The sequence below is a fragment of the Rutilus rutilus genome, assembly GCF_951802725.1.
Source record: "Rutilus rutilus genome assembly, chromosome: 17".
Lineage (NCBI taxonomy): Eukaryota > Metazoa > Chordata > Actinopteri > Cypriniformes > Leuciscidae > Rutilus > Rutilus rutilus.
In genome coordinates this window covers 5,382,292-5,454,380 of record NC_140230.1, presented here as the reverse complement: position 1 = coordinate 5,454,380, position 72,089 = coordinate 5,382,292, and the positions used below count along the sequence as shown (strand labels likewise).

General features: G+C 38.6%; 1 protein-coding gene across 6 annotated transcripts; it reads left to right on the top strand.

The window, feature by feature from the left end:
• The first annotated feature begins 43,453 nt into the window (after positions 1-43,453).
• Positions 43,454-61,175, top strand: vegfaa (vascular endothelial growth factor Aa). 6 transcript variants are annotated; one of them, XR_014624996.1, is made up of 7 exons: positions 43,454-44,182; positions 46,056-46,110; positions 48,371-48,570; positions 48,933-49,009; positions 49,455-49,487; positions 55,565-55,789; positions 58,361-58,490. XR_014624996.1 is itself a non-coding variant. In XM_084385096.1 (7 exons), the coding sequence occupies exons 1-7, from the start codon at positions 44,117-44,119 to the stop codon at positions 59,832-59,834; spliced, it is 579 nt and encodes a 192-aa protein (XP_084241222.1). In that variant the 5' UTR covers positions 43,454-44,116; the 3' UTR covers positions 59,835-61,175. The 6 variants fall into 6 exon arrangements, 5 of the variants coding, with proteins under 5 accessions (XP_084241222.1, XP_084241220.1, XP_084241224.1 ...); XM_084385096.1 differs by lacking the exon at positions 55,565-55,789 and adding an exon at positions 59,816-61,175 and having other exon boundaries at positions 48,374-48,570; positions 58,361-58,492; XM_084385094.1 differs by lacking the exon at positions 55,565-55,789 and adding an exon at positions 59,816-61,175 and having other exon boundaries at positions 58,361-58,492.
• Positions 61,176-72,089: the final 10,914 nt, after the last annotated feature.

The window sequence follows — 72,089 nt, the reverse complement described above, 5'->3', positions numbered from 1 at the left end:
ACCCACTGAGCTGCTAATCACAACCTCAAGAGCACCCCCTCATCTTTACAAAGCCCGCACATTCTCTATTTACTTTCTTTCACACCTCATAGACGTCTTAAGGCTTCATGTGCCCGCCTCTTTGTCTTCATGCATTCACAAAAGCACAAAGGCTCACATTAAATTGATTTACCTCATTAGTCAGCTCACACTCAGCCTCATGGTCCAGGTCTTACAATCAACCAAAACACTACAAATACGGCATCATAAACTCTCCGTGGCATCACGTTAAACTGCGGAAATCTGGCATAAATTATGTCGCAAACCTTGACAGTTAACAATTTTCAAGTGGTCATTGTGCCTTGTAGTTCTCGGATGTTGAATACGTTTTTAAAATAAGTGTTTATTATTTAATGCATCTTATTTGTCATCTTTCAATTATTATATCAGCCACCTTTTGTATAAAAATCGACTTCTTTGTCGTTATTTTGGTGATGTTGTTTGACTATAGAGATGCAACTAAACTCTTAAGTAAAAACGCATCTACAACACTTCACAACTACAATACATCTACAAAACTTGTTCAAAAAGATACGCCGCCATGGGGGTTTAGAACACGCGGTTGTTGTATATCCACTTAAGATTGCTCAATGTTAGTTAATGACTTTTCAGAGGCATCAGGGTGAACTTCAATGACATCACTCTAAACAGAGACTCCCACTTCACCTAATAAGCCCTGAGATGAGCTCTGACAGTTTCTAAAAACTCAATCTGGCAAGATCAGCATGTCTAAACAACATTTAATCAAAATGGAACAGAGTGCCACAGTGCCTGCTCACTTTTTCCAACAGCACTGGTATTTTTGGAAGTATTTTTTCCATAAATTTTTCCCATAGGGATTTCAAAAAAGTCTTTGTAGTGTTACAAGCCATGAACCATACAACCAGGTACGATGTGAACCACAACAGTATGAACTTTCATTTGAAACAAAAAAGTATTTGACAATCTGAGAAAAATACAAAGGTACAAGACTGTGTACTGTGTACATGGGAACTAAAATCCCATGAAGCATTGCAAACCGCATAATCGAATAAACAATTATGGAGAAATATAACATATACAATTCCAAGACCTGGTGTAGCTCACCACCTTTCCTGACCACCCACTGTGTGTTTTCTATCTCGCCAGCATCAACGAGTGGTCCAAGGCTTGCCCGTGTTCGGTCCTCGGAGGAATTTCGCCGCTTTTGTGGAGTGGGTGCTTGTGAATAATAGATCGGCTTTCACCATCTGCCCAGCGGAGGACATCACCAGCCCCACTCCAGCCCAGCCAACCATCTCCCCGCTTCACTGACACAACACCAGAGCCCACCTCAGATGGAGAGCTTGATGCGGCATGAGCCAGCACCAGAGAGAAGGACTGAGGCAAACTGAGCCAGCCTCCTGTTCCTATAACAGCCAGCTCCTCAACCCCATCTCTGCTGCTCCCTTCAGCCCCTCGGCTCCTCATCTGCCAACTCTCCACTGTGTGGATTAACCTTGGCTCTTCCGGTCTCCAGCTCCGCCCAGTAAAGAGGACCCTCCGGCTTCGCCTCCAGCCGCTGATCCCTTCACTCTACCTCGGCCTGTTGACCTGTTGGCTCAACCTTGGCTCCTACCTCCCTTGGCTCCACCAGATACCATCGTCCTTACAGCTACGCCTTGATCAAACGTCGTTCTACCTTCCCAACGGACATCCGTAGCTCCACCTTGAATGCTCCTTACTGTAACTCAGCCTCCAAGACCATCTTTGTTGCCCGGTCCCATCTGCTCTCCGCCTGCACCCAGGGCTCCACTTCCATTGGTTACATCTCCGTCACTCCTCCCCCTGGTGTCGACAACCAAGCCTCCACCATGGCTCCTGCCTCCCTTGACTCCACCGTGGGCCATCGGCTTGGCTGTGCTCTGGCTCCTCCCATCACTATTGCCGCCTTGGTTTCTCCTGCCGTCACCTTTTCCTGCCATTCGCCTTGAATTACCTTCACGTTTGACATGCAAGAGGCGTAAAGCACAGACTTTATCTTACTCACAAATTAAAAACTGTCATTTTAAAATCCCTTATTAAATTCCTTAGAAAACCTGATTCTCTTCTGGGTTTTAGATCTAAAAACTGAACAGCTTTTTTGTGGCATGTTGTCACTTTATGGGGAAGCTTCCATGAAACAGCATATTAAAAGCTTTCCTGGCAAAATTTAAAGGGCCCCTATTATGGATTTTTGAAAATGACCTTTCATGTAGTGTGTAACACACCTCTAAGTGAATGAAAACATCCTGCAAAGTGCACCGTATATAAAGTTATTGTCTTTCAAAAGTAAGAGTCGACTCTGAGTCAATTAAATTAATTTGTTTTTCAAACGAGTCATAAGCCGTTTCGTTGTGATGTCAAGAAGAAACATTAGAATATTGCCCGCCCACTTATTGCGCGCACAGACACCAGGGAAAACTTGAACTTTAAACCTGCAGCTGATTCCTGTGGATACTGGATAGCATCATGTCGAGAAGACGCTGTGCTCTACAATGTGAAGGTAAAGCCAGTTATTTTTTTTTCACTGCCCAAGGACGAGCATGTGAAGAATCAGTGGTTAAAATTCATCTTTACCACGATATCACAGCAGTATAATCCTAAACTTTTGCTGTGTTCCCCTCATTTTACTGACGACTGCTTCTCAAATCTCTGAGTTCAATGCAGGATTTGCAAACCGCTTGCTCTTGAAAGATGGTGTTCAAAATACTTAGTTTTGAGTTTTATATTGTGTAGGTCTCCTGCTAACTGGCTATCAGTCATTCACGCTAGAGCTCGGCTAATGTATACATTGCATACATGCACTGTTATTGATACAGTTTCCACGTGTTCACCGCAATATATTACAAAAATACTCGGTAAATAAATTAGTACAATTAAAATAATCGGTTTGTTGATGGACATGCACTTGTTAATGCTGATGGTGAGGAATTACAGTTGCAACCTCTCATAATGTACCTCAAACTGAGTAGTGTATCACTGAGAAACGTCCTACTCCAGTTGTCCTTGCGATGGAGGTTCGGGTTGAATAACTAGTTCTTCCAGTGTTTCATCATCGGTCTCGCGCTCACATTGATTTGGTAAAATCAACGTCATTGTTCGTTACTGTCTTTAGTTTACGGTGTAGGAAGCCTCAGGACAGCTGACGTTGTTATGGCAATGGGCGTTTTTGTTTTTGACGCGCGCGCTGTACGCGGTAAACCAATCACAACAGACTGAGCTGTCTGGCCAATCAGAGCAAAGTAGCTCGCGGAAAGGCGGGATTTAGAGAGATTGATTCATCTGACGAGTCGTTTGAGAATCATTGAAAATGTGGTGATGTGCAAATGTATATTATGAGGAAATTAAACATTTGTCTGACCTTTGATGCATGTAAACCTGTTGTAGGAGACTCCAAAACAACATTAGGAAACTTAAAAATAGCATAATAGGGGCACTTTAAAAGAAATTTAAACTATTATGGCACAAAACACAAAACTATTTAAAAAAAAGTTACATACTGTATAAAATTACCACAGATTGGAATTTTAGTTTGATACAATTCACCATTTTTCTAATCTAAGCCAGTTGGAAACCAATTTGTATAGAAAACAAGCATTTGCATAACTACATATTGACTAAAATATAACTACTCAGATATAGTCACACTCATCCTGCACTTTCCCATGTGTCAACTTGTGCCTCTATGTTTAGAGAGACAAATCTGTCATGAAGATTTTTCAGGCTGTAAAATAATGGGGTTTAGGTTCCAGTAAAACACTGATTTGCGGGGGAAAGACGTTTATAAGACAGGGCTGAAGAGATTCAGACAGACTAGTTCAAATGACATCCTCACACATTCCACACTCCACCACAGTAGGAGTAGGAGGTTGAGTAAGATGTGCCATGCACCTTTTCCTTAGGTTTTCTTCAAGGCAGGGGAAAATGAGAAGTCATACAGGTTTGGAAAGGCATGAGCTGAGTAAATGATGACAGATTGCTGCTTTAACTGTGACACTGTTTACCCACAGACTCATTTTACCCAACTCTACACTATTTGACCAAATCTGACATTTATTGCAATCATTTACTGACCAGTTGCAAAATCTCAGAAAATACCAAGACTCATGCTGACAAATGCAGAGTCATGCTTTCCCCAGTGAAACATAAGTACTTTATCTGTCTCAATTCACTTTCATTATGAATGCAGATGATTCATCCATGCTTGTTTCCACAGGAACTAAGACTTTTCTCTGCTTATTTTTTTTTGTCCTGATTGGAGACCACCAACAAAGCTGTGACATGCTATAAAACTTGAGTGTTTTCCAATTCAAGACAAATGAGTGTAATTCACACATTGTCTCTTGGCATACACATCTTCCCTATGTCAGATCAAATGAGCACATGCTCATGGAAAACGGATGCCCATTACGCATCACAGAACATCCATCCCATTAATCATCTGTAAGATGTGTCTCAAGTGTCTCTCTTAATAAAACATAGATTAAAATGTCTTACAATAATAAGTAACGCCTATTCTCAGCAGATTTCAGTGTTTTGAAATAGTAGTGAGTGTGCGGTCCATGGACCATGACACATATACTGTGTGATACTCTTGATTCGGTTTTCACCTCTGAGGTGGAATAGGCCAGTCCTTAGGTGAACGGTCTGGAGTCTGTCTTACGGTAAAACAGCAGGATGACCGATTGCCTCAAATGAGCTTTAAACTGTTGGAAATTACCACATTTCTTTTGGAGGGCAATTAGAATATTTTAGATTTGCTGTAGTTGGCCTCTTTTTCCTCCGAGTTATACTGAATAGAGTGCAGAGGAAGATAGTAAAACCCAAACTACATCATACACCGGTATATTATATGTTAATGAGAACAAACATGGTTTGCGTCAACCATAATTTGTTTTATGCAGTGCATATATTGGCTGCTGCGAGCAATAAACTATCAAAATTCTGATGTTCAGACACTCTGTCATATGAAATGTTAATAATTATTGATTATGTGGTTCATGGTAATAATAATACATGTCTGACATTTTTGATTACTTTGTACTATACATAATTTTGCTATTTTGGTGGGTCACCTCTTGTCCAATGTAAAATCTTGAAGCAACACCAATGTTTTAGAGAATATATTAATTTTGTATTTGATAAGTTGGATATTTGTATATTTATTTATTTATACATTTATTTTATTATTTATAGGTGTTTTCTGTCGTACTGTATGCGCTCAAAAAAAAAAGAAAAAAAAATCCGTAGAAAATGGAAAAGGTAATTTTCTGCACTGACATTATCTGTTTAGTTTACAGACATTTCCTTTAACTCTAAAAACAACAATGCAATTTGTAGTTCAGAATATGGGTAAAATACCGGTGAAAAATCAATTGGGAAAATTCTTTCACATTGACAGTACCTTAAGTCCTACTTTTATGGACTTTTTTTTTAGAGTATGTGCTTACATGCAGTGGTCTAAATATAAGTCTGGCAGAAGTGAGTGAACGTGTGCAGGAGTGTTGAAATGAACTGGAACATTTGCACAGACATGCATTTCAGGAACATATACATCCTGACAAACCCACAAACACGCACACATCTCTCCATCACAACACTTCAGCAAGATCCCACAATTTACTAAGAAGTGTTGGGGAAGCAGAACTTGGTGTACCTAGAAGCTGTGGTTTGCCCTGGTTCCCATGAGTTAACCCTTGTGAAAAAAGTACACTTTAGCATAACATACTTAAACAAACGTATTATGGAAATAATATACTCAAAAAAAGAAAAGTTTGAACTGAATATTTTTAAACACATAATTGCTTGTTATTTGTAATTAAATGAAAATGCATTACAGAATACATTTATGTAAAATGTAATTAGCTGCACTGTAGTGTTTTTAACCCACTTAAGTAAGGCCCATAAAAATATTTTTGCATATGGGCTCAGATAGATAACGTGGTACGCCACTAATTGTTACAGTCATGTTTAGTTCTCTGTCTTGTTAGTTTTAGTCTTTAGTTTTCATTGTTTGTGTAATTGCCCGAGTTATAGTCATTCATTAGTTGCATAAACTGCTAAATATAAGTTAGTCATATTTTTTTCAAGTAAGTTACATAAAAATGTAGACTGGTCTAATTTGAAACCAAAAAGAAAGACTGATTGCCCCTTGACTAACTGCTAGTTGGTAATTCTACATACACAGTCTTAACATAATGGCTATGTTTATGCAACTGACCCCTGGTTTCTAATTAGTTACACACCTGTTCACTGTTTCTTTGATTATCATCCTCTGTGTATATAAGCCCTCTGTTTCTTCAGGTCTGTTCCACGTTGACATTTCTGGTTTGTTAAGTGCGCCTTGTGTTTATTAAAGTCATTCTGCATAACACAGCTCTCATCTTTTAGATTAACTCATGCTACCCGTGACACTTATAAAACAGCATTTTATTATTTTTTTTGTAGTGAAGCCAGACAAATATTTTCTGTTAAATGATTATGTCGTAGCAAACAGGCAGTAAGTGCAGTAAATGTATTAACTGCTAATTTAGTGCACTGAGGCATCTCGTCCATTGACCTTCATTTACACAGGTCTTCTTGCTGACTGTTCCAAGAACAGCGTAAATACATGGCTACTTATAAATGGCGGTTAACGGGTTATAATCGGTGTGTTCGACTTGAAGCGGTGCTGCACAGGCCGATCGGTGTATGACATCAAAGTAGCCGAGAGCTATTCGAAAGCATACAGAGCCGTCTGCTCTCTAATCGCTCTCACGGTACTTTGATGTCATACACCGTTCAGTCTGCGCAGCACCGCTTCAAGTTGAACACACCTATTGGTTAAGCTTCAGCATCAACTACAGTAGGGACTACCAGGATCATGCTACACTCTTAGAAGAAAAGGTTCTATTTAGAACTTTAAAGGTTCCATCATGGGATCATTTTATGGATTTAGTTTTAACTTATACATTTTTAATTTGAATTACATTTTATGAATTAAGCAGCTCATAAACATATAATATCGGAAATAACATGTTAATCACAAAAATAGTATGCAATCATTTAAGACATTTCTCCTTATATAGAATCTTTTGGGCATTAAAGGTTCTTTAAAATTGAGTCAAGAACCCTAGGGTACTATATAGAACCTCACTAATCCTTTTTTTTTTTTTTTTTTAAGAGTGTAGCCAAACCTTGAGCCCTTGGCATGAACTATAAAGAACTATGTTTCTGCAGTGATATCATCCTGAGCAATAGATCATTTTCACGTATATTTACACCTGTTTAGTTCGTGAGTTTGTCTGTGTGTATCACATAACTCGGGTGTTGTTGAAGCAGATGTCGATTGTGATGGATGGTGTTTACGCGTCGGCTACATCTTCATCCACAGATAAATCCACAATCAATCGGAGCCGCTGAATTACTCTGCCAGGTCTTTAAACACCACTTCAGGACGGCTATAATGCTTAGACCCCCGTGGTGGTCTGGGGAGGAATCAGACCCAGCGGAGGTCAGCCGGCTGGGGGGAGGGGAGCCGCTGGTCATCCAGGGGGTCTCAGGGTGGGCCCAGATAATGTTAACCTCCTAATTACTTCAAGAGAAGCACTATTCTGAGGGGACTGCTTACACAACAGAAGGGAGAGTACGACACGGAGCAGCTCTTATGTAAGAAACATCCTTCCAGAGTAAACATGTTTTGCTGCACTGATATTTTTTTTGACACCCCTTTTATCAGACTTTTATCAGCAGATTTGCTTTTTCGCACCATAAACAGCAGGGTTGCTCTGACGTGCTGAGAGTAGCTATGGTGAAGAGTTTTATTAGCATCAAGTACCATGACGGTACATAAATAGGGCTGAACCCTGGGGCCCTTTTCACCCCCATCCTGTTGGTACTGCTGTCCAACTACAGGCTGCACATTTATATGAAACACTCAAAGCTCTGTTGGATCAGTTTATTTTATTTTTTCAAAACTCCAAAAAGATACCTGCAATCAATTTGCTGCAGTTTACAGCTATACAAATAACATAGTTTTACTCCTTTATGTTCAAAGATCGCCGGCTGCCCCAGATTATTGTTGTTCAACATTCACTGCACTTTAAAACATCACACTTTTACTTGTTCAGGACAAACTGAGTATCATTAGAAAGATTAAAGACTCCAGCTTCGATATTTGACCACTGTTTATGATAAAACTAGGTTGCAGTGACATTGATTTAGTAATTTATGTCGTGAGTGCAAAATAATCAATCTGTAATGTTTGATATTTTGAATGAATATCATCACGCTTATGAATTCTCTCACGTCTGCTCCGGTTTATTTGTGTTTACATAGCTTCAACAGCCTCCGTTAAGGCTCTTAGTCCAAAAGTTATTTTTTTGTTGTGGACCAGCAAACCATCAACCAGCATCCCATGTTGGGGAACTGCAAATCATCAACCAGAATCCCATGTTGTGGACCAGCAAACCATCAACCAGCATTCCATGTTGTGGACCAGCAAACCATCAACCAGCATCCCATGTTGGGGACCTGCAAATCATCAACCAGAATCCCATGTTGTGGACCAGCAAACCATCAACCAGCATTCCATGTTGGGAACCAGCAACCAACGTGTGGGACCTGCAAAACAGCAAAACAGCAACCAGCATCCCATGTTGGGTACCAGCAAACCCACATTCCATGTTGGGGGCCAGCAAACCAGCAACCATCATCCCATGCTGGTCCCAGCCTGGAAACCATATATTATGCTGGTGAACAGCAACGCTGGATTTTTCTGCCTGGTAGGTGTTTACTTTGTTGTTCTGAGTGATTACCAGGGTATTGCTACTGTAGTTCTAGGTTTTTATCACATTACTATGCAGATGCTATAGGGTGTTCTCAGTGCTGTTTAGCACATTGTTATGGTTGTTACTGTAGGATGTTCTGGGTACTGCAAACGCAAAGTGGCACCTGGCCAAAAAACTCAAGTACGTTCCCTTGGGAAAGTAATAGCATGCTTTCCTCAACAAACCACATGTCTGTAGCACAAAAGATGGAGATACTTAAGGTTAAGGTTTGGACAAGATAAATGGTGATGCTTGCCTTAGTTAACACTGTTAATGACCAAAGGTTACGCTGACCTTTGGTATCTTGACCTCACACATGCATGTTGTGTGTTTGCCAACTGAGATTGTTAAAAATCCAATTACTGATGAAAACAAGGTAAAAACTGATCAATAACAAAGAGTCCAGCACAAAGAAAGTAAGCACATTGAGAACTGCATCACAACACACACTCTTTGCTTGTATATGAATGGTACCAGTAGGGGGCTTTTGATGGCAAGTTCCTTTTAAATCAGTTAAAATTTTTGCAGATGGCCTGAAACACAGCCTGAAAAGTTTCTTTGAAGTTTGAAATGGTTATATAACATAGTGTAATTCTGAGCATCACTTTCTGCCGCAGTAACATGCTTGATTATTGAGAATATGCTCCACTGGGCTTGAATCAGGCTGTGTCAGCAGCATTGTTTACCAAACCACCATTTACAGACAATTCCTCACTTCAGAGACATGTTATTTTTGTTCCCTGAGCACAAACTCTGTTGAATTGAATTTAAAAGAGAGAAACAGCTTGCAGTTTTGGTGCTGTAATTGTGGTTCTTTAAAAGCCACATAGAGTGCATCAGAATCAAATCCTTCACTGAATCCCAAGAGGGCTTGTGAAGGAGCTCTGCTGTGTCTTCAGCACCTGTCTGAGAGGAGAGAAGAAAATAAAATCTCCTTTTGTGTTCCACAGAATAAAATAACAGCAAATGGGTTTGGACATGAGTAAATGATTCAGTTCTCACGTTTATTTTTAGGTGACATATTCCGTTACGATGAAAGATGATAAATAGTTACATAATACATCTGAACTCGCAAATCATTTCCCTTCAAACACACAGTATTTCATGCATGAGCCGATCTGAGTGTGGACAGAATGGAATGGAGAGAAGAAAAAAATCTCTTCCATTTTAACCATATTTATTAATATCATTTTTATTATTATTTACATACAATCTAATTTCACAAGGCTGTTTATTAGATGTTGTGACAAACACTCCTGGGAAAGTAAGTAAAAAACAACAACTGGCAGCCATGTCTGGGAAGTATACTTAACATTGGTATTATTTTTGTAAAGAGATACAAAGAGCATGCTGGGTATGTTTCAGTGTCTTATGACCCATTTATTTATCTTCTGTTGACTGTTGTGTGAAAAGAGCAAAGAATGATCTCAGTCCCAAAGCATTATGTTTTATGAATATGTGCTTCCTGCAGACACAGAGACTAATTTTTAGGCATCATCGACTTTTACAAAACGTAGATAGCTGTAATGGTTCTGTTCAGTTCTGTTCTGTGTTCATGGACTTTGTAGTTTGCACTCCCTTGTTTTTATTCCTGTTTCATTTGTTCCCATTTCTAGTTTGTTTCTATGGTTACTTATTAGATGATTGATTAGTCCTCACCTGTGCCTTGTTTTACTGAAAACTAAACACTTTTTATGCGTTTTCGCCGTTCATTTACACGACAAAGGCGCTTTGGTGGTTTCAAAGTACATGTTTTTGGCTTCCTCCAAGTCATGACAGAATTAGCATGTTTACGGGATGGATGCATGTTTTTCTTTTAGTCACAAATTTATAAGTGATTAGAATAAGAATAATGCCAGAGGCTAATTGGTGTTGGATAATTGGTACTGGTTTTAATTTTATATATTGGCTGTAATTATGTTGACTGACTGTTTAGATTATAACCAACCATGTATTAGCGAATTAACTGAGATTAATAAATGCTTTTTTTTTTCTTTTTTTTTTCATGTGACCTAACATACTGTAGTTAACAAATGAAACCTTATTATTACCAATATTTCAAATGTTACTCTGTAGCTAAAATTATACCAAAAACCTGTAAAAAACAGCAATGTTTCAAAATGGCAACTGACTTTTTAAAAGTTACAACAGCTGCCATCTTGAGCATTATGGCTTCACCCATTCATTCATCTCTGAGTGGTCCATCTCTTCTTATTACCATCTCTGTTGTAGTTCTTACTTCAAACACAGCCTGATGACTTCTCTGGAATTTACAGTGTTGCACTGCCTTTACAGACACTATTTTTCCAAGAAAATTATGCAAGCATACACACGTACACATATCAAACTAATATGTCAGGTCTCATATCTACACTGACAAAAACAATAAGCAAAATTTACTTAATTTTTCTTTGGCCAAGTTTTTGCATGAATATTTTTAAAGTAAATTACACACGCATATTGTTTAAGTAAATTTCACTTATGGAGTTAATTAAACTCTACTTAACTAAGTTAAGTGAAAGTAACAAAGAAAATAAGTAATGTTAACTTGGCTAATAAAAAGGTTGAGTAATATCTATTTAGTTGAAGTTTCCTTTGCAATTCATTTCACTCAAACAATATAACATTGAATTAAACCACACTTTTTAAGTATATGCTTTACTTAAACTCATGTTTTTTTCTGTAGTATTTACTTCACCACAAAATCATTTTTATCAGTGTAAGATAATCAAGAAAAAATCTAAAAGTGGAAGTGAACATGCAGAAGTGGTCATGCATGACAGTGAATACCTTATCAAAACATGACTCATCCTGTTTACAATGAAGGAAGAAGGAAGATCTTTACTGTAGAAATTTAGGAGAATGAAAACTGTCATTGCTCAAAAAGTTATAGGAATTGTGTGGTTTCTGGAGAATAATTAAATAATATGAACCAGAATTAATTACATTTCTGAAGAATACTGCAGTGACTGATATATCAGGGAATTTTTTTTTCAACAGATGTTGATATTTTGCCAGGGACAATATTTTGTTCACACACCAGTGTCATTTAAGTTTTTATCTTAGTGTTATTAAATGTTTATATATATATCTTTTTATTATTTTTCATGTTAATTTAATTACTTTTGCAATTTTATTATTATTATTATTTAATATTGCTATTTAGGTTACATTTATTTTTATTTCCATTATATTTAAGTATTTTCTATGTTCCTATTGTTCCTGTGATCAGATTCCTCGCACTGCATCAGAGCGCTAGGGGAATGCCACAGCGTGACTGATGACTTAAACACTGTATAATCACGACAATCGTATTGGCTGACAGGAAGTGCTACCAGGAAGTATAAAAGGGGCGCCTAGAGAACATGTCATCCTCTTTTCGTCTTCAAGGACTTCAGGGACAGGGTTACGATTATGGTTGGAAACAAGCGCTTTAGGAAGTGTGCCAACCCGTGTGAGAGGTTTCTTACACCTGGTGACACTCACGACCTATGTGTGCTTTGTCTGAGCACGCGCGCTCTGTCCTTGAGGGGACGGAGTGCGCAAACTGTGGCCGTTTCTCAATGAGAACGCTCCGTTCTCGTCTGTCTCTCTTCTCGATGGAGGAGTGACTGCCCCTCGGTTCGGGTCCTGCTCGCACCGAGGCTGAGAGGAGGCTCAGATCGACTCAGAGGGAGCTCGCCGACGAGTTTGAGAGAGGAGTGAATCTCTCACACTCGTTGGCGGGTGATGAGAACGAGCTGATGGGCGGGGATGCGCTCTCTGATGCATCCTCTGGTCCAACAGCCAGTGCTCTATTGGCTTCGAGCCCGGATGAGCAGCAGGGGGCTGAAGCGGGTCAAGATGCAGAAATGGCTGAACCTGCCCAACACTCCTGCCCCGCGTATGCGGAGTTGGTGGAGATGATGGAGCGTGCCACCACCAGGCTTGAGTTGCCATGGCAGCGCGTCAGAGGGGAAGCCGCTCGTGGAAGGCTTGATGCGCTCTTTCTCTCTGGCCACACCCCACCAGCCCCGGTGAGCCTTCCATTCCTTCCCGACCTCCACGCGGAGGTCTTGAAGGCATGGAAGAACCCGTACTCTGCTCGCATTCACCGCTTCCAGCATTCCAGTTATTCGAACGTGGAGGGAATACGAGAGCACGTGTATGTGTTGATGCCTCCCGTTGAGGAGACGTTTGCAAGAAAGAGAATGCTTTTCTCCTCGATGCCCCAGTTTCACCCTCTGAGCTTTTTGGGACCTCCGTTGAGGCGGTGGTCGGAAAGTTCAGGGAGGTTAGGCGTGGTTAGGCTTCCTCTCACTCCAGAGAGTTATCTGTTGAGGCCTCCGCTCTCTAGAGCTTGACAGAGTGTCTATAAGTTATGAATCCCTTAGTGATTTTTTCAGGTCTCCTCTCATGCGAGAGTCTTCATACTGAGGCCTCCGGCCTTAGAGATCCATGCAGGCAGCCCGGCCCTGCTGCAGGTAGAGGTAGATAAGAGGTCACTCTCTTAAAATGCCAGAGAGTTTTTTGTCCCTTCGCCTCTCGGGCTCTGAGCTGGATTTATCTAACATAATTGTTTCTCACAAATATAAACCTAGTTTAAGACCACTTGGGTATGAGTATGGCATGCCTCCTCTTCTTAGAGTCTCCCTGCTGAGGCCTCTGCTCCCCATAGCCCTGTGGAGGCATCTCTAAATTCGAGACGGTGGTCAGATCACCTCCCTTTAGGATGGTGTCTATTAGAGCCTCCATGAGGCTGTTTTTCCAAGAAACTTAGATTGTACTCCCCTAGTTAGCAGGGTATTTCTATAGAGTGCTCCATCTCACGGATAGCCGCCAAATAAGCCTAGTACTCCCCTGGTTTCTCTGGGTCGTTATGCAGAGTACTTCACCTCTGGTTGAGTTTTTAGCAGGCCCTCACAAAGTTTGGGCCTCTATACTCCTTGTAGGCAGGTGTGTTAAGGTGACAGGCTTCCAGTGTTATGCTGCGTTCACACCAAACGCGAATTGAGCGTCTGGAGCGAGTGATTTTCATGTTAAGTCAATGTAAAGACGCGTTGACTCGCGTCTGGAGGTCCTGCAGCGCGATGGACGTGATTTCGCGTGATTTTATTTGCCGCTTTTTGTGCATTCACGCGCTTGAAGCGAATTCACGTCTGATGCCCGAGTTGAAAAATCTGAAATTTGCCGTCTGTTCACACCGCGTTAACCAATCAGGAGCCGGCTTGCTGCTGTCACGTGGTGAAGTAAAAACAAAGCAAATCTTTGATCACATAAAAACTTGATTTCAGTTTACGAGACATATTCATTTTGTATTGAATGCTATTTATTCCATATCTGAATCTAGATTATATGAAACATTATTATTCTAATGTAAAGACAACCAACATACTTTAGTGTATAAGAACATAGCTTGTGTCTGGACAGTGTTGTGTGAGAAAAAAACAGGACAGGTTTTGGAGGCTGGCTCCATTTATCATCAAAGCAAAAATAAATTACAGATTATTTTACAGTAATAACCTGAACAAAGAAATGGCACAGACCTAGAGAATTATTCAGGACAATGACAGGAATGACATTGTTCAGCTGTTAACTATGAATGTGACACTGATCACTTGCAGTCATAAATTTCTACTAAGTGATCTTATGAACCACTGACAACTCCTAAATAACTGGTTTGTAAATAATGCAATACTTCATTTAGAAATGATTAATTGATCATTAATAAAGTATGAAAATGCAATTATTAAACATATCATAGATATGCTTATAAATCAAGAATAAAGCATTTATAGCTGTATTTATAAACTGCTTATTAATGTATATTAATGCTTTATAAATGATGAATTAACTGTTTACTAATGCTTAACTAATGTTTAATAGCATGCAGTTATTATAAAGTGTTACCAACCTGCCATTTGAAAATGTTAGTGACTCAAGGTCTAAACTTAATAAATGTGCATGTTGTGGTGGACAAGCACTTGCCCCTCCCACAAGAAGCGAATTTCGCCTCGAACGCACGTCTATTTTGCTTCAAACGCTTTATACGCGAGTCCAATTCGCTTTGGATGCGCAAGTGGATTCAAAATGTTCAAGCGTCCAACTAGACGCGATAGAAGCAAATTTGACACTCAATTCACGTTCGGTGTGAACGCTGCATTAGCCTCCCTTATACGGCCAGGGCGCCCCAAATGCACACTCCAGTACTCCCCTTTAGTCTAGGGTCGTTATGCTGAGTACGTCTCCAGCGGCCATATTTCTGAAAAAGCCCATAAGGATGTCGTAGGCTTCCTCTCATTTTGAAAGTTGTCATGCTGAGGCCTCCATCCTCCAGAGTTCCGAGCAGATTGATCTGGTCTCTGCAATGGGAAGAGGCCTCTCTCTTTAATTCAGAGTTGTGTTTAGGCCCTTCGCTTCTTCAGCTCTTTGTTGTGCATAGCTAAAGCTTAGCTGGTTCTTAAAAGGTATGGTAGGCCTCCTCTCCCTTAGGAGAGTCATCCTGCTGAGGCCTCCACACAAACAGCCTTCCAGTAGAGCTTGAGAAGTGGTCCCTCCCTCTCTGAGGAGGGGTTTTCAGGCCCCTCGCTCCCTGAGCTCTAGTGGTAGTCAAGCTAGCTGCCCTAACTATATGTGTCAGGCCTCCTTCGAGAGTCTCCATATATGCAGCTTGGTAGAGCGTGAAAAGGGGTTCTTCCTCATATCATGAGTAGCTCTTAGACCCGTCACTCCCTGAGCTCTGTGTTGATGTTTTGGAAACCTCAATGTCCAATAGATCTCTGGTGTGAGTCTGGCAGGCCCCTCTTCCTTCAGAATCATCCTGCTGAGGCCTACAGGCAAGCAGCCTGTCAGGTACAGATGGAGGATCTCTCTAAAGGAGAACAGTTTAGGCCCCCTCGCTCCCTGAGCACTGTAGCTGTCCTCTAGCATGTGTCAAGCCTCCTCTCTTTTGAGAGTCATCCTGCTGAGGCCTCCATGCAAACAGCTTTGCAGGTAGTAGTACAGAAAAAGGGCTCTCTCAATAATGGAGAGTTGTTCTTAGGCCCTTCATTGTCTGAGCTTTGCACTATGAATTTTTCACACTATGAGAATAAGCTCTAGAGACCACATTAGTGTAAGTGTGGCAGGCCTCATCTACTCTTAGAGTCATCCTGCTGAGGCCTCCGCTTCCCATAGCACTGCGAAGGAGCTATCGTCTCTGGCTAAACACTGTGGTTGAGTAATGAAAAACCTAAACATGTTGTTGGCTTCAGCGTTAAGTATGATAGCCTCCCTGGTATGGGGGGTTGACATCGGTCCCCCCGAAAGTAGCAGGCTAGGGCCCATAGGCTCTGGGCCGTACTCCCTTAAAGGAATACCCCTCTAAAGTCGGCTGTGGTATCCATGCCCTTGAGCTGGCTCTGGGTCAGGTCCTTCGTGTGAAAGCACGATTTTAATTGTAATTTAAATCATATTTAATTCATTACAATTATATGTATCTTTTTTACCACCATTCATCATTCATTAGACAATCAGTCATATTGAATATCATTACAGTACAAGATTAACCTGGCAGCTATAGAAAGAACACTTCTTTTTTTTTTTTTTTTTTTTCATTAAACAAGATACAATATAACACAATTTTTATGATAAAAGTATTCATTTTCTCTTCATTCATTAAAAGGTATAATATCAGTGTCATATCTATACATGCAGTTATAATAGTCATTACGATTCAAGTCTTATCATAACTGGTAAAACCTGAGAGCCAAAGAAAGAAAACATAGATTTTTTTTTACTTTCTTTAGACAATATACAATATCACTCAATATTACTATTAAATACTATGGTAATGCCATAAATGAGTTCTATCTGTCACAACATTCCCTTCTCTGCCTTCATTTATAAAATAACCTTTTTATCATAGTAAAATCTACATATTGTTCCCAACAAAAGTATTGTTTAGTGTAAAACATGTTGAAGATTAGCGGATAGGCAGCCGATTCATTAAATGTCAGCTATTTCCTCATAAAAGCGATTTTATTCAGTGTAGTGAAGGCTCTTCTCCATTGACATTTAAAAAAAAAAAAAACGGCCTCTGGTCTCCTTTCCTACGTACCGCCTCAGCTGCAGTGTTAGCATTAGCCATTAAGCTTTTTTGGCTAAAGGTTGAAGGCTTGTCTTCTAATGGCTTTGGTTACCCTTGTTTGTCTCCATAGCTACCCCTGTTTGTTACTATGGCTACAAATCATCATCACCTGTCCTTTGTCATCCACTTGTAATCTTGTGTATAAATACCCCAGTGTTTCTCATGTTCCTTGTCTGGTGTTGTCCTTTATGGTTGTACCGTTTGCATGTTGTTCAGTTTTGCTTACCTTGCCTTTCTCTGGATTTACGCCATTTTCCCTTGGTTTCTGGATTTTCAGTTTTTGCCCTCATCTTATATTCTTGGATTTACTTTTGTTATGTTTTGTTAATAAATGTTATCTAGCTGCATTTGGATCCTCCTCTCTATTGTTTCTGAACCACCAAACATTGCAGTACACCAGACCATTTAAATGGATTCAACCGTAAGGATTATGCATCTCCGCCAAGGCGATGGATGTTTCGAGGAATAATAATAATAATAATAATAATAATTTGTTACATTTATATAGCGCTTTTCTGGGTCCTCAAAGCGCTTCAGATATGGAAGGGGGGAATCTCCTCAACCACCACCAATGTGCAGCATCCACCTGGATGATGCGACGGTAGCCATATTGTTTTGAAATCTTAAACATATTAGAATCTGTTATTGACTATTGAGCTGGCTCATTCCACCAAGATGGAGGTCAACCTGGCATTGCACCTGAGCGGGGTCTGCATTTATTGTTGGAGACATGGAGGAACACTGCACTCCCGCAGTATCCACCACACCAGAGTAAACAGTCGTCATGGCCGCCGTACCTGAAGCAGCAAAGACTGTCCAAGTTGGCAAACCCACTGCTTATGTCTATGCGAGTGGCTGGCATCCCGGTGGTCCCAGTGCTTCTAGGTTCAGTGGTCTCAGTTCTTCTTCGTCCCGTCTTCCCGAGTCCAGTGTTCCCGAATCCGGAGGTCTTAGAGGTCACTCTTACAACGTTTGCTCATGAACTCTGTCTGCTCCGATACGACAACAGAGGTTGTCCCTGAACCCTCTTGCTGCGTCCCAATTCGCCTACTTGTACTACGTCCTAAACGTATGCACTCTTTTTGTGAAGAAAAAGTACATACTATTGAGTGTGCAGCAAAAGAGGAGAAAAGCTTTGGGACAAACTATCACGTCATACAATTGCATCTTTAACAGTTGGTCTCTGTCGCATCCTGTCACCGTAAACTGACCTGTCACAGTTAAAATCCTCCACATTTCATTTCATTTAATTTCCTACCGTATCAGAGAGAAATGCAGTAGCACATTGATCTGCAGTCCCGGGTCTTTCATGCAGAGACTTAGACTTAGAGTTTGTTAGCCTGGATGCCAGCCGAACTTAGCCCCGCCCACAACATTTGAGATCGGGAAGTTCAGTCTGGACTTAATCTGTTGTGGAGCAACTATGCTCGAACCAGAGCTGTTCGGACCAATTTATATGATGATGGACAGAAGATCAACAGTAACATAATCATCCACGTCACCACGTCACCAAAGAGCGCTTGGGTTGAATTTGTTTACATCAAAGACGGCTGCCGCTGGAAAATTGAGATGTGTAGATTCCGCCACCGCGTCTGTTATAGAACATATCAACAGCGCATTAATTTTAAAAGAGGAACAGAGAACCGCGATCAAGGCATCTGTCGATCGGAAAGATGAATGTAGAACATGCATCACTTACTCCGTTGCTCTGATTGGTTGTAGGTCTATCCAATTGAGTGCAGAGGCATTTTCTTTCCTGGTTCGGTTGAAACACACTCCATAATCACAGCCCAATGGAGCAGTATCAGACTCATATTCTGACTAGAATCTGAGTATGACGACGTCAGGCTGTGTGTTTGTAGTTCTGAACTGGATCTTTCTCCAAAGCGCAATGGGTTGTGGGCAATGTTAGCCTTTATAGTGTGCACAGATCCACACTTCGAAAATCTACCGGAAATAGCAAATACAATTTTTCATAATAATTTTTTTTTTTTCCAACATACTATGTTTTGAGACACACTTATTCTATTCTCACATACTATTTAGGATGGATAGTATGGAAATTGGGACGCAGGACCTGCCTGCCCTGACATGACCACGGAGGGCGTCCATGAACTTCCTGTCAACCCTGACACGACCACAAAGGTCGTCAAAGAACTTCCTGTCTGCCCCGACTTAACCATGAAGCTGGTCCCTGAACTTCCTGTCTCTTCGTCTCTGCCAGAGAGGCTGTTCTAAGTTCTTCTGTCTTGTCAGCTCCCCTGAAGTGGTCTTCAGTCCAGCGTGCTCCGCTGTGGTGGTCCTCTTCAAGCCTTGGGGGTCTTCAGTCTCCTCTGCTCCACCGTGGTGGTCCTCAGCCAAGCCTTGGGGGTCTTAAGTCTCATCTGCTCTGATGTGGTGGTCTTATGCTCCACCATGGGGGTCTTCAGTCTCATCAGCTCTGCCGTGGTGGTCTCCAGCTCCACTGAAATGGTCTTCAATCCTGCCTGCTCCGCCCTGATGCCCTGTCCTGCTGGTTCCACCCTGACCACCTGTTCTGCTGCTTCTGCCCGGGCTCTCTGATCCTCCTCAGTCTCCTGCTTCACCATGCTGGCCTGGCCCTACATCCCCCCCATTTACATAATTTGTAATTTGTATTTCATCTAATATTTTTTATTTTATTTCAGCTTTATTTAAATTAACAAAAACGTTTTTAATGAAGTCCCTAAACGTAAGTTAGAGAGGAGTGAGCCAATCTAATCTTTCAATCAACAGCCTGAGTATATAAGCAGCCGCTTACCTCTATCTAACATCAGCTGTTCCAGCATCCCTCCACCTCCCCGAACTCCACCTTTATCTTAGGTACTGTACCCTTCGTAATCATATCCAACATTTAGCCACTGTGGGGGGTATATCAGAGCTCGAGTTGAAGCTGCTTCATCAAGCCCTTCATCAGTGGACGGCAAGCCAAATAAGTTTAACCTAATATCTTAAAGATTTAATGGCAAACAAACTTGTTAAATATTTTTAGTTAATGATAATAACCCTGTCACACACTTCACAAATGCCTGTTTAACAGAAATCCTTGAACTGGTTGAAGGAATAGTCGCTTTATGAAGAACAGAGCCCTTATAAACAAATCGCCATAAGTTTTTAGTTCCCATTCCTAAATTCCAGTACCTATTTCTCTCTTAATTCAAACTGTTTCTGGACACAGTGTTGGGCACACAAATCTTTCAGTTAGGATTTTGCCTCGGATAACCCCATTGCTTAAGAAACCATTCTAAATCCAGCACTTTTAGAAAACGACAGACCGGTATCCCTTCTTCCAATCATTGCTAAGATACTTGAGCAAGTTGTGTTCAACCAAGTATCTACCTTTCTCACACAGAACAACCTCCTAAACAACCAGGCTGGCTTCCAAAGCGGTCACTCAACTGAGACTGCCCTGCTCTCGGTTATTGAAGCTCTGAGACTGTTTTTTTTTTTGTGTGTGTGGCGTTTGACACAGTTAACCACCAGATCCTCCTGTCAACCCTCATGACAAAGGGCATTTCAGGAACTGCACTTCAGTGGTTCAAGTCTTACCTCTCAGGTAGTTCCTTCAGGTCTTGGAGGCTGGTTGTCTAAGTCACAACATCTTGCTACTGGGGTACCTCAGGGCTCAGTGGTTGGACCACTTCTCTTCTCATCTACATGTCATCACTAGGATCTGTCATTCAGAAAATATGGCTTTTCCTATCACTGTTATTCTGATGACAGACAACTCTACTTCTCATTCCAGCCAGATGATCCGATGGTAGCTGCTTGCGTCTCAGACTGCCTGACAGATATTTCTGCTTGGATGAAGGGCCACCACCTTCAACTCAACCTTGCAAAGTCAGAAATGCTTGTTGTCTTGACCAACCACACACAATCACAACTCCTCCATTTAGCTAGGTTCATCATCCATAACTCCTTCCAGGACAGCCAGGAACTTAAGAGTGATTGATGATCATTTAAACTTTACACACCATATTGCTAGAACAGCCCAGTCCAGCAGATTTGCCTTATACAACAAGATTTGGCACTTCCGATCACAACTCCTTGTCTAAGCTCTTGTTCTACCCAGACTGGACTATTGTAATGCTCTCTTGGCAGGCCTTCCAGCATATACTGTCAAACATCTGCAACTGATCCAGAATGCTGCAGCTAGAGTGGTCTTTAACGAGCTGAAGAGAGCACACGTCACACCTCTTTTCATCAGTTTGCACAGGCTGCCAATAGCCATTCGCATTAAATTCAAAGTACTAATATTTGCACAAAAAATGGCACACACACACACAGAGAGAGAGAGAAAGAGAGAGATACTTACGTAAACGTGCATGATATTCAACTGACTTATCCAGTATTTAATACAGGCAAAAAAAAGTTCTAAAGTGCTTTGACATTTCTAAACAAGCAAACTAGTCAATTAGATTTAATTATTTTTATCAGTACTTTCCTCATGCACATCCTGATTTTGTTAGAACAACATTCTAGCACCAAACCCTGATTGTAAGCCTAAACTTGACAAACTGTAAACTTGTCCCTCAAAATCTGATTTGTTCATTGGAATATTGTCCCAGGATCAACAAAGATGTTGATCTAGGAACATGTTGTACTTGGTGAAATTAGGTTTTGCCTTTCCCCACGCGCTAACACTTTACTGGAAGGGGTGTGCATAAGACTAACATGACACCTTCATAATCATGCCATGACACATGTCATGAATATGAAGGAGTTTTTATGCATGTTTATGACAACTGTCATTAAGTGTTATTCGCTCAATTATGACATTTTTAATGCAAAGATGACATTGTTTGAAATGTCTTTGTTATGACAACTTGACATAAACCAATACATCATAACGTGTCAGTGTCTTTGTCATGACAACTTGACATTACCAAGAAAACATAACCTGTCATAAATCTGTTATAACATATGACATAGCAGATTTATTATCAAATTTAAGAAACTACTTAGCTTTATGGGTTAACAGTACATTAAACTGTCATGTGGTTGGTTTTGACATTGGCTGTCATGAGGCTGGCATTATAATTGTGTCATGAATTTATTACCAATTTTTTTTTTTCTTCAGTGGTACAAACTGAATTTGTCATTAAAATGTCATTAAGTGTTAATAATCTGTCAAACAGTTTTATAACAGTGTCATGAATATTTTTCTGCAGTGGTACGAGTTTAACTTGTCATTAAATGTTAAGTGGTATTCCTATATGGTCAAATAATGTTAAATACCTTAACAAAATGCAACAGACACGTCAAAAGATTTTACTTAACTTTATGTATGTGCACAATACATAAAAAAACTGACAAGTAACAGAACTTGCTCTTCCTCACACAGAGGGTTCTGACATTTTCTGACATAGAATGAAAAGAAAAAAGAGCTTTACAAGAGGGTTACAAAATAATCTCAACACATAAATTTAGTGTTTTGGAGGGAAAACAACAGGATAACTTGTTCAGGAGAAGAAAAAAAATTAGGTGTACTTGTACATTATTGGGAGGAGTTGTCCACTTTTTTTCTTTGCTGTGATCGTTTCAGCCATCTCTTTTGTCATAGCCCTCTTGCAGCGCTCTGCAAACTCTGAGATCTTCTCATTGACTTCGTCTGTAGGGAGCAGCTCCTGAAATGTGTCTGGATATGTGATTGCTAGCTCAGCAATTATAGCTGTTCTTGCAATTGTGTTGCGGTCAACATTAATCTTGGCGAAGGCCTTTTTCATGGATCCAAACTTGGTGAATCTCTTAAGGGCATTCTTGTAGCGGCGGATGATTCCATCCGTTGTGGTCACTGAACAAAAAAATAACCAATACAAACAAATAAATAAACTAGGGCTTTCAAAAGTATTAATTGTGATTAAGTATTTTAATCAGTTGACAGTCCTACTTAATACAAATATTAAAGAGGCACTTTTTCTCTAGATTTGACTTATTTTATGAAGTCATATAGTGTCATCCTTGCAGTATTAGAAATTTCGGTAACACTTTAAAATACGGATCCTTCGTTAATGAATAACTACACAGGAACAAATGAGTAACACAATATTAACAATCTAGTAACTACAATTAACTAACAAGTAACTCTGATTAACGAATTAGTAAGTAATAGCACACAGATTTAAGTGGTAGTTCACTATTAACTAATCAATAACTACTATTTTTCAATACTTCCCAGAGAAATAATGAAAAAAATTCACAATTCATGCAAAACTAATTAATAACTAATGCAGGACAAATTACTAGCACTAGATTAACATTACTGCTAGATACTGTACACTAATTATAAATATGTAATAGCGTAGCAGACTTATGATTTGGGAAAGCTGTCAATAATTAGCCTATGCACTGCTGTCTTTTAGAGAACTATTCATAAACTAAATAATTTTTAAGAATTGTTTTTATAAATGCACTTGTCTGGAACACTCACCCTGTGGCCGACTTTCCGGCATTCCTCTGGACTGGCTTTGAATAACTAGACTCATCATGGTGAGTACTGGAACATACTGAGTCATCAGCCATCCAAATACCAGTTATTTTATTATAGCTTGAGTCATTTGAGACACTTGAGTCATTACTAGTTAGTTAACATGATCTTCACTTTAGAATACGGATCCAAATAATTAGTAGTTCCTATAGAGGTATGTAGTAACACTTGAGTCATTACTAGTTAGTTAACATGATCTTCACTTCTTCACATTAGTTACTAATGAAGAGCCAACCCGAAAGGGTAGAATCATCTAATCATTCACAGGATATATATACACACACATATTTATATATATATATATAAATATACATATGAACAAAGAGACATACATAAAAACAATTTTGAGAGGTAGGTTAAATAATAAAATAACTGGTATTTGGATGGCTGATGACTCAGTATGTTCCAGTACTCACCATGATGAGTCTAGTTATTCAAAGCCAGTCCAGAGGAATGCCGGAAAGTCGGCCACAGGGTAAGTGTTCCAGACAAGTGCATTTATAAAAACAATTCTTAAAAATTATTTAGTTTATGAATAGTTCTCTAAAAGACAGCAGTGCATAGGCTAATTATTGACAGCTTTCCCAAATCATAAGTCTGCTACGCTACTACATATTGATAATTAGTGTACAGTATCTAGCAGTAATGTTAATCTAGTGCTAGTAATTTTTCCTGCATTAGTTATTAAGTTTTGCATGAATTGTGAATTTTTTTCATTATTTCTCTGGGAAGTATTAAAAAATTGTAGTTATTGATTAGTTAATAGTGAACTACCACTTAAATCTGTAAAAAATTCAGTAGTTCTCTGGGAAGTATTAAAAAAATAGTAGTTATTGATTAGTTAATAGTGAACTACCACTTAAATCTGTGTGCTATTACTTACTAATTCGTTAATCAGAGTTACTTGTTAGTTAACTGTAGTTACTAGATTGTTAACATTGTGTTACTCATTTGTTCCTGTGTAGTTATTCATTAACGAAGGATCCGTATTTTAAAGTGTTACCGAAATTTCTTTTAAAGCAGACAAGAACAGACAGTAATTTCCACGCTGATTCAGTGTGCATCCTCCACCCAGACTGGTTATGTTTGATTTAGGCTGTCAGATATGAAAGGACACAGCTTACTGTGCTGGTTCTTGTAAATTGAAAGGAGAATGCACGGTGAACCAGCAGGTTAAGTATAATTCTTTCATATCTGCTGTTGCCTGAAAAGAAGCTGACACGATTAATCGCATTTGCTATTACATATCTGTAACAATGACAGACAATTGCCAGGAATTCCCAAAACTCACATCTCCGCTCCGCCACCTCAAACATCTCCCAGAAGACACACGCGTTACTCACCATTTTACAGAAGCATCTCAGGCATACCACTTGTCCCAGAACCTCCCGCATTTCGATAGCGTTTCCCGGATGCCGAGAAATCGCAGAGTGGGATGTCTGGCATCTTAAAGAACATTAGCTGAGATTAAACCTACTTCTAATACTGCAAGGATGACACTATATGACTTCATAAAATAAGTCAAATCTAGAGAAAAAGTGTCTCTTTAATATTTGTATTAATTAGGACTGTCAACTGATTAAAATACTTAATCACAATTAATACTTTTGAAAGCCCTAGTTTATTTATTTGTTTGTATTGGTTATTTTTTTGTTCAGTGACCACAACGGATGGAATCATCCGCCGCTACAAGAATGCCCTTAAGAGATTCACCAAGTTTGGATCCATGAAAAAGGCCTTCGCCAAGATTAATGTTGACCGCAACACAATTGCAAGAACAGCTATAATTGCTGAGCTAGCAATCACATATCCAGACACATTTCAGGAGCTGCTCCCTACAGACGAAGTCAATGAGAAGATCTCAGAGTTTGCAGAGCGCTGCAAGAGGGCTATGACAAAAGAGATGGCTGAAACGATCACAGCAAAGAAAAAAAGTGGACAACTCCTCCCAATAATGTACAAGTACACCTAATTTTTTTTCTTCTCCTGAACAAGTTATCCTGTTGTTTTCCCTCCAAAACACTAAATTTATGTGTTGAGATTATTTTGTAACCCTCTTGTAAAGCTCTTTTTTCTTTTCATTCTATGTCAGAAAATGTCAGAACCCTCTGTGTGAGGAAGAGCAAGTTCTGTTACTTGTCAGTTTTTTTATGTATTGTGCACATACATAAAGTTAAGTAAAATCTTTTGACGTGTCTGTTGCATTTTGTTAAGGTATTTAACATTATTTGACCATATAGGAATACCACTTAACATTTAATGACAAGTTAAACTCGTACCACTGCAGAAAAATATTCATGACACTGTTATAAAACTGTTTGACAGATTATTAACACGTAATGACATTTTAATGACAAATTCAATTTGTACCACTGAAGAAAAAAAAATTGGTAATAAATTCATGACACAATTATAATGCCAGCCTCATGACAGCCAATGTCAAAACCAACCACATGACAGTTTAATGTACTGTTAACCCATAAAGCTAAGTAGTTTCTTAAATTTGATAATTAATCTGCTATGTCATATGTTATAACAGATTTATGACAGGTTATGTTTTCTTGGTAATGTCAAGTTGTCATGACAAAGACACTGACACGTTATGATGTATTGGTTTATGTCAAGTTGTCATTACAAAGACATTTCAAACAATGTCATCTTCGCATTAAAAATGTCATAATTGAGCGAATGACACTTAATGACAGTTGTCATAAACATGCATAAAAACTCCTTCATATTCATGACATGTGTCATGGCATGATTATGAAGGTGTCATGTTAGTCTTATGCACACCCCTTCCAGTAAAGTGTTACCCATCCAATTTAAAATGTTTTTTTTTGTTGTTGTAATTAACATGCAAAAACAGTTTTTAATTAGCATCTTAATCGGATACATTTCCTGCACAATGACATACTGTAATTCGCTGCTTAAACACCATAGTACGATGCATCTTATCTAAGCTTGACTGAATAACTGCGGTCTGTTAATCTGAAATCTAGAATGTGTCCTTTTGTTTTAGCTCCTTTTTCCTTCTCTTTAAAAGGATGAGAGCGGTAGCACGTGGTGACAGGCGGCAGAAAAATGGGATGAGAGAGGTCAGAGGTCATGTAAGGCATGGGTGGAGCAATGAACCATGTCACAGTGTGTTAAACAATTGGGAACCTGCTCTTTCTCTCGCTGTTTGTTTGTTGATGCTATCATGGCTCGTCTGTGGACAAGGGCAGTTCAAAAGATTAATTTGTGGAAGATTGCAGGAGAGAATGTATGCAAACTTTATGGATTGAACACTCAGACTCATTATTGTATACATTTTTTTTTTGATGTTTAAAGACATCTTACACAAACAAATTTAAAAGGCACATTGAAGTCATCATCTTAGAAAACATATCAATTTGTGCACCAAATTTTGTTTAAAACTTTGCAGCCCAGTGAAATAATTCAAGAATGAGACTGATGTTGGTAGTAACTAAGGTAACGTATTGCTTTTAAATGTACTTTTTCAAATAAGTAACACAAGTTACTTTCTTTTCCCATTCAGTGACTGACATCTCTTCTGTCCCAAATGTTGAGAGGAATCATGAGTCATTGCAGAGGCGTTGTGTGTGCTGTGTAAACATGATGTTTATTTAAGAGCAATTACCCATCTCACTTATACAAAAAAAGATTCAGTATTCTTCACAATGAATATAACAAGTGAAATGCAGAATATTACGCAAACCTGAAATAATTAAATATGCTAAATAACACAACTATACTTTATGTATTTAATATCACTTTATTAAGCAGTGTCTTTGCTGCTGACCTTTGATGATCCAATTCTATATTGGATAATTATATACTGTATGTTTCTTTAACAAAACTGAGGCAAAAATAATTTTGCGACAATCACATATTTGAGTAGCCTCTTAAACTTACTCAACTGACACAAAGTGCATAATGACTTCTAGAATACTTTGACAACTCCTCTGAAACAGAATAGCACTATGGCAAGCCGTTTTAACTTTTATTAATTTCCAGGATATGAATCCTTGATATCAACAATTCAGTTTTCACTAGTTAAAATGATAGTTATTGATATCAGGAATTAGATTTCTACTAGTAACAATGGCTATTTTTGATATCAGAAATTACATTTCCACTAGTAACAATGCTAATTCTTGATATCCACAATTAATTTTTCACTAGTTAAAATGATCATTCTTGATATCAACAATTGAATTTCAACTAGTAAAAACTATAATTCTTGATATCTGTAATTGTATTTTCACTAGTGAAATGTCACCATAGGCTGTCATTCAAAATCAATTGTTGATATCAAGAATTGATTTCTTACTAGTTGAAATTCCAGTTTCACATATCAGAAATAAAAAAAATTTGATATCAAGAATTCAATTGTCACTAGTTGAAATGTATATTCCTGATATCAACAATTGAATTGCTACTAGTAACAATGTTCATTTTTGATATCAATAATTCCATTTTCACTAGTGACAATGTTAATTTCTGATATCATGAATGTAATTGTTACTAGTAAGAAAGCCATTTTAGATATCTGAAATTATATTGATATCAGAAATACATTTTCAGATATCAAAAAAAAAAAAAAAAAAATTACTAGTAGCAATACAGTTGTTGATATCAAGAATAGACATTTCAACTAGTGACAATTGAATTCTTGATATCAGTAATTCGCATGTTTACTAGTAAGAAATCAATTCTTGATATCAACAATTGATTTTGAAAGGCAGCCTATGGTGACATTTCACTAGTGAAAATATAATTACAGATATCAACAATTACATTTTTGATATCAAGAATTCAATTGTTGATATCAAAAATGTTATTCTTGATATCAACAATTCGTATCCTGGAAATGAATAAAAGTTAAAACGGCTTGCCATAATAGCCCTTGTAGTTTACATCAAATCTTAAAAATATATAAAAAAAAAAAAAGAGAGCACACTTACACGACTTTGGTACACAAAATTCATACTTACGTACTTTTAAATTAAAATGAAAAGATGTACTTTAAAGTACATTTTAAATCATTATGTTTTAATAATATTCTGTCATGCTTTAAAGTAAACTTATTTTGATGTGTTGACTAAGATACTAAAGCACATGTAAAGTTATTGATTATAATTTTATATTTAATGTGTGATTTGACATTAGATTTAGAGTCAATGTATTTTAAGTGTACACATTAATGATGAAGTTACAATTAAGTAATTACAATTACAAAATAGAAACATTTGCATAAAATAGAATAGAAAAATATTTGCATTTATTATAATAAATGTTCCTTTAATTGCAAATAACGTAATTAAGTGACTGAAAATATTGCATTAATTTCATACTTAAGTGCATTCTTTTAAAGTGTTTTATTTCTTTTTTTAAAAGTATGTTCAAGTTAAAGTGAGTTAAAGGAGACAGTCCAAAAATCAGAGATTTTCTCCCCAAAATCTTTTCATTTTATTGTCCATCAGAAGTAAAAGCTGTAAGTACATATGATAATACATTTATTAGTAGCCTGTCCTCGACAATCTCTGATTGTTTTTTCTGATAGTTTAATAGATGAAGACCTGCTCTGTGAGGAAAAATGAAACGTGAACACCGTCTGATGGAGTGGGTGGTAAGAACTTCCTTATCTACCTTATTTTTCCTTTATTCCCTAAATCCTATCCTAACATCCCCCTTCCTGCTGTTAAGTTAAATGCGAGCTGACAAGTGATGCACTAACATCACACAAAACCTGCGAGGACATTTATTTATTCAAGAAAATCTCAGCTTATCTTCCGTAAAGAAAGCAGAAAATCCAGGTGACAAGTGACTGGCATTCTTGTTTGCATTATCTACTTTGAATGGATGGGACAATGCTACATTTCGTGGCTTTGTTGTCCCACCTGTGTTTTCCTAAATGATGTCACGTGCTAAGCTAAAGTCATCATGCTAAGTGTGGCGTGCAAACATTAACCTTCCTTTCAAGTCAATGCGCTTCTGGGTCAGGGAGGGAGGAATGCTTTGAGTCTGTCAGCAGGTTTTGTCATTTGCAGCATTATGATTTGCTGTGGTGTTCGATTGCGTGACCGGCTCTGCCAATTCTTGCGAGATGAGTGGATGGGATTGTCATCAGCAGACCAGGTTCATCAGGATCAAGGGTGAAGGCTTTCTAAGGGACTGAGAAAATGAGATCTTGGGATCAAAGATACAGTATGACGAACATGCTATACTCAAGGCTGGTGACGAGAGACACAATCTAACTGAGATAAAGCAATTTATCAGTGGGTTGAAGGTGTTGGGTTGAGTGAATCCAACCAGGAAAAGAACGGTGTGGACCACCCAAACGTAGTCTCAGCCCAGTGAGTGGTTGCTGTGGTGCTTCTCATTTCTTATTATATGTGCATCCTGGTTTCTTTTCCTCGCGTCTTAGCTCCACTCTCCTTAGGATGCGAGGAAAGGATTCAGGGAAAGAAAATGAGGATGGAGAAATAAGAAATGAGAAGCACCACAGCAATACGTCAACCACTCATTGGGCTGAGACTATGTTTGGGTGGTCCGTCTTCCAGACCACACCGTTCTTTTCCTGGTTGGACATGGTCGGATTCACTCAACCCAACACCCTCAACCCACTGATAAAATGCTTTGTACATTGGAATATTCTTGGTCACTCAAGCGTCACTTCAAAGCTTCATCATCAAATTTTGTTATTTAAGAAATTCATAATTCATTTTAATAAAGAAAGATGCCCTGTTGAAATTTGTAGATTTGAGATATACGGTTTATTTGAGTGTTTCACAGAACTAAGATATGCTGTTTTTTTTTGCGTGGGATCTTCACAGAGTTGACCGGGATAAGATTCAGCAACTAATAACTTAAATTCTACTCTGTTCCTCGTACAAAACTATTATATACCATCAGAGAGGACTGCAACTGCAACACATCATCATTTGATCTACTTTTGGTACAGCTTTTGACATTATTATGATTCCACTTGTCTGTCTGTTATGATGATTTTTTTTTTTTTTTTTATCTACATATTTTTAAGAAATGATTATGGGTTTAAAGGTAGGAGTAGGATTAGCAGCTCAAAATATCCTTTTTAATGCTATATTGTTACTAAAAGTATAATTTTCCTACACATTTATGTCCATTATATTTTATATATTCTTTTTAAAATGATTTAAAATATTATTTTCTTCCTCTATAAAATGATTTGGTTTTGGGGACAGAGTTAAGGAATCTAAAATGTATCAATATAATGGTAAAAGGGTAATTATACAAACATTGATATAAAAGATTTGTAAATATTTTACGTTTCTTTTGCTGTAAATGCGTAATAATGTTTACGTTTAAATGTTGTCAGTGCGTCCATATTGTTTGTTTCAGCATCTATACAAAAACTGAAAATGTTATGTATTGATACCTACATATATTAACAAACATTATCATTTTCATTTTACGGACTAGGTGGAAGAACACAAGAAGTGGTTCCTGTCCCTATTGTTGTGTTGGACTAATGAAATTCCTCTTCCTGTCATTCCAATGCAAATGTATGTTTCGAAAATGAACTAAAGACTTATATGTTTGAAACTATATGAGGGTGAGTAAATGATGAGAGAATTTTTATTTTTAGCTGAGCTAACCCTTTAGGAATTAGGAACTCTTTAGTCTCTGTGTGGCATTTTACCAGCATGACAACTGAGATATTAAACCACACTCCTTACTTACTGAGTCAAACTCAAACCCTTTCCCTGCATAATTTCCTACTAAGCAGACTGTGGTCAAGTCAAGTACTTGCTTACTTAATATAAACAGTTCCATTAAAAGATGAGCAACTATTTGGCTGACTCCAACCGGTCATTACCAGATGAGCTGCTTTAACAGGGTCAAGGCCGTCACAACCACAGACATAGACAGACAGAGGCAGACGAATCCCCCCAATAATCAGATACTGTATGGTTGATATTTGATATTCTTGAAGCTGCTTTGCTGCACTCCTATACACGTCCTTCTGTTAGTTATTAGGATGTAAAAAAGTTTAAAAAGTAAAAATTTTGGCCTGGTCTGCCTCAGTGGTCTAACTTGTCAATGTCAAAATGAATGAGATGGCTGATCAAATTGAGCTTCAGTTTTAACAATTAAAGAGTCTGATGTAGCTAAACACTAAGGGCCAGATTTACTAAGCAGGGCAAATTCAATTCCATTAAAAAGGCCGATGGGAGTGTGTTGTGCACGTGATCTACTGACGACGTGCAAATTAAAGAACGGTTACACAGCCGGATCATTTCCATAATGACCAACACAATCCACTAAGAGCAGCACAAACTAGCATCTGGTTTAAGATGTGCTTTTTTTTTGGGCCAGTAAATAATTCAAATTGACTAGCGCAAACCTTAGTAAACCATCTTGCATGATTCATTTAATTACTCTCCTCTCATAAAGTTTGCATCTTAAAGGGAAACTCCTACAAATGCATGTGCAATAATATCAGCTGCAAAAATAACCCTGTCCAAGACTTTTCAGCGCAAATTTTTCTCTGCGTATCTTTAGTAAATCCCGACAGAAGTTTTTTAATGCCAAAAGAGGGTTTGCGCTGCAGCTGTTAGTAAAACTGTTTTATGATATAATTTTTTTTTACATTAAATAAGCCGGCATATTGGACAAATGATTAAGAGTGAATGTGTGCATGTTTAAAAAAAAAATAATAATAATATTATTTGAAAATAGTTCAAATGTATTATTATTATTATCATTTGCATGTCTGTGCATCAATCAATATTTTAATGTGAATAAAAGTCTAAATTAAATATGTTCAAAATGTGAAGTAATCGTGAGTTTACTAATTACTTTTACAATGTCTTTTTAATGCGTGAAAGTTGGTTGCATGGGCTTTTAATGGATGGACAAAAATGATGAGAAAATAATAAAAACATTGTAATTTGTGGTTCAATCAAGAAAGGATTTAATGGTTTGGAATGACATGAGGGTGAGTAAAGGATGACAGAATTTTCGTTTTTGGGTGAATTATCCCTTTAAAGCGCCTGCGACTCTCATCCTGGGAACTGCCAAGCCATAATTTATAGCACTAGAGACAGTAAATTACTGATTGTATTTCTGTACCATTTATTTACAGTAGTGGTTCTCAACTGGTAAGCTGCAGCCCAAAATTGGATTGCAGTGGCCAGTTGCATAAACTGTTAAGACTAGTCTTACAAGTTAGTCATCCAATTTTATTCTTTAAAACTGTTAATAACTTTTTAAAGTCAGTAACATAAAAACGTAGATTGGTCTAATTTGACACCGAACAGTAAGACTGATTACCCCTAACTAACTTCTACTGTAGTTGATCATACTAGTTCTTAAGACACAGTCTTAACATAATGGCTACGTTTATGCAACTGGCCCCAGGTCTGTTTGGACAGCAGGGAAAATGTTACAATGGTAAATGCAAATAATAAAACACAACAAACCATAATCATGATTTCCGCATATGATAGGAAAATATGTGAAATAAATAAGGCTTATAAACTTTTAAGAAGGAGGAAAAATCACTTCTGATTCACTTGGTAGAAGCTACCCAAATTAGACCGATGCCAGAATGGACAAGTTGTATAACTTCCCCTTATTCTCAAAAACCATGAACAACAATACACGAGGTAAAATAATATGCAACCCAGACTAGCATTTTGTTTGAGATAAACATTTTATCACTTTAATTTAAATAGTGGATCGGTATCAATATCAAGTCCTGAAGCATAAGTTGAGATTCAGGCTATGCTGTACAGTGAGGAATAGTCTTCTGAATATGTTATCCAGTTGTGTCTATGCTGCTCTTTCTGATGTGCTGTTGTTTTGTCTTCTGTTTGCTGTATTGTAGTTAAATAAATCATATTTTGAGATAGTATCCATGGCCTGAATTGACTGATGAACTCACATTGTAACAGTATGTGCTATGTGTTCCACAATTGTGTGGTCTATTATCATATCAGGGAGAAGTTCTATGACGGTATATCATCAGGACCTTGCTGAACTCGTGCTAATGAAAGTTTCCACGTCTCATGGCTTTACATGAACATCAAATACTACAAGTCAGTTTGGATGTATACTGCACTCTATAGCTGCATCCCAATTCACATATCATCTGGAATTAGAATTAGTGTTTCCCAAATTGTAGTATGCGAAATGAGTATTCCAAAGATACCTGGATGGTCTTCTATTTCCGCTTAGATTTCGAAGTGCAGATCCATCAGAGATGGTCTTATTATTGGGAGATACGAGAGTCCATGGCTCTACCATTGGAAAAAGTGTATGGTAGTGTAAAAAGTTGTGCGACAGCCAATCACTGTTTGCAGATGCCTTATAAATGAATGTGAAGTGTCATAAACTGAATCATACCTGTCGCGCAATTGTCCGTGACAGCATTTTTTTTCGGTGTAAATTCTAAAAACTGATCAAACCAAAATAAATGTTTAAGAGCAAACATGTTGAAGATTAGCCAATGGGCTGTTGATTCATTAAATGATAATTGATCCCACAAAAGCGGTTTATTCAGCGTAGTGAAGCCTTTCCTCCATTGACATCCATTCATGGCCTCTGGTCTCCTTCCCTAGCCCGTTCTCATCCCAAGGCGTCATATACTGACGCTTTTGACATTTCGTCTACATCGAACGCACATGGCACCCTTTAGCGTCAATATGAGACGCAGATAGATATGGGCCAGAAGGCGCCTCCTAGCGGTCTAACCCTAACCCTACCCCAGACCTAAACCTACCCATAACCGAACAAAGCTCTGTGCGTGCCTAAAGGGTGCCATGTGCGTTCGATGTAGACGAAATGTCAGAAGCATCAGTATATGACGCCCTAGGATGAGAATGCGTTGGCGTACCGCAGCGTTAGCAGGCGTCACACTTTTTTTTGTTTGCTAACTTTGCAGGATTGCCTTCAAGTGGCTTTGGATCCATGCACACTAATGGCTAATATTGCCCACAATCCATTGTGCATTGGACAAAGATTTGATTATTACTACAAACATTAATAAAAAGTGTTTATAAAAATAAAAACAGATGTGCTAGACCGATGGTTAAGTAAGTTTACCTAGTCCTAGATAAAAGGGTATGAGTGATCAATATCTAACCTGACGAAAAAATATTTATTCAATGTTATCCACATTATATTTCATCTACATTGTGCATTGTGAACTTTTATAAAGATACGTTTGGTCATTAACTTTTAAATGCATTATTATGCGAACACATGACTAGAGTCTCAGCATTAAAGGCCCATAACTGGCAGATCAACGTGCTGCTTCATTTCTCTCCGATAAGGTAGGAAATAAAATGAAATTGAATGTGGATAATTTTAATTGTGACAAGATTATTGACAGGGGTTTTCAAACTGTGACAGAATGCACATAACAAAGTGAAAGAGCTGTCCGTTAAAGACGCAATTATGACGAAGTAGTGTATGTCCCAAACTCTTCTGCTACACACTCAAAAGTATGTACTTTCCTTCACAAAAACAGTACAGTTTTAGGGCATAGTATAAGTAGGCGAATTGGGACACAGCATATGTGCAAAAATAATATGAATCATCAGTTTTGAATTAATACAAATAAATCAAACTCAAATTAAGCCTAACACACTAAAAATGAAAGATTAGCACTTGATATGAAGATGCCAGGTCAGATTTCCTTCATTCACAAAAATGTGCCTTCTAGACTCAATTTTTGCGAAGAAATAAATCAGTAGGGCATGTCTGAGTACCATTGTGCACTTGGTATACTGTGAAACCATCTGTGGTCTTGGCTCAGAGTGCTGGGAACTTGGCCTGATCTGGCTTACAATATTGAATTTATGATGGTTATTAGACCTTAGAGGGGGGGGTCAACAGGACTTTTTAGTTTTATGAAACAAATTCCTGTGGATTCTATGCCATATGTTTGCTATGAACCTAAGTATATGAATCTGTCAGCATGTTAGCTCTTTCTAAACTTAATCAAACCGGCATTTATTAAACATCTATACTCTGAGAGCAATCTTGCAATATATGTATCTTTTATTTTCATAATTGTCTTTAATCTGCAGTCACCGTTAAACGTTTCAGGCCAAATGAAGAGTGAACATTTGCTCTCAATTATTCTGTGCTGTTTTATGTGGCCATTAAGGAAACATAGTGCAGAACTGTACACCAGGGAACATGTGATATGTGAATGTAACACTAATAAGTAACACACATAAGTAATAGTGCAGCTGTTAGGTGTCTTCATTACATTTGGTGTGTTTAGATCTCCACTTTATAGTATATACAGACACAGTGTTTGTATACATATAACTTGCTATTAGTTTAAAGTCTTAGAGGGCGCATGGTGAACTCAGTTGACGGCAAATTCAACATTTTAAATGGAGTCCAAAACGACGGTTTGGGAGGTGCATGATTACAATTCCCCAAATTACAATGGAAAGATATATTACCTCACTCTTTTAAAAATGCTCTTTTCCTGCCTAAATGCTGATGTGCTGTGAACCTTTTACCAAACTGCTGCTGGGGAGTAACACATGGCAAGACATGGCCTCCTTCACCACCCATTTAGCATTTATTTTGTTTCAATATAATTCCAACATCGCCTCTTTGTCTTCCACTAAATAAGTCTCTTTTCAGTTTGTCTCCTCAACAACTGCCTGACGGTTGGACTGCTTCTCTCTTTCACTCCAGAAATAAAATATGCATTTTTAATTGAATGATTCCTCTTATTGTTGTACCATCAAACTTCATTATTTATGGACCAAATCTACATGTTTCGCCAAGACAAAGTAATTTAATTTCCCATTGGCACCAGCCTCAACTAAATCTCCACTTTGTAAAACAGGTAAGTTAATTTGAACAATTTTACTTCTGAATGTGTCTATTTGAATTTGTTGACATCAGTCAATCGATTTGTTAGACAAATCACACTTCCAAAGATGTTTACTGTACACTGTTAAAATTGGTAATCTGCAGTTGTTACCTTCAAGAGCAATTTCTACCAGATGTAACCTATAAAAATGAGTTTTGTTGTTGTTATAAATTAATGTATTTGGGATTCAGCAAATCATATTTTTAACATAACCAGTCAAAAATAAAATCTTACCATTTTAGGCTACCATTTGTGTGTGTGTGTGTGTGTGTGTGTGTGTGTGTACTTGCAGCAGAATCTGAAATAATAACAATCCCATCATTTCGCTAATCCAGACCTGATTTTATTACTGTCCATTACTTGCCTCACTTCTAACTCGGCCATTTTCCAAAGCTGCTCAACTTGAGCTATGAAGTGCTCTTTACAGCATGAACTTGCGTCAAACCCTTACCACTCTACAAATCTCTCAGCTGGCCACAGTATCCAAGAATCAAATATTTGTTTTATAGCATTTCTAAGCAGTTTTCTCAAATCCTACGCCTAAACAATTCACACACTAGCAAATAATAACTGACTTTATAAAACTGAATACCTCTCTGCAACTTGCTCTCCCTCAGTACACCGGCATTGTTTCCACAACTTTCTATCTCACTTATTTTCGCATTTGCAATTCCGCTGGTTGCTGCAGCACTTGTTGCATTTCCTTCGCGAGTGGCAGTTAGGCAAAAGGACATTGATGGCCATAAGAAACTGTGAACTCAATGTGAACAAACAAGTGTATATCGTTTCAGTCACTCAGCAGGTGTAATATTCATAAATTTGGTTATGTATCCATTTTGTTGAGAAATCCCACCTACAAGCTTTTCTGACTGGTTGTGATTTTGATTGATTTTGTTGTGTCTCCTTGTCGTGTCACATCTGGTTTGGACAGACAAATTGCTTGTCACTGAAATGTTATCACATTACATCTGGTTAGGACACAGTGGATTTAACTTTTGACGTAGGAAACCAACCCGAGTTGGTTCTTCTCCCTCTTCTCTTCTCCCATCGCACATCAGCTTGATGAGGAGTTTATTTTAAATAAAAAATGAACAAAATATTTGTAAACTGTAAATAAGGTGCCCAACACTGATGTGCATATAATATCTGCCACTATTTGCATACAAAGCACTTAGTGCAAATAGCCTTACATGAAGATATTTTAAGTGTCTGAATTTAGCAATTCTTTCTCTCAGATCTTTCAGTCCACAGAGTGTTGTTTTGGACCCATCGGTTTCCATTGTATGGACATTCTTCCAGATATCTTAGAGAAGAAAGAGGATGAGTATTATGACTGTTTTCATTTTTGAGTGAACTATCCCTTTTACTATATTGGGGCATGTTAGCTACAACAACTACGGTTCTTGTTGTATGCTACATTTTTAGAGCTTGAATCAAGTATCTTTCTGAAAACATCCCCCCCAAAAAAACTAGCTAATCTCTCTTACTGATTATACAAACATGTGAATGCATTAATCTTTTTTTTATTATTATTTTGAACCATGAGCCCAGTTAAAGACAGAAAAAAGTCTGTGGGACATGATTATCATCGGTGAAAGAGTCAAGCTTGTGTGTATTTATGCAGCAGCTGCAGTTCAACAAACTACTCCAGCAGGCCTGTGTGTGTTTAGTGTGGGTGTTGATGCTGACAGGGCTCATTAAGTTTCTCTGCCATACGTTAACATGCTCCTGACATCAGCAAAACCTAGGGAGGCTTTTACGCTGCAGATGAACCTGCATGTTTTTCTTCAATTAAATCCCGGTAAGGAATGCCGTACCAGGAGTTCACCATGTCTCCCCGCTCACGTCATTTCAACGCTGAAGGAACTTCCCCAATCTAGCATCTCTTTCTTTCGCTCTCTTCTGTTCCTCGCTGACCCTGTCTTCCTCAGTGTAACTCTCTCCATTATTATGCAATGTGGTTGCAAGCTCTGTCTTGATCTGCAGCAGCTCATGTTATCGTTGTGACTCCCTTGGAAATGGGGCCCAGACAAAATATTTTCACAGAAACCATGTGAGACATCTTAAAGAACTCCAACTGGCTTTTAGGATTAAGGAGGAGAGTTTGTGAGAGTGGGTCAGTAGTTAAAACACTGGGTAGGGTCAGTCCTGCAAGATCAAGAGACAGCTATGTAGATGTATCCAGTCCCGAGCAAACAGGTTTGGATATCTGCCTCGATTTCACTTAGCAATCTTTTCTGGCTTTGCTTTTTATTTGGAGTGCAGCTGTGAGCAGTACGCTTGCGGATACTCTTGGTGAGAATTATCTAAGTGTGTCCTCCAATCTGTGTCAGAAACTATCATTCCCAATGCAGAGACATAATACTCTCAGACTTAGACTATTGGACAAGGTGACAGATAAACCTGGGGGACAGACCTTGGCTAGAGTGAGGCTCTCAAAGATCACTTTTTAAAAAATAGAGCCGGAGACTCTGACACAGATACAGACGCACATCCTTAGGGGTCTACAAAAAAAGATTTAATCAAAATATATTATAAAAATCAAATCTATTCCAGAGTGTGTATCCGTATATAAGAACAATACAAATTCATTTCTTGCATATTCTGGGGGCAGGGTTGGCTGATTTCAGAGGATCAACAAAATCATCTCAACAAAATGGTAAAGGGCTCTGGTTATAGTCAGATTCTGTTCTGTCAGATACTGTAGTTTTCTCAGACACACAGAAAAAACAGTCCCTTCACAGTTGACACATCAAAGTAGTTGATTCTTAAAGTTATTATAACTTGACTGACCAGCTGTGATGATTTGAAGAAGAAATGTTCAGAATAAAATTCTGAGTATTACATTTTTTGGCAGTAGACAATAAATAATCTACTTTTTGGAGAAACCATGCTTTCAAAAATACTTGTGGAAATCAGGAGTATTAAATATCGAAACGGCATAAGATGAGATTGAACACACTTTTACAGAACATATGGATTCACCTTTCCCCAATGAAAGAAGGGAAATGATCAGAGAGATTTTAAAGGGATAGTTCACCCAAAAATGTCAATTCTGTCATCATTTACTCACCATCATGTCGTTCCAAACCCGTAAGACTTTCGTTCATCTTCAGAACACAAATTAAGTTATTTTTGAGGAAATCTGAGAGATTTCTGTCTATCCATTGACAGTCTATGCAACAACCACTTTGACGCTTCAAAAAGTTCATAAAGAGATCGTAAAACTAATCTATATGAATTGAGCGGTTTAGTCCACATTTTCTGAAGAGACTCGATCACTTTACATGATGATCAGATTTAATTTAGGCTTTTATTTAAACATTGATCAGAGAACATAAACAGAAACTCATCCGAACCTGCTTGAAACAAACCTCATTGGTTCTTGCTGAAGCTCAAACATGCTGCGTAACACGAGAATGAACCTCATTGGTTCTTGCAGAAGCTCAAACGTGCTGCGTAACACGAGAATGAACCTTATTGGTTGCGTAACACGGTTATTGGTTGCGTAACACGAGAATGAACCTTATTGGTTGCGTAACACGAGAATGAACCTCATTGGTTCTTGCAGAAGCTCAAACGTGCAGCATAACACAAGAATGAACCTCATTGGTTCTTGCAGAAGCTCAAACGTGCAGCATAACACAAGAATGAACCTCATTGGTTCTTGCTGAAGCTCAAACGTGCAGCGTAACACAAGAATAAACCTCATTGGTTCTTGCAAAAGCTCAAACGTGCAGCATAACACAAGAATGAACCTCATTGGTTCTTGCAGAAGCTCAAACGTGCTGCGTAACACGAGAATGAACCTTATTGGTTGCGTAACACGAGAATGAACCTCATTGGTTCTTGCAGAAGCTCAAACGTGCAGCATAACACAAGAATGAACCTCATTGGTTCTTGCAGAAGCTCAAACGTGCAGCATAACACAAGAATGAACCTCATTGATTCTCGCACGTTAAGCGAACATGCTTGAGCTTCCATTTACCACAACTGATGTGTGAGTTGATGAATGTTTATATGTGAGTAAAAGCCTAAATTTAATCTGTTCATCACATAAAGTGATTGTGTCTGTTCAGAAACTAAACTAGTTTCTAGTTGAGACTAAACCGCTCAATTCATACGGATTAGTTTTACGATCTCTTTATGAACTTTTTAAAGCATCAAAGTGCGTAGACTGTAAATGGTGGGACAGAAATCTCTCAATTTCATCCAAAAGATATTTATTTGTGTTACGAATATGAACGAAAGTCTTATGGGTTTAGAACGAGGTTAAAGGTGAACTAAGTAACTTTTTTACCTTAACTGAACAGCTTCAGAGTCATTGGAATGGTTATATTACTTATTTCGGGTTGAACGGTGGTCGTTTCGCACCCCCCTGGTGCCCGTGAGCGGAAAATCCACACTTGCAACTTTGAGCCGGCGGGCCGCCGGCCGCCGCGTCAGGAAGTATCGCGTGATATCAGGTCTCGCGATGTAAACAATTGCTTTACGGCCAAAAGAAATCTGCTAAAATGCTGTCATTATTGCGCTCCCTCACGCTGTTCGAACCCGAATGAAGAAGACGTTTTAAAGAATGTCCCATCTGCTTTGATGTCGTTGATCTACTAGCCTCTGGTGTCTGAGAATCGCCAACGAGTTTTTACAACAGTGTTGTCAAATATCTATTCCGAAGCTGTGGGGGGAGCTCTAGAGAGAAACCTGCGAGCAAAAAGCGAGAATACAGCGAAGAAATCCCGAAACTACTGAGCCCCGCTTTAAGTAATTAATGACAGAATCTTCATTTTCATTCATCCTTTTAAATGCAACAGGACTTTTAGTGCAAAAATCTTGTCATATGTGACATCAATATGAAATGCATTCTAAAGATCCAGACTGTGAAATTTCTGTAAAAACAAAACAAAAAAAGAACATTCAAAGCAACTCAAATGTCAAAAGGTGTTCAGATGGAACAGAAAGAAAAAGGCTAATTTTGGTTTCAAGATGGCAAGGTTCAAAATCACACCACCAAAGTAAACTGTGGTTTAAGGACAGGAAGATTATTGTCCTTGAATTACCCAGTCAAAGACGCAACCTTAATCCAAACTTATCTGGTGTAACTTTAAAAGGATTCTGTACACTTTCGTTCTCGTTCCGACTGAGTTTAAATAACGATGAACATATGTCTAGCCCTTACTGTGCAAATTAAATAAAGATGCAACCAAATGACTTTAATACAACCAAAAGATGCTACCATCTGCTTTGACTCTGCATGTTCTCCTATTCAACCCATTTGTATTACAAATAAAATAAATATCCAAACCAGTGTGTCTTTTGGGTAATATTTTTTTGTACAGTGGGTTTTATATCATTCATCTGAATACATAATGATGTGCTTTCAAATACATTATGTCACTGATGCTCTTGAATACATATTGATAGTTGTGTCGATTGGGGCGTGTGATTTGCTGAATCACATGGGCATGGATTCTATTGATGTTACTTACACAGATACACTATACAGAGCCATTAAACATATTGTTACACTTTATTTTAAGGTGTCTGTGTAATTATACATTTAAGTACTGAGTAATAATAATGAACTACGTGTACTTACTAGGGTTAGGGTTTGGTTTAGGGTTAGTTGCATGTAATTATGCATAATTTATAGTAATTACTACAGTAACTACATGTAACGTGTGTAACAAGGACACTAAAATAAAGTGTTACCAAACACTGAACATTTCATAGTAACTTTTAATATGCTAACACTTTATTTCTTTAGATTATCAGCATGTTAAGCAGTGTCTACACAGTGCCCTCTATGGGTAAAACCAGAACAAGTACCTGTTCTGCTCAAATAAATGAATTAATTTAATTCCTTTATATAAACACAAGCTCTTTTTGTTCTCTACTAGAAAAATATCATTTTTCACTGGAGTTCAACAAAAGATCTCACTGGAAGCATTCGGAAACACGATTTTGCCTCACAGTTTTAGAGACTCAGTCGAAGTCCCCAAAAAAGCCTATTAAAGTTTTACTAAAAGCTAATTCATTAAATGAAATCTGTTTTTCTCCAGGATGACATTTATCAATGAATACCTACTGTTATTGTGCCAAAGCACGAGTGTTTACCATTTTAACAGATTTTGCAGCCCCAAAAAGTTCCACAGCGAGAAACATTTTACCCGATTACACTTATCACTTGAGGGTCAAGTTAGCGAGGATAAGGGCAGAACATAAAGAGAAGGAGACTTTAAGTGGCTGGCAACCATAGTAACAGAGTAAAGTGCCTGACTTGGAGCGCCGTGGGAGAGAAGGCCGTGACCCATCTCTGTGTCGGGGAACATGGGGAATGAGTATTTTTTTTGTGTGAGTGTGTGTGTGTGTGAGAAAGAGGTCAGGGTGATTTCGAAGGGAAATGAAACTACGTCTAAATCTCCCATCTTTCTACTGGGGCGCCATCCTTGAGTCTTCCAGTTGTCTGAATTAGATTTTCTCAGCAGCTTGTACTCATGGGAACTTAGAAGCCCTAGTATTACCCCCTGCCACTTCCTACTGCCCGCCACAAGGGAGTAAACATCAGCTCAAATTTTCATTCATCCATGTACTCCAGAATAGTGTTTTTTTGCAGGTTTCGAAATATGGCAGGACTGCCAAGGACAGGTATCTGTGACCGCTGAAGACATGAGTGACTGGCACACCTGTGAAAACAAAACATATTTTCATGTTACACGTATTTATAAGATCGAACATAAAGTAGGCTTCATTCACAATGCATATGAACCTGTAATATTAGAAGACTGTAAATATTATTCACAGGGATTCCATTGTAATGCCTTAACAGTTAACTAACGGTTTGTGTAACCTCTCTGCATTACATTCATAAACCAGTTGGATTCTACATTAATAGAATATTCCTTTAAAACAAGTTTTGAAACAAATTTTGAAACTAAAGTTTTTGAAACAATGTTCATTGTTAGTTAATGCATTAACTAACTTTAAATAGACAGTTCGGGAGGGGGGGGGGGGGGGGGGGGGGGGGGCTTCATAGCATCATAGTGTACGTAGCCAATCAGCACTCTCTCTCTGTATGAGCCGACTCTCTCAAGATCTAAAGCACTGAGAAGCAGAAGCGTTGAAAGACAGAGCGAGCTCAAAGTGACGAGCTCCCCGTACTGCGCGATAACATTCACACCGATATGAAACAAGAAAAGCCAAAACAATTGCGGAAATAAGACGAGGAAAGACGGAAACGTGTGGTGCACTTGAACCAGGGATTGCCATTATTGGATCACTTTATACCGGCACATGTAATGTCTTGCTGTTGATGATAATCATACGCGCAGAAGCCGTTCTCTGGTCCTAGTCGCGCGTGCAGAGTGGAGGTTGCGCTTGGAAGTATAAAACTTTTTGGTTTGTTTTGTTTTGCATCTGACGTTTTGGATTTAGATTCATTAAAAGTCGACTTCCCGTGATACTGTGGATTTTAAAAGCGAAATACGCGGAGGACCAATATAGTGTGGATTTCCCCCAATTTCTTTTGTTATTCTCTTATTTTACTCTTATTATTTATATTATAATTTCTGAAGGAGCGGGGACGTTCAATAAATTAAGTTTAGCGGATTCGACGCAGGTGCTTCGGTCCTGAAGGGCAGAATGGAATTGTTATTTTGACCCACGATATCACACGGTTCATTCATATTCCACAGCTTCGCTTTTAATAATTTTGAGAGCCAAAGACTGTTCAGTGACGCTCATCGCAACACACCACTGGAATTACAATCATGAACTTTGTTGTTTATTCGATACAATTATTTTTTGCAGCTCTCCTTCATCTGTCTGCTGTAAAGGTAAGGGCTATGCAATTTGGTGGGTTTGAAATGAGAGATAATATAGAGGAATTAAACCATTTGTTTTTTATTAATGTGTGGTCAGTTTACACGCACGAGGACTGAATGCATCTGCCCAGTGCCATTACACCCTTTATACACTAGGTCACCCGAAGTTTCACGTGAAATGTCCTGCTTAAAAGTTAGTTTCTCCAAACGAATATCTGTCATGTCAGGAATAGCCAATTTATCAACAATGTGGCAGCCCGTCTTGTTCCTGTCCTCAGAGGTACAGGGATTCAATCTCAGTTAAGGCAAATACTTTGCTTAATAAATGCAAATTTCAGTTATTATGTGAGACATTAGATAGGCCTGTATTACGTGCTGTAACGCGTCACACGGGAGGTTAAATGGTTATCATTTTCTGTTCTTGTTTAATCATTCTGAATGTAATTTCTTATTGGTAATACTATGAATTCAGTCAAAACATTGGCTTTATGCATTTTATTAGTGCTCGCGATACCTTACGACTTTAAATAATGTAACCAACTGCTCTCTTGTCGAGAATAAGGACAATATATTACCTGAGCTCCTTCGTTTCTTTGTCTCCCGCCTTATTAATTCATTTATTTGAATAGTGATTCGGCAGAGCACGTAGCCTATAGCCTATTTGGTGTCGTGGAACATTTGTATGAGATCAATTACCGTTGTTAGTTTGTTTATATGTTGGTTAGTTGTCTAAATGTTTGGTGCAGAGTATGAAACATGTATGCTTAGAAATGAAGCAGATGGTCTGTGAGGCAAACCGGAGAGATTCTCACGCAACACCGAGAGCTGTTGCGCCAGTCCACCACCTGCAGTCACGCGACCAACCAGCAACCGATCGCGAGCGAGCGAGACGAATCTGTAGGCGGGAAAATAGAACAGTCTGACTCTGAATTGTAGTAGGAGAATCACTGGCTCTCTGAAGCCTCTGAATGACAAGTTGACTCACTTACTAAGATGAAAGAAGATGATATTAGCTTTAAAAAGATTCTAAAAGACTATAAAAAATCTAAAACATTCTAAAAGTAGAAAGCATTCAAACTCCCTTACTAGATTTTGAAAGCGCTGGTGGTTCTCAAGGGTCCAGGACCCACTAGGGGGGCTCAGCAAATTTCCAATGGGACCTCAATGACTTAAAATTATTTGAAATAAGTCTAACTTTATCCAGCTTTATTACAATTCTGAAAAGGGTCTGGTGTGGGTATGTTTGTGTATTACATTGGTGGTAAACCTGAAGGTACTAATATGTGCTCTTTAAGGCTCGATAATGCATAAAATACCAATACCTTTGAAGGCACTGACCCACTGACAAGCTGTTTTAGCCTACCCAAAAAAGATTTGTTTCTGACATTGCATATAAACTGACATAATATTTCTTGCTGTTAATTTGTCCCCTCAGCAGAGATTAATGTTACTGTAAAACACACAGTAGGCTATATAAACAAATGGAATTGGAAGTTAACTTCTGTTTATTATCTATTGAGACTGCAAGTTTGTGTTAATTAAAAGCTGGAAAACAGGCAGCTTTGCCATCATTGCAGCAGTTCCAGAGGAAATATCTTAGTCTAAATGGCGGTGCCTTCGATTATTTTCTTGGCCAATGGGAGGCCAAAAGGTTGAGAACCACTGCAATCTCCTTACTAATATAATAAGCAACTAATTCGTCTAGATTCTGACCATGTGTAGCATAATTAAAGTGATTTTGGTTACGCAAAACTCAAGGAAATGTTCCCTTCTGAGAGTTTCCCAAGCATTATTATTGGTTTGTTTCAGTGGCGTACAAAAATAAGTCACATTATAACTTGTTCTGTGCGATCTGTCACTAACTGTCACTTCTCTGTCCTGATAGGCTGCCCACATACCCAAAGGGGGAAAGGGGGAAGGGGGAAAGAGCGAAAATGATGGTAAGTCCCTTTATATGTGCAGTGTACATAAATGTTGACGTGAAGCATGTATGATATGAAAAATGTATTTGAAATCGGGCTAAGGGTGTAGCACCACCTGGAGGACGTATATGTAATGACAATTACAATGCAAAATTTAAACCACAAATGGTTTTATCCCAGTTCTGAGGCTTGAGAGGCAGATAATTGGCCTTCAAATACTATATGTTTGTGGTTCTCCTCTGTTACGCAACACTCTTTCTCCACTAACAATTTAATGTCACACTCTGACTGAACTTACATAAATATTTGCTTGGACACAGGATTAGGACATATTTCCCACCCTCATTAGGTTGTGCTGAGGATCGTCAAAGTGAATAATTATTCTACCCGCAAGCAACCTTGTGTGGAGTCATTGACCATGGCTGTGTTTGTTTATTAACAAAAACGCTGCATGATTTACCCTTGATTTGTCCTCAAGGTCACAATTATTTGTTAGCAGTGGACCTGGTTGTTTGTATAGTGTCCCTGTTACGTTTCTGAGGGAACGTGTATTGTTATTTTTACATCATTCCCCATCTGCTTCCATTCATAATCACTTTCCCACAACTTAGATCTCCTATGACTTAGCTTAGCATTAAATTAACGTATTAAAATATTAAATCAGTTTGTAAACAGAGACATTACCTCAGTCTAGCTGGTCAAGAGATACTAAATCTAAACTGACCACTTGCGACTTTACACTTTGCTAAATAGAGATATGTGATACAAACATCATAGCCATAAATTAAGAAGTGTCATGATAGGGGCATTAGGTGAAATGTGGCTTGTACAGTACCACCAACAAATTTCTAGCAATTATTAACTTAATCAGCATCATAAATACAGTTGTGTTTGGTTTCTTGCATTCATGGGTGGCATGGAGCGCTCACGCAGGGTGGGCTTCTATTAGAGGTCAGGTGTCTGCAGTAAAGCCTGGCGCCACACTGCCTGAGGTCATAATTTTCCCTAGCAGTTTGCAGGTCATGAGACGCTGGGGTCAGAATGAATGATGGGAAGCCAGCTCAGAGAGGTGCACAGATTGGGCTGGAGTAGGGTGGACGTGCAAGTGGGGCACATGTGCTGGTGTGTGTGGGCCTCAACATGTGTGACATGTCTTTTTTTGCCCACTTGGGAAAGTGAAGTCCCCAATGAGCAGAACAGGCCTGTGTGAAGGTGTGGGGCAATGCTTCTGACTTTAATGGTTGTAGTGGTTTCGTATGTCGTTCCAAACCTGCATTCTGTTATTTTGAAGGTGGAACACAAAAGGGGAAGAATCTTTAGGCTGCTCTTTTCATATTTACCATGACTGTTGGCTATAAAAAGGACAGAAAAAAACACAAATAAAATGACTTATGTGCTATATTTCCCCTCGTGAAAAAGAAGTGCACTTTAGCATGCTTTTTAAAAAGGGGACTTTTTACAGATAAAATCGATTTAAAAGAATATACTCAAGTGCAAACTGAGCGTAATGTTACAATTAAATACATTTATTATAGTTTACATTTTTATTAAATGCAATTAGCTGAACTTTAGAGTGCTTTTTTTTTAAATATGGTAAAAGTGTACTGCCGAGTACTGACAAGAATTTATGGTAAACAAAAATAAACTTGATGTCATTTTTACTTGTATGTCTTGTATTTAAATATATTTGTAATTACACATTTGTACTAATGAAATTAACTTTAATTGTAATAATGAATAACACGCTAAAATTAGAACTATTATCCATAAACTTTACTTGTGCTTTAGTATGTTAGTCAACACATCAAAGCATGACAAAAGTTCATTAAAACATAATGAATTAATTTAAAACCGGTTAAAAGTGTACTTAATTAAACAGTCATTAAAGTACACTTAAGTATCCTTTTATTTCAATAATATTATTATACTTTTAAGATTTGAAGAACACCACATCCAGTACAATTAAGGGCACTTATTTTTCACAAGGGTCAAGTCTTCTGAAGTTGTAGAATAGGTTTGTGTGAGGAACAGACTCAGTCATGGTCGTTATGGACTTAAAATAACGTCATTAAATGGAAAAGAGCCTCAAGATTCTTCAAAAATCCTCTTTTTGTGTTTCACAGACAAAATAACAGCATACAGGTTTCAGAATGATATAAAGGTAAGTAAATAATGAGAGAAATGTCCTTTTTGTGTGAACTATCCCTTTAATTTGACAAAAAAAAATAGTGTGAGAATGGTATGATACCGACTGAACATTTTCGCTTTGCTTGCTCAGTAGTGATTCCCTTCTTGGAAGTGTATAAGAAGAGTGCGTGCAAGACACGAGAGCTGCTGGTAGACATCATTCAGGAGTATCCCGACGAGATCGAGCACACATACATCCCGTCCTGTGTGGTTCTCATGCGCTGTGCCGGCTGCTGCAACGACGAAGCGCTCGAGTGTGTCCCTACAGAGACCCGCAACGTCACCATGGAGGTGAGACTGGTTCAATCCAGTGTGTGCAATCCTTCACCCTGCTTCCTATGAAATCATACTTGCCCAACATGGGACAGTGAGGCGGTGTTAACTGGCATGTCAGCTATGTTGTTTACCACTGCACACTGTGTTTACGCCCCGTTTATGTGGTTGAAGTTGCTCTTGGCCACGGTCAAGGCCTGGCCTTGCCATTTATTCAACAGTGTGTAAGAAAAATTCCTGTTAACTTGAATATTTCAAGCTGTGATTCTACATCATGAGTTTTCTCATTGAAACATAATACATTACAGTCACATTGTATGTAATGCACGAATGTTCACACACGAAGTGCTTAATGCGCTTTTTTTTGTATATTCGTCTAGGTACTGCGAATCAGACAACGTGTATCGGAGCATAAATTTCAAATGAGTTTTACAGAACACACCAAGTGTGATTGCAGGTATGTAAAGGAACAGTTCTTTCTAAAAGGGAAATTATTATCAAAGTTTACTGACTTATTGTTCGCTGTGCTGTTATTTGTTTTCTGTGGGAACATGAAAATGACTAAAAGCTCCATAACAGTTGACTGGAGCACTATTTTCTAAGTCCCTATGCCGGAGTTTTATAATTAAAGGTGCCAAAGGTGCATATTGGGCATCAATTACACCAAAGTTCTCAAGTGTCTTGTGTCCAAATGTCATTGGCATCAAACCTGTTGTGACTGTTTTAATATTTATTTGGAAATAGATTGTAATCAAAGGTTCTTCTAAAATTTGTGTTCCACAGAAAACATAACAGCACCGATTAAGGATGAGTAAATAGTGACTGAATATTCATTTTTAGCAAACTATTCCTTTAAAACATAAAATGTGAATTAAACCTCTGTTGCATCTGTCTTTTTTTAGGCCAAAGGCAGAAGTCAAAGCAAAGAAAGAAAAGTAAGTTTGTTTATTATCATTATTATTATTTTTCTATGTCACAGTTCTGGGTGATTTCAAGAGAACAGATGTTTCTGAAACAGTTAAGATTCATGTGTTGACCGTGTGGATGGTTCTACATGTAGATGGTGCAGGGCATTTCTAAATACACAGATAAAAACTGCAATGACTGTGTTGATTGACTGGCGATGAGAAGCAGCCAGCTGGACACTGTGCTAGCGGCTAACACTTAGCAGCCAGGCTAATCTCAGCCGTCTCTAGCTGTTCGCCTGGGTTGACCAATAAAATTGAGAGCCTAAGATACTTTTAGCAATGTATTCCAGTAGGAACTAGTCGTTCAGAAAAATGTGACTAGTCAGTGGATCGGAGTTTACATTATGTGAATGACTCAGAGTAAGTGCAGCTTTAGCAGTCTTTGCTGTCTGTATGTGAGTGGAGAGACTGTCCTGGATAGCTGAGATGATGTGGGTGTGCATATATCCATCATTGCCAGATTCATGCTGCTTGCATTGTCATAAATGCTGCATCCCATTTGCTTATTGTTCTATCAGTCATTTTAGGGTGGTTCACAGGAACTTTGGCTTGTATGCTAACACTCTAAATTAACTCAGATGTCCACAGCGCCAGTGCAGTTCACTTTGTAAACACACAGCACTCAGAGTTGAATTTATTTTCACTTATATGTAATTCCTAATATAAAGTTCCAGGAATTCCAGCTCACAACGTTTCAAAGTCATCTTGCCACTGTTTTTAAACAAAAAGTGTTCATACGTGGCCACTTCTGCAGTGCCATCAATCCTCTGAAGCTCACCCAGAATATCCTTAAAACTTTACATGCAGACCAAAGGTTATCATTGTTAACTAAAACTAAAACTAAAACTAAACCTAAAACCATAAAACAAATATGTATAAAAAAATTTAATATAGAAATAAATATATTAAAGAGATAAAAACTCTTGCAGCATTATTAACCTGTATATACTGTATATTAAAAACCAAGCTTATTTTATTTCAGCTAATTATCAATTAAGGCAATATTTCTATTTCGTTTAGTTTAAATTGAAACACTAAAATAACTCAAAATAAATAAACCAAAACTTAAAAGTATAAATAAACAAATAAAACAAAAAAATTTAAATGAAAACAGAAAATATAAAAAATAAAATCCTACATTTCAAATGTCAAAACTATAATGGTATATCAATGATACTAAAATAACATTGTCTACTTTAAACCTCTGCTTTGTATTATAAAGAAATGAATATATATTAAAAATTACAAATATGTAATTAACAGACGTAATTGTGAGCGTGTAATAACTGCCACATGAACGGTGGATTTAAAAGCATGGTATTATCAAATAATTTGGATATGCAAAGACTGTGCACTCATATTACTTATGTATAAGAGAAAGTGCAATATGGAATAAGCCTTCTAAATAAAAAAGCCAATCGCTAATTGGTAAAGTCATTTTGAGACGCGCGCTTATGACTGCCCATGGGTATTGGCTCGTCCAGTCAAGGCATAAGAAACAGCATTTATGGCACAGTTCATGACAGATTTTGTTGCTGATTTGAAATATGTTATTTAAATTTGAGTTCGGCATGCAGTTTTTGAGATTCCCCCATTCATTTAGATAGGGCTTGGTCTTGGATGCCCGACAGCTGCCTGGAGGCGTTGCAAATATGGCCGCCGAGTGAGCAGACTTTACTTGCCAAGGGACTTTGGTATTTTTTCATAACAATGCTTAATTGCTTGCTACTTTCGTATTTTGTGAACATTCAATATATTGACTTATATTCAGTGCGTAAAAATCCCTACAACCACAGCTCGTCATGACTCCAACAGCACGCCTTGACACACCCTCAACCCTGTTTCCCCACAACAAAAAAACTAATAAAGTGAATCTCTTGACTGTTCTCACACCCAAACAGTGAAATCAACTTCCACTGAATGCTACAACAGCCAAATCCCTCCTAATCCTCAGGACAAACTCGAGACTCGCTGATTTCAGAAAGAAGAAATTCGTCATGACACAACACCCTAAACCAAAACTGCTTTTCCTTAGACATCTTTTTATAGGAAATATATCTCTATTTCTGGCAGATAATTATTTATAATTTAATGATTGCCATCTGCTGAACATGGCCTGTCTCACAAAGAAAAACTGAAAAAAAAAGTAATTGCATTTGCATACCCACGCTGAATCTGTGCCATCAGAAAGCTTTGCAGATCCTCATGGAAAAGCAGTGCCCAGCATTCACAAATTTCTACAAAATCTCCTGCCCTTTTCATGTTTGCTTCTGAAATATTTTTTGGTAATATGTATTCAGCTACACATAAGAGTGCAAAAAAAAAAAAAAAAGACTTAAGAATCTATGATTGGATCATTATTATGTACTTAAATAACATCAATATTTTCATCAAGAGGTGCATCAATGTTTGGTCAAGATCTTGTATTGACAATGCAGAGACTTTCAGTGAATGTAAGGTCTGAACTCAGAGGAGCCGATTCATGTGTGAAAATGATTCTTCATGTTCCTCACAACCATTCTTTCAGTTTGATCCTGATGAATCTTGACTTTGTCATCCTGGAATATGGCTATGTGTCTTCCTACATGGTGGTTTAAGAAATAAAAAGCTACACACTCCATCAGTTAAAGGTGATCTAAGTAACTTTTTTACCTTAACTGAACAGCTTCAGAGTCATTGGAATGGTTATATGACTTATTTCGGGTTGAACGGTGGTCGTTTCGCACCCCCCTGGTGCCCGTGAGCGGAAAATCCGCACTTGCAACTTTGAGCCGGCGGGTCGCCGGCCGCCGCGTCAGGAAGTATCGCGTGATATCAGGTCTCGCGATGTAAACAATTGCTTTACGGCCAAAAGAAATCTGCTAAAATGCTGTCATTATTGCGCTCCCTCACGCTGTTCGAACCCGAATGAAGAAGACGTTTTAAAGAATGTCCCATCTGCTTTGATGTCGTTGATCTACTAGCCTCTGGTGTCTGAGAATCGCCAACGAGTTTTTACAACAGTGTTGTCAAATATCTATTCCGAAGCTGTGGGGGGAGCTCTAGAGAGAAACCTGCGAGCAAAAAGCGAGAATACAGCGAAGAAATCCCGAAACTACTGAGCCCTGCTTTAACATATCACAAACATATAACATGAAACATAATAATAACTGCAATAATGATCCAGTCATAGTCTCTTAAGTATTTGCCTATTTAAATCCAAGTTTCAAAGCTGCTTCATAGTAATACACAGGAGAGTAACATAATTAATGATGCAACCTTCAAATATGAGACAAATTCATATTCTGCTGTAAAGCAGTGCTAAAAAGACAAAAGTGTCATTATTCAGCTCAAGTCAGTTCAACAACAGTGTCAAAAACTTGATTCAGCTACAAAACAGAAGAGAACAGTGTCGTTATTCATCTAAATTCAGTTCAAGTTTTGTTCTCATCTGATAGTGTCAGTGCATTAAATCAGTAATATTGCTGAATATCAAGGGGCATTTCACAATGCCGGCTGCGCTGCTTTCTCCTCCTTTCTGGCACCGAGTATAATAGCCGCTTGACAAATCGTACAGCTCTGGGTATCCCTGTACAGCTGTGATCAGCTGTTCCTCCATCATGTTGTTACAGAAAGGGTGAAGCCGATTGGTTGGTTCTTGTCACATGACGTGCAGTGCGGCATTCGGAAAAGTTGGGATTTATTCATCACTCTGCGGCGTCGCTCTCTATTGTAAACGTGAAATAACGTGAAATAACCGACTTAAAAGACGCGATATGTGAACTAAGCGTTGTAAAATAAAGCCACGTTTGGTTTGGTTTGATTGATTTTGGGAACAGGAATGTGACCACAATAGACAGTTCATTATTCCCCTAGTAATATGCTTTAAAACGTGGCTGGTGCAATCTAATTTTAGAGCAAGAACAATCCGTTTCGAGTGTGGGGCTTGTCATGTGTCCTCCAGGCCGCTCTGAGGGTTTTACAGCCCATAGTAAAAACCTAATTTGCTCCGTATATATCTCTAAAGACCTCTGACCTGAGACCTGATAACAGACTCTTTTATAGGATGGTTTCAGTTTTTTCTTTTGGGATGAGGTTTTGCTCTTTGTGGCAGCTGTAAGATGGTGGCTGTGAAGACCACCCGCTTACTCTCACACCACAGTTGCTCAAAGCTGACCCTTGCCTGTTTCCACATACTAATCATAGTAGCAAGTGTCTGTCGTTAACCCACTTTTATTTTTAGCCTTTTAAATAGTAGGTGATCCTGAGACAGAGGCTATTGTTGGTTACTGTGAGCTGTTTCACAAACCTCATTTAGCACTATTGTGTCTTAAACTGTGTTTGAGTATACATAGATCCCAAAAGGATCTGAAGCCACAAAAGCCAGTCCATTGTGTTACATAACAGAAATGTTAAATCAAATGGCAGTCATTTTAGGGGAAAATAGCAAAAGAAGGCTTTTTACCCAAGCAACACATGTATGCATTTAGCAGATGCTTTGATCCAAAGAAACTTACAAAATCAGAACAAAAAGCAATTTGTCAATGAGCCAACAATATTCACAATATACAATGTCAGATTTATTAAGTCAAGTTACCTTCACAATAGAAATTGTTTCAAAGCAGCTTCATAATAATGAACAGGAAAGTAGCAGAATTAATGTTGACTTAACTAAAAAAAATTATAATTAAGTAAATAAACTTCATGGTTAATCAAAAAAAAAAAAAAAGTAATATGGAATTGTCATTATTTTTGTTCAATTAACCATTACGTTTATTTACTTAAATAATTTTAAGGCAACAGGTTTACTCATTTTTTTAAGTAATTGAACTGAACACTTTTCACAGTATGAGACAAATTCAAATTCTGCTTTAAAGCAGCTGTAGCAGGACACTAGTGTTGTTATTCAGCTCAAATCAGTTCAGTAACAATTCAGTTCAGTTCAAGAACGGTTCAAAAGTTCATTCATTATGAAACAGCTTTAGTTCAGCTATAAAGCAGAAGACGTTTTAGTTTAAAATGTCAAGTGTCATTTAAAAATGGCTCAGAAAGTTAAGGCAGTGTTGATAAAAACTCTTGCAGCATTTGATTTTGCACTTAATTACGCTTTAAGTGTCCCAACAGCGGTAGGTTCAGGTCAAGGAACGCGCCCCGTTTAATTGGATGTGCGGCGGCTTTGTGTATTTCTGCACCTTGCTAGGTTAATGTGAGCGTACAGAGATGGATCAGGTTAGCTGAGAAGGCTAAATGAAATCCGTTGAATGGGGCTAAATGCTGACGCTGTCTCTCAGCACGTAGGCAAGCGGGGGGCGGGGAGTCCAGCGACTTTGGGTTCTGATTCACAAGCTCAAGTTCAGCTCCTTGTACTTCGATCCTTACCTCTAAGCTCCTCAAACACACACACACACACACACGTGATACGGCTCAAACTATTCAGCTGCTTATATGGACTATAGCGTCTGTCGTTGATTCCTCATGAGGGCTGTCCTTGACACGCTGCTTCTCGCTTTAATTGGTAGTGATTAGGGTTGTCACAATAGCAACATTTCAGTAGTCAATACTAACACCAGTCCAGTTTCACGACTGATAGAATCAATTCTGAAACCACAGCAAAAATTAATAATGAATATGTATACTACTTTATTTAAAATGTTAATATAAATATACAAATTAGGTTCAAAACAGTGGCATATAGCCTTTACACTACCGTTCAAAAGTTTGGGGACTGTAAGATTGTATGTTTTTGAAAGAAGACTTTTCTGTTCACCAAGGCTGTATTTATTTTATTACAAATACAGGAAAAAAAGTAATATTGTGAAATACTACATCTGTGCTGACTAAAATTATACATTTCTTAAACTAATTTTGAACATTAGTGTGAGTAAACATTAAAAAAAACTATATTTAACTGAAATAAATGAAAAACATAAGACTTTTTTTAGTATCAACTTGTTACCGGAGTACCTGTACTTTTGACATCTCTAGTGCTGATAGATCTTTCTCAGCATGACTGTTCGAAACTTCATTTAGATATCCTATTCTTGCGTTATTTTCCTTTTTTGCAGAAAACCCAGAGTGGGGAGGGTTAAAAGCCGAAAGAGAGCGAGAGAGGGCGATACGGGCGATCTCAACGCCTCGGCTCACCTGCGCTCAAGCAGTATTTTGCTCTCAGTCATTGGCTTTATTTCAGGGCAGTTTGTTTGCACTTTGTAATCTCACTCAGTCTGCATTTATTTGTACTCATATTCACACTGTTGGCCCAAGGCCTGCAAAGAGGAAAGCAGCCAAAGGTAAATAAACAGTGGTCGCATGGCTGTCTCTGTCATTATCATACTAATGTGCTGCCACAGCTGGGATGACGCCACGCTCATGTGATCCCTCACCTGTATTCCAGCCCCCTTGATGTTTCTGACAACAGAAGCTTGAATCTCTTGGAGATGGGCTCTTGTCTGCACTACACTAAAACAAGTTAAAGAGTTAGTTCACCCAAATTCTGTCATTAATTACTCACCGTCATGTTGTTCAAAATCCGCAAGACTTTTGTTGATGATGAATGAAGATCTTTTTAATGAAATCTGAGAGCTTTCTGTCCCTCCATGGACAGTCTATGCAACTACCACAAATAGAGATCGTAAAACTAATTAATATGAATTGAATTGAATTTAGGCGTTTAATCACAAATAAACATTGATCAGCAAACATAAACAGAAGCTCAACCGAACCAGCTTGAAGCACGAGAATAAACCTCTTTGGTTCTTGCTGAAGCTCAAACGTGCTGCGTAACATGAGAATGAACCTCATTGGCTCTTGCTGAAGCTCAAACGTGCTGCGTAACATGAGAATGAACCTCATTGGCTCTTGCTGAAGCTCAAATGTGGTGCGTAACACGAGAATGAACCTCATTGGCTCTTGCTGAAGCTCAAACGTGCTGCGTAACACGAGAATGAACCTCATTGGTTCTTGCTGAAGCTCAAACGTGCTGCGTAACACGAGAATGAACCTCATTGGTTCTTGCTGAAGCTCAAACGTGCTGCGTAACACGAGAATGAACCTCATTGGTTCGTGCTGAAGCTCAAACGTGATGCGTAACACGAGAATGAACCTCATTGGCTTTTGCTGAAGCTCAAACGTGCTGCGTAACACGAGAATGAACCTCATTGGGTCTTGCTGAAGCTCAAACATGCTGCGTAACACGAGAATGAACCTCATTGGTTGTTGCTGAAGCTCAAACGTGCTGCGTAACACGAGAATGAACCTCATTGGGTCTTGCTGAAGCTCAAACGTGCTGCGTAACACGAGAATGAACCTCATTGGCTTTTGCTGAAGCTCAAACGTGCTGCGTAACACGAGAATGAACCTCATTGGTTCTTGCTGAAGCTCAAACATGCTGCGTAACACGAGAATGAACCTCATTGGTTGTTGCTGAAGCTCAAACGTGCTGCGTAACACGAGAATGAACCTCATTGGGTCTTGCTGAAGCTCAAACATGCTGCGTAACACGAGAATGAACCTCATTGGTTCTTGCTGAAGCTCAAACGTGCTGCGTAACACGAGAATGAACCTCATTGGTTCTTGCTGAACTTTAAACATGCTGCGTAACACGAGAATGAACCTCATTGGTTCGTGCTGAAGCTCAAACGTGCTGCGACCCGCGTTTAATTCCAGCTCAAAGTCATTTGCAGTTCCCGTTCCCCACTCTCTCCACCTCACGCTTTCCAGTAAAAATCTCTACTGTCCCTATCCAAAAAAGGCCAAAAACATAACTTTAAGAGGAAATTTGGACTAAACCACTCAATTCATATTGATTAGTTTTACGATCTCTTTATCTCTTTTTTGGGTGAACTAAAACCTGTTTTGTTCAGTTTAAGCAAGTAACACTCCTCATATAATTATTTTTTTAAATAAATAATTTTGTTTACATAGTATTTTCACTTGACACCAGAGTGTTGATGTGCTTTACTGACTGCAGAAATTATTGTGGCTTCTGTTTTTTTTATTTTTTTTTTTATAACAGATAATATGATGCACAATATGAAAAGACATCACAATAAATATAAATGATTTTACAGTTGTTTTTATTTGTAGTAAGTAAGCTAAATAAAACACTGCCAAAAAGTTTAGTTTTATCTTAAGTGAAAAATATGCTGTCATATAGCTAATTTGACTTTTGTTTTTGGTGAAATTAAGACTGAAAATTATTATATTGACCTACATTTTAGCTTATGTTTGAAGAAAATATATTAATTAAGTATGGTATGGTCTTTATCATGAAATTGACTTTGTATGGATGTTTTTGGGAAAATAAATATTTTGATTAATATTACAACAAAATGTATGGTTTGAACCAAACCAAAATACAATTTTAGAAAAGTATATTTTTTTAAACTGTTATGCAATTAAATTTAATCAATTTTAGATACTGTGTTTGTGCATGAAACCATTTTAGAAATGATTCAACATCGTACTGCTATACTGTGGCACTTGACCAAGCCATTTTTGCAAACATTGCTTTTGCGTCATACTGCTTTCAGTTGTGTATGTGAAAGTGTGTGTGTGAATGCAGCTGTCTGTGTCAGTCCAATAACTGTTCCTAGCTGAATTCAATGTTGCCACTAATCACCATGTCTCATGTGTGATGGATCGATGAATGAATGGATGAATTCACACACAATCTCAGCTTTCTTTCTGCCGTTAATGCTAACCATCTTTAAAACTGAGCAAAAATCAAACAAAAAACTGATCCGGTGGAGGTTGTGTGTGATGGCGAGGTGCATGAGTGTGTGTGTGCGTCACTCCAGCGCTGTGTCCAGATCACTAGTGCTTAGATGTCTCTCTGTCTCTCCTTTCTGCTTCCCTTGCAGCCACTGTGAGCCTTGCTCAGAAAGAAGAAAGCGCTTGTATGTGCAGGACCCCCTCACCTGTAAATGCTCCTGCAAATTCACACAATTGCAATGCAAGTCCAGACAACTTGAGTTAAACGAAAGAACTTGCAGGTTTGTTTATGAACTGTCACGACGTGCAACATGCATCTTCTCATCCAGTCCCATCTGAAGCTCTTTCTCTTTGCATGCTTATAGCGCTTGTTGCATTTTCCCTCTTATATGTGCATGTTTAGGATGACGTATCGTGCGTGTGTGTGTGTGTGTGTGTGGTTTATTGCTTTGAGATTCAACCTTTGATGTCAGAATCTAGTGCATTACTGCCTCGCACTAATAACGACATCATGTTTTCTGGTGTCAACACTTGGCGTTGAGCATAGAAATGATTAATGGACTGAATTCGCTGACATTAACAAGATATTCTGTCAACAAGCAATATGACTTTGTGTTTTTGAGTAAACAGGCAGGGATGGTGCATATGTGTGTGTGTTTGTAAAGTGCACTTCACACATACTGCTCTCATTGATTCATTCTGTCATGTCAGTTATTGCCGTTTTTTGTTCATAATGAGTCAGAAGTTAATTTGGCAAGAGCACGTGCCATTAGCTCTTCAAGTTTCAGATGCATAATATGAGATCGTGTTAAATTGTACAGTATATGTAAATATAAACGTGTCCATGCTGTATGCTTCTCATCAACTGCCCCACTAATTTGAACTGTGCGATCTTCTGAGGCCTTTCCTGGCATTCTGTATATGTTGTACACATTTTATTGTTATATTTAGTGGAGATCACTGCATACTTTGATCCTGTGGTCGTTCCACCCAAACCAAATTTTATCCATAAGTCTTCATTCAAAAGTCTAACCTCTGAACATTTTTACATAACAACATAATCCCATACTACCCATACGTAGTCACGTTATGCAACAGAGCACACTGCACAAAATACAGTGTCACACAATACAATGATCAGACTGCCAGCGATGCAAAATAACTGTATCTAGCTTAAAGATGATAACATGACACACTCATGTCTTCAAATCTTAAAAGTATGTTTACTTGCAGATAATATAATATAAATGAAATAAAAGGCCACTTAGGTGCACTTAAAGAGAGTACACTATCAAATGAAAAGTATTAAAGATTATTGTTTTGATGTGATTTAAATAAGTGCACTTATTTTGATGTGTTGATTAAGTGTCCGAAAACATTACATTTCACACTTAAGTATTTTCTTTTAAAGTATATTATTTCATAAGGCCATTTGTCATGCTCATGCAGTTTTCATTTTATTGTGAACAAAGTATAGTAGGTGAACAAGCTTAGCTCTGACTGGTTGTGGGGTTTTGGGTTGGTCAAGTGACAGGCTTTCCTTGACATATATTGGCATAGCTTCCCCTGTGCAGATCTCTAACCAATCCACTGTTCTCTTTCAGATGTGAAAAACCAAGATGATGAGCGGCACGCTGGGCAGAACATTGAATGAAGGAATTTTTTTTTACAGCACAGCACTTTTTAAACCTGAGGATGCATTCCCTGGACGAACTGCAAACACTACCCTGAACGAAAGACAAAGAATGAAATGAGGGCAGGAGATATCATCCTAATGTATATTTTTAAGATATTAATATATGAATATATAGAATATATATTATATATATTAAATGACAACGTGTGTCGCTGCTATCACCTGAATTACTACAAACAAGTAAACGAAGACGCTGCTTGGCGTGTGAATGGGATAAATTGCAGTGTCACTGCACCTGGGCCTGTGATTGGACAGAACACAGTGAGGTAATGCTTCACTGGATCATCCGGCTGTGGATTCACATCTAAAGACTCGGATCGAATGTCCAAGACTTCACTGAGAGGTGCAAACGATAACCTCCACCCCTTTATATGAACAGTTACAGACTGTCAATCAAAGGAGAGGAAGTGACATAGTAACTAGACTCTTTCCGGACTGTTCGGAACAGTGGGTCCAGGCACGGGATACGAATGCGGAACTATCTATTTCTGTGATGTCACTCTTACTAGGGTGAAGTCTTAGTCAAAAAGACACCTGTACTGACTAACATCCGATAGGACTTGGTGTGATAATACTAAAGGGATATTACATGTATGTATATATGGAAATAATAAAAAAAAAAGGATAAATGTGACAAAACTTTTACCAAGGAATGGAATCATTCAGTTCACAACAGTAGTAAAAGATAACTTAAATATTTAGGTTCATAACGTTTTCCAAAGAGAATATTGCACACAACTTTAGGAACTGTTCATTACCACACAACATCTGTATATACATATCTAATATCCCTTTATGTAGTTCACTTCATCTAATTTATAATGTTAGAATATTTTCAGTATTCTGTGTATTTAATTTGGTCTATTTATATGCAGTGTTATTGTTGATATTGTTTTGCTTTGTTTCCTATCGAAAAACTGTGGACGGCTTTTATAGAACGAAAGAGAGACAAACACTTCAACATTCCTGAAAGCGCCTTTTTTGTTTATTTCAACATTTTTGTATCAGCCATCAGTTTGGTGGAGATACGAGACCTGCGGACGAGAACACTAAACATTCTCTTTGTGTGAAAGTGCCAGAAATGTGTGTTTTTTTCTTTTTTTTCTTTGTTTGTTTTCCATGTACAGCCACATTTTCAGTATATTTTCACAGTAATATATTTATTGGTGCTGTTAAATATTAACATCCTTTTGTGTTTTTAGTATAACTATTAAACATATTTATTTTCAAATGATATTGTTTTTTATTAAAGCAAAAATGGATTTCTGTTTGGTGAGTGTTTTTGTCAGTCCACAATTTGCAGTTGCACGCACTGCCATTATGTCAAAAATGTTGATACATTTTTCAAAAGGAGAAAAAAAAACGTATTATCCACTAACTGTAGGACAATGCACAAATGACACATTAAGACTAGTTGCTGTAAAGCAATAAAGAATGCCTACTATCAGATATTCCAAAAAAGCTATTATAAAACAACTTCTCTAAAAATTTGCTTCTCTTTTCCATTCAAAAATAGTGAATGGTTATTTATGCTGCCAACCTCCAAAAAGGACCAAAAGAAAAAAGCACAAAATCATATGGCCACTATTCCAGGTCTTCTGAACCCATATAGCTTTCTATGAGACAAAAGGTCAAAATTGAAGTAATTATGTTTGCTCCATTTTTTTTTTAATCAGGGTATTTGATCATAACAGCTTAAATACATAAATAAATAGACATGAAATATTGATTTGCTTTGAAATTATTTTATTAACTTGCCTCACCTGACAACTGTAGCGAGTATTGTGTAAACAACATGAGCCCCTTTCACACAGAGATTCCGGAAAATACACGGAAAAAGTGACACAGGATTTGACCCGGGTTCGTTTGATTTTGGTTCATTCACACTGCCAGAGATTTTCCGGAATCAGAGAGTGCGTTCACACACAACCCGTAAAAATCACGTAAAGACACGTGACAGACGTGACGTAATGTCTCAGCAGCGTCTTAAGTTTGCTTATGAGCTGCGATTTCTCTCTTGAGAAACCACACTTGTGCATTTTTTGCTCTGATTCGATCATAAACTTACGCATTTACGTACCATTTCACAGCTGGCGAACGATCCCGGCTTCAGCGTCATCAATACGACACGGCATTATTACGGCGTTCCGGGACTGAACACGGCAATGTTACTAGGTCCCCAACCCGGCATCGATGCCGGCATCAATCCCGGGTCGTGTTTGCGTTCACACAGACGCCGTTCTGGCAATTTCCCGGCAATTTGCCGGGATCATCGCGCTGTGTGAAAGGGGCTATGGAGTACACAGGAGAATAAACCACACATTAAATCATGTACGAGAACCGACAACTAAACTGAACACAACAGGGAGTATAAATACCAGGCGAGCATAATGACAGACAGGTGAAAACCATGTGTAACCATAGAATATACAATCAGTAATCAAGGAAACCAAAACTAAACAGAGAGGGGAAACAGGAACTAACGAAAACAGGAAGTCCAAAACCGTGGCAGTAGTCTCCCCCTACTGGAAGGCAAGTCCTCGTGCCATAACAGAATGTCCAACTGAGGAGGGAGGGGGCCTAAGAGGGGGACAAGGGGCTGGCGGAGAATATGACACAGGAGGAGATGATAACTGGAGGAGGTGCCAGGGAGGAGACGAGAGGAGAAGGAGACTGGTTGGAACCCAGATTACTGCCAAGACGAAGTCCCACAGCAGAGTCGAGGGAGGGAGGAGCTATGGTGGAGACCCAGAGGGGCGACAGACTGAGATGTAGCCAATGGAAGTGGAGACCCAGGCGAAGCCTAAAAGCCAATGAGACCACGAGACAACGGTGGACGAGCGTCTGAGGTGGAGACCGAGGCAGAGCTGGAGGGATGGCAGAGCCTGACGGAGCTAAAGGGGTGGAGGGACGAGCCAGGTGATCCTCTTGCCAAGGCGGAGCTGAAGGCCAGTATCCTGCTCCGCCTTGGGAAGGGGATCCCCATGACTCCTGACCTGAGGCAGATCCATACAGCAGAGTGGAGTCAATAGAGGGGGAGCCGAGGGACTGAAGGGAAACACCGGAGGCGAGTGTTTAGAAGAGAAAGTGGGATAGGAAGACTGGGTGGGATCTTCAGAGTCACCAGAAACTAAGAGCTGGACGGGACAAACGGAGACGCAGGAGACTTTGAGTAGTGCGGTGATCAGCGGAGATTAAGGAGACTTCGAGCTGGGTGGGACCACGAGAAAGGGAGACTCTTTCATCCCCTCTTACTCCACAAGGGCACCCAGTGGCACAGGTTATGTTGCCGGTTCACGCAGCTGGTCAGACTCTGCATTGGGCTCATGCACCTAGGTGATGAATGGCTCAGGTGTGGTCTCTGGCACTGGCATCGCGGCAGGCTCAGTCTCCATCATATAATCTGTAAGCGGTGTGAGAGGTGGCTAGCTGGGCTCTGGGTCCGGAGAGGGGCTGGTGATGTCTTCCCCCAAGGGGCAGGTAGTGTTGGGAGATCCACATCTCACCAGCACCCCCTCTGCAAAGATCCCTCGAGGACCATCCAAGGACAGGCGTTCCTTGGACCACTCGTTGAGGCTGGTCCAAGGTAATGTGTGAAGCACGCCAGATCGAGAAAATTCCTTGTGTGGTCCTCCAGTCTTTCTGCTCGAGGCAGGGAAGTGGGAGAAGTCAGTTCTTCTGTAACATGCAGTGTGGTAAACAACACACACAAAGAAGGAATACTTTAATTATACTGTAAATATAGGCGATCGTTAGGAGTACACAGGAGAATAAACCACACATTAAATCTTACACAAGAACAGACAAGTGAACTGAACATAACAAGGAGTATAAATACCAGGTGAACATATCTGACAGACAGATAAAAATCATGCATATCCATAGGAACAGGATATAAAACTAAACAAAGCAGGAAAACAGGAACTAAAAGAAACAAAACAGAAAATAAAAATTATATTCCAGAACAGTGACAAAAAAAAAAAAAAAAAGGTCTGCAAAGTTTATGTGAGACTAAACAAACAGACTATTACATTGCACTGCTGCTGTGGCCATATCTACAAATATGGATTATTGTCCAGCATTTTTGTCTGCCCCCTCAAGATACCATTTTTATCAGTGAGATAAAAAAATTAAAAAAAATTAAAAAAAATTGCTGCAGCGATTATGTCACGTTGTGGGTTGTTCCTTGTTCCTGTTTCATGTATGTCATGCGATCCCTTGTTCAAGTCATGTGATCCTGCCATGTGTTCCCTTGTCTGATGTGTCATGTTGCCATTGGTTCATTGTTCACAGGTGTCCCTTGTCTAGTTGTTAGTCTTGTGTATTTAAGCCCTCATGTTTGCCCTGTGTCTTTGTCTAGTATTGATTGTTTCCTGTCCAGGTTTTTTGTTCTTGTTTTGAGTTTCCAGTTTTCAGCCTTTGTTTGATAATTAAAGTTGCACTTGGGATCGCTACATCTTGCCTCCAGTGGAATCATTCATAACAGATGATGTATTTTTGTAGGCCAGTTAAAAAGTTAGCATCACCCTGGTTTCCTTGAGAAAAAAAATATATACTTTCCATTGGCTTTTGGACGATTGCAGAAAAACTCTTGTGACCAACAAAAGTGTATGATTCTTATATGTTTTGAAATCACAAATAAACACAACCTTTATGAATATTGAAGCCTAAATACAATCGCCAGAAGAAAAAAGCGAAATAATGTAGGCTATAAATAAACTACACAACAGTTCGATGACTTCAATGTCAGCACCATTAATCTTCCAGCGATTCTTTCTTCTTTATCAAAAAAAAAAAAAAAAAAAATTCCCCAAAAGTTACAGTTAGAATAGTTTGCAAGAGTGCGATTATAAACTGTAAGAGCAACTAGTAAGTAGATGAGTTTACTTGTTCAGTGTGATGACATTTTCCTTTTTCAAGAAAAATATCACAAAGGTGTATTATGTCACATTAGTTTCGATTCGTTATGCTTTGTCATCACCTGCCTACGTCACGGACAGCTGTGCACTCATCAGTCACCATCATTAACACCTGTATATATGTTCAGTTCTGTTTCAGTCCAGGGTCCGGTTGTCTATGTTCAGAGTGTGTTGTAATCCGTTTGCCTTCCTGTTGGATTGTAAGAGAATAAACCTTTTGAATTGAATCGTATACGTCTTCCTCATCTGTCTGCCAGCAACCTCCCATGACATATTACTGATGTATTTTATGTAAAATAATAAAATGTGAAAATATCTTGAGCTTGTATTCATCACATAACTTATTTCAGGCAAACCAAGACCCATTGACTTCAGGACCATGGAAACAGAAATTCAAAAATGCACTTAAACTTAAATTGTTTTTAATTTTTTTTTTTTTTATATATAAAATCTTTAATGCTCATTATTGTGACTAGTTATGCATTAGTTATACTCATCTTGGACTGGGCTATTAAATATGTATACAATAATAAGAAGACACTTCAATAATGTAGACAAAAAGAAAATGAAATCTATAGAAACAGGGTTTCTGTATTGTCCTGTATTGAGCACCAAATTACTGATTCAAACAGTTTTATAACAGCCCTAAAATGAAACTGAGAGTAAACTGACCTCATGGGTTAGTTGCACTTCCTTATAAGATCATACGAGTTACAGGAACAATTTACTTATGAAACACCATTATTAAGGTTACTGATATAGATTACAGCACTTTTTACAGTACTTTTTACAGTACAATTACTTTTTAATCTGAAATCCTGACAGGGATTATAAGCAGTGCTTTATTGTCCTCTGCCTTTGGTTGTGTCAAATGAATGTGAGAACCTTCAGAAGGAGATATAAATAAACGTACACCTTCAGAAAGCTCTCAGATCTTCTTATGTTTGACTTGTAAATGAACAGTTTACTGTAAAGTATTTTTTGTTCTAATTTAATCTCCTTAGAGTTGCTCCAAACATCTCAGGGTTATGTACATAACTCCGGTTCCCAGAGAAGGTAACGAGATGATGTGTCAATTGCTGACGCAATGGGGACGCGGAACCTGTAACTTCATGCCAAAGTCGCCTGCAAGACGTCATCAGATTCACATTTTCTGAAGGAAGACGCACAGGCATGCCTGAAGCATGGTAATGTAACACAGCGTCTGGTTCCCTTCTCAGGGAACCGAGGTTACATACGTAACCCTAAGACGTTCCATTTTCTAGGGAACTCGATCCTGCATCAGTTGCTGATGGTCTCAACTAGCTCAGTACTACAGGTGTAAGAAAAGAGTCTTAAGCTTCATGCTCAACAGTTTCTGAAATGGGGACTCCTATTTTAGACCAGTCTGAGCCACAGCTACAGGACAACTCAAGAGCAGAGCTAACAGGGGAGACTATAGACATAGCCTCAGATAAGTCCATAGCACCACATCCATCAGCCAACCAGCTGAAGATGAAATACAGAGTTGCTTGCAGCAACCTTACATATGATCCCAGACCTGAACACAAGCCTAAGAGAGCAGCATAGCGAAGGGAGCTTGCAAAGGCAGAATTCCCAACTTTCAGACTAATGATTTCTTCTGGGGGGGCAACAGAGAATGAGTCGTCAATTGCGATACAAACCCTTCCAACTGTCAAGCCCTGCTCCCACCTTCGAGTAGTCTGTTAGGATGCCAATCCATACACAAGTAGCATAATCCTACTTCATTCCTCAAAATTGACAGAAAGGGAAGGATGGCAAGGGAGAGAGTGGAGGTCCCACTCAATCTCAACTACCAATAGGGCTGTGCGATTAATCATAATTGATTTCAATTCTGTCTTCCAACGATTATGAAAACAAGATAATCGAGGTAAAACGATTATTGTGACGCTGCCACATTCCATCCAGCACACCTTCCTTTTGTTCACAGCGGTGCACTTTCGTTCCTCCCTAAAATCCCACACTTAACATCCAAATCAGTGAGTGTTGTAAAATGCAGTCTACTGTTGCTAAACTGCAGGACGTGCTTGATATTAAACAGTGTTATCAAAAGCATATTAAGTCGCGAAAAGAGATACTGTTCCCTAGGCGGCCTCCTGTGTATGCGCTCTGAGACGAGGCGGAACGGAAGTTGTGGGCTTCAGATACACGCCTAAACGGTCAAAAAGCCTTCTCACAATTATGAGTATATAAAAATGCCGTTTTGGGAAGTCTCCTCGTAGTTTTAATAAGGATCAGTCTATATTTAATGTATACAGCAGTGTTATTTTACATTTTATTACTTTATTCAACATTTCTTAGCCGAATACCACTATTAGTAGTCTTCCTGAAGAACCTAAAGCACTATTTATTTCATTTGTATAATTTTTTTTTCTGTCGGTTTTGTTTGTAATTTAATTTCTTTGTTCTTATTGTATTTCTGACTGTTAACTTGTCTTCTGTAACTGTTTTTGGGACTTTTACTTGCATTAATTAACCTAGTATTAGTTTTTGCTGGAGTATGGATAATTTAGAAATGTCACTGACATTTAAAAGGCAGACATTAAGCCTCAGAGCCACACCTACCACTGATTGTTCGAAGGCGTTTACCAGCAGGAGTGAACTTTTCTGCTTTGGCAAGTTGTTTCAAACTCCTGAAACAAGCTCCAAAATAACTTATTGTATATATACTTTGAGTATATCAAGGCCTTTATTGTCTTTTTTTATGTTCTTTTTGTAGTTTGGAATTCTAATTAACACAAATTGTACTGCATTGAAAAGAACAGTTTGGGCATTCTTCTTAAAGGCACGGTAGGTGTTTTGTTCCAGAAGTATTTTTTGTTATGCTGGTTGAAAGTCTCTTTACACCCTGATAGCAATCACTAAGTTAAGTGGTCTAGATGTATTTATATGTATATATTTCGTCTGTGGAAGGCATAGGACCATAATATGTTTGTCCAAACATTGCATTCGGTCTGAATGTTTCCATGCATATGCTGACAGGCTAGACAGACGTCAGTCACCGAGCACCGCAACCGAAAGAGCAGCCGTTAACCAAAACAACAAGCTTATGCTGCGTTCACGCCATAACTACCGTATAGTTAGGAAGAGATGGAAACCTTTGACGTTCTACTTGGAGAGGTTCGTGACTTGAATTTATGCATTGTCGAAATGAATCTGCAGCAGTCAGATGGTACAGGTCAGTGCTTTTTAATTTCTTTATGTTCATTATCATTGTAATGTTATGTGCTTTCAGACATGGGGTAGTTTAACACCGTCTCTCGTGATGCTTTTTGTTTGCTCCCTGCTGTACGCGTTCATGTGTTTTGAAGGAGGCATGGCTTTGTAGAGCACTCTGAAGGGAGGGTTGAATCTTATGCTTTCAGAGCTAGCTTCTCCGGAAATTTCCAACCCTACCTTTAACATCTCATTCTGTGTTCTACTGGGGAAAGAAAGGGGTCATAATGGCATGATGGTAAGTACATTTTTATTTATTTTGCAATCAAACATGATTTAGAAACATTTTCTTTGCCCGTTGACCTGTGATCCAGAGGCATCGCTGCTGTCGTTACCTCTTTCTTTGAACATCTCTGCCCAGGTATACATTAAGTGTGGCCACTGACTCAGCAAATAACACACTAAAACCCAGTGGAACCGCACTGTACTTTGTACAGACAGACAAAGGTTTGCTCTTTAGTAAGCACTGCATAGTTGCAACGTTTAGTTGTAACAGTCAGATCTCTGGAGGCAGCGAGCTCCTGATGGGTAAGAGATTAAATGCTCCCTAAACGGCCCTTGTGTAAACCTGTCTGTTGTAACCATGAACCTTACACCCCATGCAATGTCTAAAACAGAAGCCAGCAATATTAAATCTGTTTTGTAACCAATTATTTTTCAACTAGATGTTGAATGTGTACCGAGTGAGTTAAAAGGTGTCGCTTTAAGAGTCCCTCCGAGCTTTTCCAGTTTGCACATTGTCACCAGAGCAACGTGCCTGCGATCAGGTATTCTGCTGTGGAAACTGGCCTCACAAGGATCCAGTGTACGTCATCCAGTCACCTGCTCTTCAACTGACTGCAAGTGTAGCTCAGCAGTCCTCTAGAGTCACCGTGAGTGTGTGTGTGTGTGTGTGTGTGTGTGTGTGTGTGTGTGGGAGAGAGAGTGAAACTGTTCTCTCATGTTGCTAGACAAGGACTGACCTATATTTAGCTACCCAGGAAATATAACAAGTCATCTGATCTAAAGCAGAACACAGACACAGAAAGGGAGAGGTGTATCTTCCTTTATATCTCGCTCATTCACACTGTCTTTTTTTTTTTTTTTTCATTAGAGAGGAAAATGTACTTCAGCATAATTCATCCATAATTAATCACATTAGCCATTTTACAAAACGGCTGCCATTTTTGTCTGCGTTACCCTGTTACCATCATATTTTTTACAGTAAAATGACATATTGCATTGATAAAAAACTTTTTTTTGCTTTAATGTTTTCTGTTTGCCAGTGATTTTAAAACATCAACCCTCTTACTATTAGTCTGAATACAGTTAAAGGGTTAGTTCACCCAAAAATTAAAATTCTGTCAGTAATTACTCACCCTCATGTTGTTCCAACCGCGTAAGACCTTCGTTCATCTTCGGAACACAAATTAAGATATTTTTGATGAAATCTGAGCCATGTTTCACTCATCCATAGGCTTCCAGTGTGACCGAAACTTGCTGGCCCAGAAAAGTTATTAAAGAGATCGTTAATATAGTCCAAGTGACTCCAGTGGCTCAATCTTAAGTATATCAAGCGACGAGAATACTTTTTGTGCGCAAAAACAAACAAAAATAACGACTTTATTCCACTATTCATTTCCTTCTCTCTGGATGTCTAGTTGGTTTGCGTAGTGTTTTTGCGCAGCGCGTCTGTGTTACACGTCACCACGTAGGCTCACTATTGGTCGACGCCGGTCATGTGTGTGTTGCGTGATGACGTGCAACACAGACGCGCAGCGCAAACACACTACGAGGCCCAGAGAGAAGGAAATGAAAAGTGGAATAAAGTCGTTATTTTTGTTTGTTTTTGCGCACAAAAAGTATTCTCGTCGCATGATAAACTTAATGTAGTGCCACTGTAGTTACTTGGACTATTTTAACGATGTTTTAATAACTATTCTGGGCCGGTGAGTTTCGGTCACACTGGAAGCCTATGGAGGAGTCAAAATTCTGTCAGATTTCATCAAAAATATCTTAATTTGTGTTCCGAAGATGAACGAAAGACTTACATGGTTGGAACAACATGAGGGTGAGTAATTACTGACAGAATTTTCATTTTTGGGTGAACTAACCCTTTAAGTTAGTAGTTACAGTTAGTAGTTACAACTACTAAAGTAAAAAAAAAAAGTATCTTATACTCACCAAGGCTTCATTTATTTGATCAAAATACAGTGAAACTGTAATATTGTTAAATATTATTACAATTTAAAATAACTGTTTTGTATTGTAATGTATTTTAAAATAAAATGTATTCCTGTGATCAAAACTGAATTTTATTTAATTAGATGTTTAGAATCTTACTACATTAACTTTAAATATTCCTTGATCAACCTGTTCAGGCAACAGTGTTCAAGCGAGTTTAAATTTCCTTGACAAAGATATATAAGGTAAAAAACATAAATAAAAAAAAAAGCATTACAAAAATGATAATTCACCGGCTGATTCAGTGAATGAAGAACTAACACAGAGTGGTAATAATAATACAAAGCATTTTTCCCTCCTTCACCTTTTGTCAGACTTTGGAGTGGATTGAGTAACTGTAGCTGGTGATACTGTAAATGCTTGAGTAATTGTTGGAGCGTAAAGTCAGTGGTTAAGCAAACAATGCTGGTGTCACATTTTCCTGTCTGGAGGGCAGTTCAAACCAGCACTGACTGGAGATGATGGACTGAATCCAGATCATATATCAGCGGCTGACAATACACTGAAACTTAACAGTGACTTCACTCTTCCCTCTACATATCTGACAAGCCTTATGAGAACTTCTATGATCTCCACATCTTTATAATAATAATAATAATAATACTGCTTTAATTATTCCTTCATTTATTTAATCATTTATTTTAATAAAAAATAAAATAAAATAATGAAATCATGACATTTTTTAATATAGTTTACATTTATATTCAGACCCAGGGGCATTTCCTTTGGGGAGGCATGGGAGGCAGTGCCTACTCAAAAAATTTGATGAGAAAATAATCCATATTACAAAAATAAAACAACCCAATTTACGCAAATATTACAAAATGTAACATTAAAAAGTATGTAAGTCACTTATTTTTCGAAATTAACACTGTTCACCGCGACACTCGCAGGTAAAGTTACAGCAGTCCGCGGCTCTCTTGCCTCCCCTGAGCCCACTGACAGACCCCCTAAAGAGTGCAGTGAGTTTGGTGGGGGGTAATTGAATATGAATGGGGGAAAAGATAAGGACAAATATTTTCTGTTGGACGCCCTGCTATCGCCTCATGGTCTCTTCGGTGAAGCAGTCAACACCGTTGTAGACAGGTTTCAGGAGGCGAAAAAGCAAGCGGAGGCGTTCAAACGGTATCTCCCTCACCATCAACAGGCCTCTAGGGCTACTGGGCATGAGCAGCCCCAGCCGTTAAGCTCCTCATACAGTGCAGTGAAGGAGAGTGTCGCCTCGGTTTTTGGGGTGAGGCGCGGGACGACACTCTCAACCGAAGTCTTCTAAGCAGCAGACTGATCTGAGGAACGTTCTGCTGGCGAAGAAGACTTCAGCAAAGAAGAGGTCTTGACGCTCATGGCGTGCAGCTGGCTGGTCTTCACCGCTTACGTTTGTCAGATTTTATGACTTAGACATGGATACCCCTGGGTCTAGAGTTCTCATGTCGTGACAGTTTTCACGACAGGTTCTTGGCCGTATGGCGTTCGGGCATTCTCGTTCCCAAAGCGTCATTGACGCATCGCGAGTTCCATCGAAAGGGAACGCCTCAGGTTACGACTTCTGACGATGTGTCACTTTGCCATACTTCCTACATCCCTGTGATCGACTTGCTTCTGCCTTTTTCGAAGCTAGCACGGTTCTAACCGGATGTGCTTTTATCCTTTCCTGGTCATGACGTTACCCGCCCGTGACGTTCATTCTTGCCATTGGATTAGTTGACGCATGTGCTTCAGACGCAATCACGCAAGGGCATTCCCAAAGCGTCATTGACGCATCGTCTCGTTCCCTACTCAGGGAACTAGGGTTACAGTTGTAGC

Excerpts from the sequence above, each read along its gene's own strand:
- vegfaa (XM_084385098.1), top strand. The coding sequence starts at position 44,117 with ATGAACTTTGTTGTTTATTCGATACAATTATTTTTTGCAGCTCTCCTT. Across the intron at positions 46,111-48,373 it reads GGGAAAGAGCGAAAATGATG|TGATTCCCTTCTTGGAAGTG; the intron begins GTAAGTCCCTTT and ends CTTGCTCAGTAG. Across the intron at positions 48,571-48,932 it reads CCCGCAACGTCACCATGGAG|GTACTGCGAATCAGACAACG; the intron begins GTGAGACTGGTT and ends ATATTCGTCTAG.